Source organism: Melopsittacus undulatus, chromosome 2, assembly GCF_012275295.1.
Source record: "Melopsittacus undulatus isolate bMelUnd1 chromosome 2, bMelUnd1.mat.Z, whole genome shotgun sequence".
Lineage (NCBI taxonomy): Eukaryota > Metazoa > Chordata > Aves > Psittaciformes > Psittaculidae > Melopsittacus > Melopsittacus undulatus.
In genome coordinates this window covers 101,928,338-101,999,262 of record NC_047528.1, presented here as the reverse complement: position 1 = coordinate 101,999,262, position 70,925 = coordinate 101,928,338, and the positions used below count along the sequence as shown (strand labels likewise).

Genomic DNA, 70,925 nt, shown 5'->3' with positions numbered 1-70,925 from the left:
TGTACACATACACCTAATGTCACTGAACTCTTACAAAAACAGTGAGAAAGAATTAAACAAGTGGCTAAAGCAAGTAGAGAAACTAATGAAAGAACAGAAACCAGTATCGGCTCTACTTCATAAATGAGGCTTATCTCTGCCAAACTGGCTCTCGAGCATAATGTAAGCTTTGTTATTATAGCTATTATAATGATTTTAAGAATCTGTGTAGGAAGCATTTGGAAAGCAATAGGAATGAGTATATGGAAGTACTAAAACTGTATTGATACTGGATTATTTAGTTAAATTAGGCTGAGTTAACATGGTAAATTTTTTTTATGTAAAGAAGTATAAGCTGGAATATACAAGACACTCCAATATTTACACTAGAAATCTTTAGCTAAATACCGCACCCTATTGTTGTTTTACAATGATACAAAATATGGAAGTGAGACTTCCAAAGGGGGAAATAATGCTTGCAACGTCTTGCAAAACAATGCTGCTAAACCCCGAAGGACTGAGCAAAACCTGTAAATGTTTGCAACATCTTGCGAGAGGATGCTTGCTACAATCGTAGTTCTGCTATATAACTGTGATAATGTACAAAGACTTCTCTAAACAAAGAAAATCCATCTTGTTTCTCTGGGAAATGAGTCAGGATTGATAAGGAGGAACATCTGTCTCCAACCCTTGGACAACAGCCTAGAAAAAAAATGAGCAATAATTAGGTGGGGGAGTGGGGAGCAGCCTGACCACCAACTCAAGAAACCCATTGACTCAAGAGAAAGGCAGAGCCTGCATGCCTCATCAGCATAAAAAGTGAGAGGGACTTATAATATTCCACCACCAATATGGGTTAGAATACTAATTAATGAACAAATTGTGTAATTCTCAACCAACAAATGCCAATTTCTTTGTTTGTCAAAATGTATAAATAGCTTAAAGTTACAATCATGGTTGATTTGTGGTTGATTTGTGGAGACTTCCACAGAGGACTCTGCACAGAATAAATATCTCTTTTCCTAACTAGACTCTGCGTCTTCGTTTATAAAGCCCCAAATGGGCAACAGAGCCAGCCTCTGCCTGTGATGTGAGGGGAGTGAGCAGAGCCTCTGGGACATTCCAGGCCCTTGCAGAAGGCTCCTCACCACCACAGGAGTTCTGCCATGTCCTAGCTGAAAGTGGGCACTGCCTCTACCCCGGGGCACAGCTGCCACTCCCTGGCACCACAGGGCTCTTCTCAGCCCTTCTTTGCTGAACATGCAGGAATCCAGTTAAAATGGGGGAGAATCCATATTACAGAGACCAGGTGAAGTGACTTGCCCTGGCACAGAGTGTGAGTTAGCTACATAGCTGTGCCAATCCTAATTGCTAGGCTTCTTAGCCCCTGAAATGCCATTAAAAGTAATACAAATACAGGCTGTATGGGTTTTCCCACGCACACACCTGAAACAAGACACTGGTGAGTACAGTACGAAGGATGAATGATTAAATGCCATGCTTGTGTGTCCCTAATTCCCAGGTTCCCCACAGCTTGGTTCCTCCTGCACACAGAGGACGACTGCTCTGACTTGAGCTTTGCTGTGTTCTGATTGCCTTGTGGTTTGGAAGAGGTGGTGTTTCACAATACAGCATCACATCTCCATGGCTGCCACCTCACCTTGCCCTGGTGCTGTGGCAGGTCCAACAGAGGGAGCCGGACCATGTGGGTTGTACCCCTATGCCAAGAGCAGTTCTCAGGGAATTAGGCTGTCCTTTCAGTGATGCAGTAAATATGTGTAGCTCTCAACCAGTTCAACCAATGCTTTTTGACAGGATTTTAGGCTTGCCATGCCATCACATTTTGATATTTTTAAAAGACCATCTTTGAACAGGATCCAGGGAGCTACCCGATCATCACGGAAGATTCCACGCATACATGTGCCCAGAGATGGCACAAGACTTGTGTCTGTGTGTTGGTGTTGGGCGATGCTTGCTGAACCTTTGGGCATGGCCAAGGAGAACGGCCAGGCACCATCCAGAGCTTCAGATCTCCCTGAGACCACTCCTAACCTCCCTCAGCAGCAAGAGCCTTCCATAGCACACGAATGTGCTGACCGGCTCAGCTCGGTATCCCCGGGGGTGCGGCTGGAGGTACCAGCGCCCGCCAGCCACGCACACGTTTTGTTCCGGCCGCTGCGCTGCAGCCGGGTTCCCCGGTTCCAGAGGCGCAGGTGAGCTCGCTGGGTTTTCGCACCCAGCCACAGAACAGCCGAGGCCGAAGACGCCCGGGAAGAGGGACGCAGCTCCCGCCCGCGCTCCCACCCCACAGCACTACGGCTCCTGGAGCGCACAGCCCCGCCGCCGCTAAGCCGAGCCGCGGGAAGCTTCCGCAAGCCCCCACTGCCGCCGCACCGCTTCCGGGATGCTTGGGCAGGGGCGCCCCCGGAAGCGGAAGTTGCTGGAGGCGGCGGTTTTGGCGGTGCCGTTGCTGTTAGGAGAGTACGGGCTACAGTGGAGAGGTGAGGCGGGGCGGGATAGATTCCACCGCCTCTTCCGGTCTCCTTTTCTCCTCGGCGGGGCTCTCCCGTTGTCTCCGCCATGCATCCCGTTTTCCAGAGCAGCCGGCGTGACTTCACCTTCGGGCCGTGGAAGCTGAGCGCCGCCCGGACACACATCATGAAGTCGGCGCAGGCCGAGAGGTGAGGCGGCTTGGGGCCGGCCGTGGCGGACGGGACGGGGCCTCCGCTGCTCGCTGCCGTCTGCAGCTTGTGCTCGGACTCGAGGAGCCTCCCCTGGGCTGAGACCTCAGCCTCCGACAGTGGGAGGTCTGGGGCGCCTTGTCACCTTGTACAGGAAATAACGTTCTTTAGGCGGGGGAGACGCTGCTCAGTTCTGCAGCATGGGTGGGGTGGTGGTTGTTAATTCGCTTTTTGTGAGGGTAATCTTGATTCTTTGGGTTGAGAAACAGTTGATTTGGGTTGCAGGTGGTCTCTAGAATTCTGCTTTTAATGATCGCTTAACGGTTTTGGAGACCTGGCCTGCGAATTAGAAGCCTATTTTTCCTTAATTACTTTTTAATGGTGATTAAGGTTCTTTGACATGTAGTCCATAGCCTCATATGCTATTTTGTGGTAATGGCTATTCGAAGATAGTGGTTCTCATTAAAAATGTATTATTTGCATTTTCTTTGTAGTAGTAATTTCCACTACTGTCAAGCCGCTGGAGAAAATGCTTCTGTCTCAGGAAGTGCTTGAGTCAGGTTTGCTAATGGGGCACTGAGCAGTTCAGCTATTTGGTGCCATAGGTGACCTCAGTGGCAGCTGAATTTGACAGATACTTCTTGGTTTCAATTTCTGGAATACATACATGGTAATCTCATTGGTCTTGTTCAGTGTATCTTGCTTTTAACTTTTGTAAGCCTGATTTGTTTGATAAAGTCCCATGTCTTTAAACAGTTTATGTTGTTGGTTGCTTGTTTTAACTGGGTATCTGCCTTAAAACAGGTAAACCCTATGTTCCTTCATCCGTCTTTGTTTTAAGCTTTGAATTTAGGATAATCTCCTTAAACTGCTTCTGACTAATGGTTCTTTAATTTTTGCAGTTAGAGGTAAGAAAACTTGAATCCTGTGATTTTAGTAATTTTTTCTGTAATGAGGATTCAACACCCAGCTAAGCTGTACCCATGTCCTGCAGGGGAAGGGGATTATTCAACTTTATGGCATCTTTGTGAACACTTATTCTGTAGGGTGCTACCTCTTAAAAATGAAGGTCTTTATTAAGATCAGGAGGAAGTTAACTCTTCTTTGCCCGTGAACAAGAGAGAGCCTTGAACTGCCAGTCTAGAAGCCAAATTGCCACTGTACTCATCTGTTCAGTTTCTTTAACTGTACCTATTTTAAAATGCACAGTCACCTCTGTAATTTTCAGAAATTACCTTTGTCTGTTTAGATATTTTTGAAGACCAGTGGGTTTGGGTTTTTTTTCAGAACATGTTGAAAAAGGCTGAAAGGTAAAGTTGCAAAAGGCACAACACAGCATGAAAGAACAGAGAACTTTGCAGAGTAGGGAAATCCAAAAGTAGCTGTTTAGGTCTTGGTACATAGCATGGGATCTTTAAAACAAATCCTCCACTTAAAATCTGAAGTCTAGAACTATCCAGTTGTAGTGCTTTTAGTCTGTGTCCTTTTACAATGTATTTCTCTTGGCATTTTGCATTTTTTTATTGCTTGGGGAACAAGTATCTGTAAGAGTTTTATTTCTGACAAACATATCACAAAAATTCTTGGCAACCTCTGTGGAAAGGTGAAGGATTAAATGTGTCATATAAAAGAACTCCTTTCTGGGCTGGAGTTGGTCTTGGCAGGTAAAGGGGCCTACATCTGTTGGAACAGAAAACTTTATAATATTATTCTACCTTCTTTGGGAAAGACATATAGGATATACGAATTTGCTATTTTTGTTTGTTTGGTTAGCATAATGTTTTTTTGTAGGCAGAGTTACAGAAATAACCACTTTATTCAGGAAGGCCTTACTATCAATGTGAAAATTGCTACTGGGACACTAGTGGGTTTTTTTCTTTCTTCCTTATAATTAGTGTATTTCCTGGAATTCTCTCCAGATGTTGCATGTTTCTTTTTGATCTTGACTAGTAGGTAGTAGGAGGGAGGAAAAGAAATATATAAAGGTTTTTTGTAAATAAGGTCAGTATGTATACAAAGTAGTGGTGTATGTGTACATGTGCATTTATAGTGTATGTATATATGTACACATGTATAAATAAGCACAAAGACTGAGTTAAAAGAGAATGTGAAATAGGGTGCTTTGAGATTTCCTGCAGGGATAATGCTTACTTGGTTCATGCAGTCCTATGTTCAGCTGGGTCTGTGGCTATGGCTGTGGCTTTTGTGCCTGAGGTTACAAATACTGGTGTGTATTCTCTACCAGCTTGGGAAGATGGTAGAACTCAGTCTTCTGCACTTCCCACATACCTTTCCAAGGTTGTTTTCAGCCCCTTTATCTAGGCTTCTAAAGTTAGAGGTGTGAATGACCGTGTAGTGAATTTAAACTTGTTGACAATGGGTGCTCATTCCTAAAAGTTCATTTGGGGTACTTGCTGAAGTTGTGAATGGACTATCCAGAGATTTGCTGCAAGGGGCTGCTTATCAGATATTTTTTTTTTGATTCCTTTTGTCTGAGACTTCTGTATGAGCCTGATGGAGAAGGAATGTTTCAGGAATACTTTTGTGGTGGAAAAGTGATGTTGGATCAATGACTGTGATTCATGTCAAATTATTAAACTCGGGAAACAACAGTTTTAAAGAACAGATTGATGATGTGACTTCTAAATGATCATGGTATTGAGGTTTTCCCTGGAAGTGTTTGTTCAAGGTGAGATTGGACAGTTTTGAGCAACCTGGTCTGATGGAAGGTGTCCCTCCCCATGGCAGATGGGTTGGAACTAGATGAACTTTAAGGTCCCTTCCAACCCAACCCATTCTTTGATTCTAAAGAATACTTATTCCAAACCAAGGACTGCTGTCGCTGGGCTATAGATGACTTACCTCTCTTTATGGGACTTTTATTTTTCTGTGCAGACTGGCTGATGAATTACACATGCCCTCCCTGCCAGAGATGATGTTTGGAGACAATATCCTAAGGATACAGCACGATCATGGTTTTGGAATTGAGTTCAATGCAACAGATGCTTTAAAATGTGTCAATAATTGTCAAGGTATGATCAAAGTGGCTTGTGCAGAGGAGTGGCAAGAGAGCAGGTACAGTATCTTATCACCAGTGGGCAAGTACTGGTGTGTTGCATGCATGTGAAACTGTCATAAAGTATTTAGAAGAACAGACTGAACTCTTGAAGACCATGTTGCATTTTGTTATACCATAGACACAGTGTGTGATCATAGGAATCACTTAGCTTTTCCTTGCCATGATCATCCTATCTGTTAAATGGGGTTATTTCTATTTTTCTATTGAATCTTGGCTTTCTTAAAATAGACTACAAGTTTATTTTAATACTTTTTCTATTTATTCAAATTCTTGGGGCCTCAAGCATTACAAGATTGTACTGTGTGGCATTTCAAAGTGCAGAATGCTGTGTGTGTGCAAAATCTTAGCCTTAGGAATATAGCAGAACAGTCACTATGCATGAGAGCTAATTGCACTGCTTAGTATTTACCAAATGAGTTGCAGAGCACCTAGATACAAAGCACAGAGAGAAGTGAAAGGTGTCATGAATACTAAGGCAAATAGCAGTGTTAATGATTGCTGTGTGTTATCAGATTGCTTTCTGCCTACATAAAGAAAAAAATTATCTTGAAATACAACTGTTTCAACAACATTGAACCAAAATCTGACTCCTAGGACTCAGGTAGTGTTATAGGATAGGAATTCTGGTAATGGTTTTCTAATCTTATACGGAAACAAGATGTTGTGGAAGAACATTGTCATGGCAGCACAGACAATGCTGCTGCTGCTATTTTTCTTCTTGAAGAGTGTGGGAATTGTAGTACATATTCTTTGTGAGGTGGTAATTTTTTAGGAATTGTTACAAAGAATGTTGTTTTGCACTTCTTAAGGAGTGAGCCAGAGCACACTAAGGAAGTTGTCAAGCCATATGATTGGACTTACACAACAGACTACAAAGGAACACTGCTGGGAGATACTGCAACATTAAAGGTAACCATTTTCTCCTCGTTAAATGCTGATTGCAGATTGTTTCACTCAAACAGATACACTTTTTTTAGACTTTCATTTACCTTTCAGTAGGCATCTGTAAAATCTGTGAAGTTTAGTTTCTGGGTTTTAAAGTATAGTTTGGGCTTTTCATGTCTCGGCATGTTATTCTTATCAAATCATGGGTTGGTTTGGTTTTTTTAAGCAATTTAGGATCATACAAAAGGGTGCCGTTGTGTCCCTTAGGGAGAATTTACAGAGTAAGAATCTCATAGCTGAAAATCTTGCTGAACGCCCCTCTGAAGCCCTGGGGTCTTCACACACAATGGAATTATTAACTGTAATTCTCTGCTACCTTTACTCTGTTGATTGCCTGTTTGTCTAAGCAGGGACATAGATTTGGCTGCTTTCTTCAATGATTTTATATTTTTTTCTGCAACAGCAAAAACATATTTAAACCTACAGGCCCTCCCTTGTCTTTACTTTAAAATAAGACTGAAGTTCCCAGTTTCTCTTTACTGTATACAGATTGTGTGCTACTAAGCACGTACTCTGTATTAAGAGTTACAGATTATTTGACTTACTCTGAAATTAAAAGTGCAGTACAGAAATAAATGATGTCTTGTTGGCCTGTAGTCCTTAGGCAGTGGAAGTATGAGTGTATATGAAGATCATGAGATGGAAAATGTAGGTACTTGATTTCCATGGAGAGGCTTTATTAGAATCCTGTTCAGCGTTTGTAGTGGGCTAGGGATAGTAAATTAATAGAATCTTGTTTATAACCCAAAACTTCGAATCTTCAAATGTTTTGCAATACAGAAATTGAGTAGAATTGTTTGCAGCTGAAACCCCACTGAGCCTGTACCCAGAGGAAAGTTTATTCAGAATTTTCCACTCTTAGTGTTGCTTTGATTGGTATTTCCTCTTGGAAACTTTGGGTTTAGTTTTAACTTCTTCTCTTAGAAATCTTGCATGTTTTAAGCTTAGTGCCCTAAAAGCTTTTTCCTTTCTAAAACCAGTAACTGGGGGATTTATAGAAAAGGACAAACTTTATGTAGCTTGGCAACAAATGAACATGCTACCTGTTAATCTTTTTCTTTAGGTTGTTCCTACAACAGAACATATAAATACAGAGAAATTGAAAGCCCGGGAACAAATTATGTTTTTTGAAGAAGTACTTCTGTTTGAAGACGAACTTCATGATCATGGAGTATCAAGTTTAAGTGTAAAAATAGTGAGTAGTGAGAGCTGTGTCAAGACACTTGGTGACTTAGTTGGTTAATATGTGCAATTCAGCCTTATTTTTTTTTATGCTTTTCCTTATGGTCTTTAAAGTTTAAAATGCAAAGTTTTTTTTATCCACAATCTTAGAAATATAATCTTACTGGCAATTATGTTGTCTTGACATCTCCCTGTTGATTGCTTCAGGAAACAATCTTTTCCCTCTTGAGGCAGTCTGCCTTGCTGTCCAATGACAAGTGTAGCATATCAACAGCCCAAATTTTGACTTTACTACTGCAATCTCCTCATACTATTTTTCACTGTGAATATCTGAAGTAGCTGAGTGCATACTTAAAGTAGAACTTTTGAAATGCTGAATAAAACATTTTTTCCCTTTTTTTGCAGAGAGTTATGCCTTCCAGCTTTTTTGTCCTGTTGAGGTTTTTCTTGCGAGTTGATGGGGTACTTATCAGGATGAATGATACAAGGCTTTATCATGAGGTAAACTCTTCTTCTCTGTCGTGAATGATTTACAGATGCTCCTTTGTCATGTTACTTCCAGAGAAGACTTGCTGATATTCCTGTTATTTAATACTGATGTTTGGGGTATAGAGGTTACCTGAACTGAGGTGTCAAGTATATTTATTATTGTGGTGGTGCTGAAATAGCAGCCAAGTGCTGAATGCCATGGGAGCTGGCTAGATATTGTATGAGCAGAGTAGGCTATGCCTCATGTGCAATTGTCATTTAAATATATTTTGCAGACACAGATTAGAGTAGTACAAGAGGGAAAACAGGCAACAGTAAATAGTGTGATACTGTTCTTATCCTTGTCTCCAAGTGCAGTTTTTTTGGCTTGTCTAACATACGACTGCAAGTTTTAACTTTAACTGTCCATACTATATTTGAGTTCCAGTATCTCATATGTAATACAGAACATAACAGTTGTGGTTTGCTTATTCTCTCTAGCTGTATTTGTACTAATGTAGGAGTTCTAGCTGGGTAAAGATTAACAAGCATATCTAGTCACAAAATGTTTTTCCTGAATGCATGCAGAAGGGTGATTTTGGGGGAAAGAAAATACTGCTGAACATCTTTCTCTGTCTTCATGAGTTTAAATGGCCGTTTCTGTTCCCAGGTGACAATCTGTGGTCAACCAAATTCAAAAGCTTACAGAATTCAATTCTCTTTTTGCACTGATACACGATAATTCTGTAATTTTGCCACCCCCTTTTTTTTTCTTAGGCTGACAAGGCGTACATGTTGCGAGAGTATACCTCCAGAGAAAGCAAAATATCAAGTTTAAAGGTACTGCATTTCTTTAAATGGTTTTTAGTTGGTTTGTTTTGTGTTGGTTTTTGTTTTTTCTCCTTCTGTTTTCTTTTTAAAATTTTTTTTAGTCAGCATAGAAAATACTGTGTAAGTCAACTGATTTCTAGGTTTGGTATTGATAGAGAAAACCCCTTTCTGCTTACACAACACTTATTTTGGTGATTTCAGGGCAGATGTGCATTTGTAAATGCTCAGATCACATGACAAGATACAGGAGTGAGTTATCTTTTCTACCTTTGAATTAAAATATTTATTTTATTTTTTCATAGACCTGTTCAGCCATGAAATTGAGTAGTCCATGTCCCACGATGCTAAATTTCAGGGCTGGTTGTATGCTTGTGAGTAGTATTAGGAGTTAAGATTTGTTTGGTAATAGACTCATTCAGTTTTTCTCAAACTGAATAGCCCACCTTAAAACTCCAGTAATGGCTCAGAATAACTTGTGGCACATTTGGAGTTGAAGCTGTTGATTTTTATTGCTGACCCAAGACTTGATCTTTGGTATTCTTGTTACTTTCCTTCTCCCTTTTTTATGGTGTTTTTCCTTTACCTGTAAAAAAAGTAACTAATGTGTAACTAACCTTCTAAGGGAATGTTTTTGCAAAATGGTTTCCTTTTTGTGGAAGGGGGCACTTTATCATTTCTTAACATGTGATCCCTATGAACAGGACTATATTCAGACATGAGCTTTTTGATAGTTGTGTGGGGTTTGATATATAAATCAGTGATGTAGGTTTTACTTCACCTCGTATTTAAAAAATATTATCTGGGCTGTTAAATAATTTTCCCTGCCTGTTGTATTAGAGAGGAAATGTATCCAGCTTTCCAGTTCACTAGATCAGCTTGCATAGGTAAAGTAAGACAGATTCCTGCTTCACTTAGGTTTGAAACAATTAAAACAGCAGTATGATTCCTTGTATGCTAATTAGGAGTAGCCAAAATACAGGTTGCATTTGAATAGCCTGAATACACTTCTTAAAATATGTTAGAAAGTTAGGTTGTTTTTTGGATGTTGGTTTTTTTTTTTTCATCAAATGTCTTGCATCTGTTGAAGTTGTCAACAGGAATCTCCAGAGAAAGATTATTGATCAACTTACTGAAACCCCCTAATTTATTCAAATGAAATTAAAATTCAGTGAGTTTTAGTAGTTCATATTAATGTCTGACTTCATAAAATACAGTGCATGTTGAGTGGTATCAATTATCAGTAGCTAAATCTGAGCAACTCCAGTTAATGTACTGCAATGGCTAGAAGACATTAAACATCGGATCCCTTGTGGCCATCCTAGTCTCATCTAGAACTAGAACCTCAAAAAGACTGTTACATGCAAATGATAAATTTATTTAAAAAAAAACATTGCAGCTATTCATTAGTGTCTCTTGTGTTCTTATGTTCTGCTGCTTAAAAACATTAAATAACTTTCCTTAGCATATTGACCTGTACAAGGAGTGAAAGACTGTATGTACCCTTGAAGTCATGAGGTAAATTTTAATAATTATACCTGACTTCAGATGTTTAAAACAGGTAGATTATAGATTGTCTGTAAAGTTTGGGTTTGGAATACCTTTAATTTTTTTTGTTCCTTTCCCTTCCCTTCACTCGTTTCATATAAAATTTTTGCTTCTTAGCATGTTCCACCTTCCCTGTTCACGGAACCTAATGAGATCTCTCAGTATCTACCTATAAAGGAGACAATCTGTGAAAAACTAGAATTCCCAGAGAAGATGGAGCCTAAACCAGAAGCACCACTGGAAACCACATGTGTTAAGTCTAAATAAATGTGACTTTATATGGACTTGAAATAAACTGGAGGTAACGTGCTCATGTAACCATTGCCATGGGGGGCAGTTTCACTACTAGTGGAATAAAGAATTTGGCTAATTTTCTATAGCCCTGAGAGAAAACATTTCAAGCAGGTTTTGCTAATGGTGTTTTTTGTTTGTTTGTTGTTGGGGTTTTTTTTAACCTGTATCTGGAGTTAATGATAGACTGGTGGTGAGTTACTGTTTTCAGCAGTATCACAGAAAGACTCACAATTGAAGAGTCTGAGTTCTGTTTAACTCACTGGGTGGTAGGCAGGAGTATTGTCTGGACCGTCCGCCACAAACACTTCTATGAAGATTTTATTACTGCTTCAGATACTGAGACTACTGGAGTCTTAAAATTGGCATTTTATTTTTATTGGAAACCATCCACAAAGAAAGAAAAAAAAATCATCCCCTGAATATATTTTGAGCTGTCAGTTCTAAACTCTACATTTCACTTGACTTCCCCTACTGTAAGCTGATAACCTACTAAGTTACATTTAGGCATCTCTGATCCAGACTTTAAAATATTCATTTCATCTGAGGATAGGCTTAATGATGGGGAAAAAAAATAACTGCATTTGTCTGACACTATATAAAGGTAAAATTACCTTATTTATGAGGCATTAACTCCAGAGCAGGAGAAGGCTGGAGGTTAACGGACACACACTGCAAAGTCTCCTCAGAAATACTGTTCATTCTAGTATTCCCTAGAATAATCTCTTAGGCAGTTCTGGAGACTATTATTTGGGTCCTCTATGCTGCTACAGTCATGTCCTACATTGGAAATGCATTTTACTGTATTGACCTTCTGTTGGACATACTGCATGGTGCCTATGCATGATGGTTATCCTGCCCTGACAGTCAAATTGCTAAATTGCAGAGTGGCCTAAGGCTCGGGAAAAGAGAGGTGTTTAGTCTCTAGTCCCAAAGGGATGCTGGTTTTTGCAGATGGAGAAAGGAGATCCTACAGAGTCTTGAAAAGGGTGCCAACGGGTATTCCAGATACATCATTTTGGTTTATTTTTAAAACTCTTTAATTCCTGATACTAATAAAACTGTTCTGTGTATAGTAATGGGTTTTAACACTTTGTAGATTAAATATTTGTATTGCTTTTGGACATCCTCAATTATGTTAATAGTTGGGCCTAAGAAGGAAGGAGCTAGAGGTGTGTCTAGGTTTACTGTTCACCCTCAGTGAAGTGAAGAAGCAAATGGCTGTAGCAGAAAGCAGGCGTTGTGGTTGATAACACATAAGAATGAGTACAAGTTCTTATGGCTTGAATTTTCTGCACTTCATCCTTAATAGAAGAAATCCAGTTCAAAACCTGATATTCAACCAGTCTTTTGAGTAATGGCTTCCACTTACAAAAGACCCTGATTTTTTAGGAAAAAGTCTACTGCCATCTCAGTGACTATTTTCTTAATAAAAACAAACAAAACACTTTGTTTCACTTTTATTTGAGGCAGCCAGGTCCAATGAGCTGAGCAGCAGGTTGAAACGCAGGAACTAAAGCCAGTTTTTCCTGTGTCACGGATTTACTCAGACCACAGGGAACTCACTTCTCTGTGCCTCAGTTCCATATATGTAAAAATAAGAATTAGTAAATGCTTATCTTAATGAGGGTCTGTCAGGATTATTTTATAAAAAGGTATTGATTAGATTTATTTTTTTTCCTCAATACACCTTCAGCCTTATCTTTGGAATCCTTTGGAAAGGACTATTGCAAAAAGTCTTGTGATCCGTAAGATAAAATGAGTGAAAAGAACTGAAATTAAACAGTCTCTGACAGAAATTATTATCAGATAGCCATGATGGGTTTTCCAACAGGTGCATTTATGTGCACTTTGAAATAAAAGTGAGGTCCTCTATGTTCCCCCTTAGAGTCCTAAATTCTGTTGGCTTTTTTCATGTTTCTGCATTTGTTTCCTAAAGATTTTAGTGTCAGGATGGAGAAGGGGCTGCAAATGAATGCAGCATTGAAGTGATCAAAATTCATTTCAATCCGCTCCAGTGATAAAGGGATACGGGGAGAGAGTGAAAAGTAAGGGCACAACAAATGGGGGTGAAGAGATACTTTGGTTTTAGAGGTAAATTATGGCACTTATTTTACTCTAAGCACGTATTATTTTACATGCCTTAAGGGCTTATAAAAACACACTTTAGTAGTGACTGAGAGCTGATATAGTGCTAGCATGAAGGCAACTGTATCCGCATTCATTAATTAAAACTGTGATTTGGATTTGGTCAGTGATGCTAGCATTAATCTCCTTTGTGCTGAAATGTATGCTGGGGGGGAACCCAGACCATCGACACCTAGCGATGAAAAGGGTGCTCTGCATGTTTAGCTTACATGCTGTATTTCACCTTGTCCGTATTGCATACTGAGTTGTGACCTCCTGATACAGTTGCTTGAGTAGAATTGAATCCTGACTCTATAGTTATGTGATATCCATCTACTTTGGGTGCTGTGCATTTAAGTGGAACACACGTGTTGGGGAACTGGTAATGTTTAGGAAGTTACAATTACTACGGAGTAAAAGCTGGAACACTTTGTGACTCTGTCATACCACACAGATTACCAAAAAGCAGCAGTATAAACTGGTGTACCACAAACTCTCTGGTAAAAATTTTACACAGAAAAGTAACACTTTGGATACATAATTTCAGGGGGAGGGAGCGAGGTGATTCTCTAGCTATTTTATGGCAAGTTTAACATGTGGTGGTTTATATTCTTTCTTGTATGTTGCTAAATAAAATGTACCAATTATTTTACAATTCTGTTTTTGTCTGAGCAAAATAAACTGAAATAACTGCTCCTGATGCTGAATTTTGCATTCTAGTAAGGTGTTGCATCCATGTGCCTTTGCCTGTCATCAGGCCACTCTGGCTAGTTAGGAAAATAAAGTGAGGCTTTTTCAGAACAGGGGAAGAGTCACAATAGTGGGAGCAAAATTAAATATGTATTAATATTTCTGTGAGCTTCACTATTTGCAAATAATTGGCAAAATGGCTGGGAGGGGATACGATACAACTAGAGAAGTAGAACTGGCAGAGGGTGTCGACTTGTGTTCTGAAGTCTGGAAAACATTATGAAAGTTTAGATGTCAGGTGTTATATGCTTGTGTTGTCCCAGAATCCCATTCTTCACCTGGTGTGCAGAGAAACCATTAACACAGAGTTGAGGTGTTACATGTTCCAGTGTAAGGTGCTCTAGGTGACCTTGCCTTGGCATGGGGGTTGGACTATGTGATCTCCAGAGGTCCCTTCCAACCTTAGTGATTCTGTGGTTTCATGTCTGTACAGAGGTGGGTGCTAGGCAGTAACTGCACAAAGCCAGCACACCCTCAGTCTGCCACTTTTATACATTTCAAACTGTGATGGTCAGTGTTTTCCATATAGGTAACAGTCTGTATCTACAATCTTCTAGGTTCTCTTGTCTCAGGTTAAAGACATGGTATATATTAATTCACTACACATGTTCCATAAGGGTCTCTTACCTCAAGAGGTGTGATTTTTAGTATTCAAATGAACCAAGTTCCTTTAGGCACACAAGTACCTTCTGCTTTGCTAGGCTTTTCAAAATAACTTCTGCCTTCCTAACCTTTCCAAAGTTAGCTGTTACACTTCTGATGATCCAGCTGGTTCATCTATCAGCTGCCCAGCTCTCCTCAAGGTCTGTGAGCTTGCAAGGAAGCACAGGTTTTTCCTGCTGCCTGCAATTCCAAACTCAAGATTTACAAGCTTTCACACATAGAGTCCTGTACAAAATCTCAACTTCCTCATTGCCAGGTAACACTTGGAAGAGTAAGAAAGCCCTGCCTCCTAGCGAAAGTGGGGTGCCTACTGCCTCGTAAAAACCCAAACCAACCATATGAGTTACTATGAAGATAATCCCTCTCCAACACGTGAACCTGGACACAGTTTCTGGGCTGCTCTTTCTCAGTCTCACTTGCAGTCCGTGCACTTGCTCCAGGAGAGCCGCCATAGGGCGGCTGCCGTGTCCGGAGAGCACAAGACCAGCAGCGCCACTTCCACTACCGTTCTCAGCGTCTCTCGCCCGACTCCCGTGATGGCGAGGCACCATTCCCCAACAAGCTCCCTGCCCCTGGAAGTCTCCCAGTACTTCTCCCCTCATAACGCCCCACAGGTGGCCGGTTTTTGCCTCTCACCACCAGGTGCGGTCCCGCCTCCCCCGCCCCACGGACTACATCCCCCGGTATCCTCCGCGCCGGCTCAGTTGGCCTTCATCTACCTGCGGCATCCAGGTAGCGCGCTGCACGCTGGAGCTGGTAGTCCCCGAGGAGAGGAAGGGCAGAGCTGTCCGGCAGTGTGTGGGGTTGAGCTGCGCGGGCCGAGGCGGGCGGTATGGACAAGCTGAAACGGGTGCTGAGCGGCCGCGACGCGGAGGAGCCGAGCGGTGTGGCTGAGGTAATGTTCCGCGACCCCAGCACCTGCCTCCTTCCCTCCCGTGGTGTGATGGGGAAACGTGCGTGCCAGGGTGGTGGGGAGAGCAGGACCGAGTCGCCCCTCAGCGTGGGTCGGTGGGACTGCTTTGTGCCGCCTCAGCCCCTTGTTGGGCTTCCGGCTCAACGGGACGGAGCCGGGCGGGGGCTGCCGGGAGCAGTGGCTCCTCCGGAGTTGCACTTACTCTTGCAATACCGTGTGTTTTATCCCGCGAGCAGCCGCTGCCGGAAGAGGGGCCGAGGCTTGGTTGGGTGTGAGAGAGGATGACTGTCTCCCGAGAGAACCATTACCTTCTGTTCACGGAAGTAAAGTGGGGGAACGGGAATGTGCGCTTTGTGAGGGCAGGGAAACTGGCCATATCCTTCACTGTGAGGTTGATGAGGCACTGGCACAGGGTGCCCAGAGAAGCTGTGACTGCCCCATCCCTGGCAGTGTTCAAGGCCAGGGTGTAGGGGGCTTGGAGCAACCTGATTCAGCAGAAGGTGCCTGTGGCAGAGGGACGTAGAACTGGGTGAGCTTCGAAGCCCCTTCACACCCAGACCGTTGTGTGATCCCATGAAACCCAACACGCACCAGTTTGTTTGGGGAACTGGCGGAATAACAAAAGTAAAAATATCGCCGGTGTCGGGACGGGCAGCCCCATGTGGGTACAGATCAGTGGGGGCAGTGGGAGGGGCTCCAGGTGGGGGCTCCCTGATGGGGCTGCCACTTGGCAGCAACCCACTTCCTACAGGCTGCTGAGGAGGGTGCTTAGAAACGGAGGCACCGTTTGAGCTGGGAAACAGTTTAGCATCTGGAGGAAATTTAGACTTGATCTTGTATTAAATCTAATAAATAAGTTAGTAATTCTATTAGTGTTAGTGACAGACTCACAGAATAGTTTGGGTTGGAAAGGACCTTAAGATCATCAAGTTCCAACCCCTCTGCCATGGGCAGGGACACCTCACACTAAACCATATCACCCAAGGCTCTGTCCAGCCTGGCCTTGAACACTGCCAGGGATGGAGCATTCACAACTTCCCTGGGCAACCCATTCCAGTGCCTCACCACCCTTACAGTAAAGAATTTCTTCCTTATATCCAATCTAAACTTCCCCTGTTTAAGTTTTAACCTGTTACTCCTTGTCCTACCACTACAGTCCCTAATGAAGTGTCCCTCCCCAGTATCTTTGTAGGCCCCCTTCAGATACTGGAAGGCTGCTATGAGATCTCCACACAGCCTTTTCCCAAGGCTGAACAGCCTCAATTCTTTAGCCTGTCTTCATATGGGAAGTGCTCCAACCCCCCTGTCATCATCATCATCCAGGATTTGCTCTCACAGCTCCATAAGTGATAACATGCACTCTATTTTTCTTCACATTTCTAGCTTATTGATGCAACTTCACTAGGCTGGGGCACCAGAATGAAAGGCTTCATTGCTTGTTTTGCATTAGGATGCATTTTCTCATTCTTGGTAAGGACTTTTTGCATGATCTCTCCTGATACTTGAGTCTCAGGAGCCCAAGTAATTGCACCCTTGCTGTATGCCACTGCTTGATTTTTCTGTGTCTCAGGGAAGACATCTGACTCAGCTCCAGTTAGATGTAATGCACTAACTCTTTATAAGAATGGCAATAAATGCAGTTTACTCTTGTGTGTATATGATTCTGCAGTTTGGGTTTAAGTTTTCCTAAGATTTCTTTTGTGTTGTGAGATTTCTGGGATATGTTTATTTTGCAGTTTAAAAACAATATTAACTTTTTTCCCCCTTCTATGTTCCTTTTTTAGGGTAGTTGTCTGCTGTGGGTACCAAAGAAAGGGCTGTTGCTCTTTGCAATGTTTTATACACTGGGGAATATTGCATCTATTGGGAGGTAAAAAATCTTTGCATTTATATTGGCTCCCTAGTAAAGATGAGAAGGTAAAAGCAGAATTCTAGGTGAGGGTGCATAAGTGGTAGAAACTGTTGTATTTGTGTGACAGTATTTGCTTGTGTGGATCACTGTCTTGTTGAATTTTAAAGAACAGTGTTTCCCCAGTAGTGCCCTGAAATAGTAATGTTTTTTGTTATCATTATTAACAATGCATTCAAGGTAGAAGTTACTCATCAGTAAAGAAGAATCAAACTCATACTTTGAACATTGAGGGTTTTCCTTATCTTATTGTTAACACCCTCCCCCCCCCCCCCCCCCCCCAAGATATAGTAGACTTTGTCATTTTGCATTTGGTAATGTTCTGTGTGTTGTGGTGAATATATCTGGGACACTCTGTCAGGGTAGCTGTGTTTGATAAGCCTTCATGGCCATTGAGGTTCCTGAAGCATAGTCCCGCTGACTTTATGACAGCACAACTGTCCGAGAGTGAGGAAACCTGGCAAGATGTTAGAAATCACAAGGGATGCAACTGGAAATCGTGTAGTAATGAGACAGAATAACACGGTATACGAGGCAGAAATAGCACCCTAGATAAAACTTTTGCCTTCCATAATTCATGCAGTATCAATCACCAGAGCTCTTAAATGAGGGCTGCAGATCTGGTAAGGCATCAGAGAATGGATCCAGGCCTGAAAACAGCCCTTTATGTAGAGGAATTGAGCTGGATTACTGGCAATCTGTGCAGAGCCTCTGTGGCTGGTGGTTTTGAATAGCAAGTTAAAAAAGCATCTGTTAAGATGTTAGGAATGATCTAGTTGAAGCTGACCTTGACCTATGCTTCTGGCTTGGTAGTTGTGCTCTGCTTAGTTAATTGTAACTGAACAAGTGTGAATAAAATTATAGAATAAATCTGTTGCAGAAAAGCAGAAATAGATTTTCTCATTGTGTATCCTGTTTCCTTGCCCCATGTGACAGCATACAAAATAACCCTCCTTAATAAGGAATCTTTCCTTATTCCATTCTTGCCTTTCTACCTCTGTGTTCATCTGGTTTTCTTTTCCGCAGCACTCTTTTTCTTATGGGACCAATGAAACAATTGAAAAGGATGTTTGACCCTACACGTTTGATTGCTACTGTTGTTATGCTAGTAAGTGTCAAAGGAATCTGTTTTAACTCATGCTAACCTCTAAACTATTTTCATTGTAAAGTCCTTTCATATGCATTGATCTGACATCTCAAGATGTGTTTGTGACTGGTTTTAGCTGGTGGGGGGGGTTGTTGTTTTTTTGCCTTAAAACATTAAACATCCTGCATATCTACTCTAGTAGAAAGGTACTGTAGCACCAGAAAACTACCTTCCTATTATGAAAGACTGAGCTGAAGCCCGGTTGTTATGCTGCTTAATGAGAATTGTTTGTAGCTGGCATTTGTGAACCATGCATATGCTTTTTGAAGATGCTTGAGGTCACAACGTCATATTTTCATGTTATTTAAAAGATGAAAGATGGGGAAACTACTTTTTTAAACGTTGTACTATGGAAATTGATGGATATTCTGTTTTGTGTAATTTAGTCTTTTTAGATTCTACCTGATGTGCTTTAAAGAGTTGTGTAGATATTTCTACCTTGATAATTGTAATTTCCTGACAAAGCAGAGAGGGGTGCCTTGGTTACCTTGCATTAAAAATACAGAAATAGTCCCAGTTGGCAATGGCTTCAGCTGAAGTCAGCCATTGGAATTATTTTATCTTTGGAAGGTAGGAATTGTAACCAAACTTCTACTGTGTGTGTGAAAACTGCTCCTAAGTTTCAGACTCTTGTTCAAAGTGCATATGCTTCTTGGTCTTTTTAGCTTTCTCATTTTCTCTTGGAGAGTCTAAAAACTCGAAGGTGGTTTAAACTTGCATAAAACTGTCCTCCCATTTTCAGTGTGAATGTGTTTGGAGTGTTTGCTAGGCATCATATTTTCTCTTTAAACACCCAGAGAAGACTGCAGGCAACTGATAGAGCTTGAGAAAATGACTGCTGTCAGATCATCAGCAAGTAAGAAGCCTACTGTGGGAAGTGTTTGTTTTGTATGCATTTAGGATGCCTGAAGCAAGGAGGATGCCTGGAAGTTCTTCACTGGAATAAAGCCAGTTGTTAGATGTATGATGTGGTATTTAGACCAATATCCAAATCACCACCTTAAAACTAATGGAAAAACGATGTTTAACGTCAATAGTTGTGGTTGAGGTGAAGTGTTTGATTTTTTTGGCAGTGTGTGTTTTACTCCTTTGAATATGCAGTACTAAACAATTTTTTACTCCAGCAGAAAAATGCACATTATAATCTTTAGTAGCACAGTGATATGTGTGTATTGAAAGGCTGTTAGGTGTTGATGAAGGAAGATCAAGTATGACCATCTGTTACAGCTAAATGTGCTGTCATAAATTGAAGATAAAAACTTGAACTGAAAGGATGCTCCTGTTAAAACAGAAAATAATCCAGAGTATCCTTCTCCCCTCTAAGGTTTTAATGTAGTAAAAACACAGTGCACCCCTTCCCCCCCCCCCCCCCCCACCCCCGAAAAAAAAACGTGCTTGTTTGAATGGCTGTGTTGGACTTTATATTAAGCAGGAGAGCTATGAAGCAGTAGCTGAAAGTTCTTGAAAGTGTAGTGTATTTTTAATTGGTAAGAATTAACTAATGACATAACCTCAACCCCTTGGTAACCTTGAGAATCAACAGGAAATGTGGCATGTACAGAAACAGAAAGACTAGTTATAACTGGAAAGTTTTACTTGGGCAAAAAGATGCAGCATGGTTTGTAACTGTGACTCCAACAAGTGTGTGGGATGAAGCAGGAACCTGCTGATAATTGCAAAAGAACTGTAGGAACCACTTCCTCTTGTTCCTTTGCAGCCATAAAATTAATTTCTGGAGGTACCATGCTGGTATTTCCTCATTGCTTTAATTAATTTCAGAAATGTAATAGCAAGAGCATTTTAAGTATGGGGAACTTTTATGCAGGATTGGATAAAACTATGAAATTATGTAGTCTGTTTCCATCTCTGTGAAGAAACCTGTTACTGTGTTACAATATTGATTAAAAACTGGAGCTGTTTCTGTGTTTAATAGAAATTCTTTATTTTCTTCTAGTTGTGTCTTACACTAACACTGTGCTCTGCTTTCTGGGTGAGTACTTGAGTCCTATATATATGTATGGCTGGAGTATATTTTAAAAACAAGATTCTTACACTGTTGTCTCTGCCATGTTTCTTCCTTCCCTCCCCCCTTCTCTCCAGTGGCATAAGGAAGGACTCGCTCTGCTTTTCTGCATCTTACAGTTTTTTGCTTTGGCATGGTAAGTGATTTCTTCCCCACACACTTAATTTTCTATTGCACCTGACATCAGTAGCTGAATTGAGTGGATTTTGACCTTGTGTGAGTTGGGGGAAGGAGAATTATCTTGCCATCTTGATAGGTGCAAACCAGTGTATGAATGAGAAGCTGACTGGTTCCTGCTTCTTGGTCTATTGTGCCACTTCAGAAGCTTAGGAGATGGAGCTCAGGGCTCCATTTCTGGGAAAGTTCCTTAGAAGGTTTAATTTCTGTCAGCTTGAAGTACACCTGCTTTTTTTTTTCTTTTACTTTTCAATCATTTTGTTGCATACTATCTGGGTTTCCTGGTACTTGACACTCTCCTAAATTTGTCTTGTTAAATGATTTGAATATGCCAATCAAATTAAGTGTTGGTGTTCTTTAAGTTAACATGCTCTGTGTGATGTCACAGAAGTGACAGCACAGAAGCTGATATGATTTAGTCAGTCCTTACCTGCCTGTAGGCAATGGAGCATGGAGAGTATTAGGTACAAGAGAACTACATTTAAAATGCTTCTGCAATATGTCCCTCACTTTTGCCATAGCGTTTCACAAAATGGCTGGGCTAAGATGACTTGCAAGGATATGTGTTTCTGGTGCTCACAAACTTGTATAACCAAAATGAAGCTTTATCTTCTAGTTGCCTGTTTAGAGCATTGGAAGAGTTCTTGTTTGTGACTTTTATTAAAATCTGACATAAAGAGTAACTTTAAGAATCTTTCTTCTTAGGTACAGCATTTCCTTCATACCATATGCAAGGTAATCTTTCCTACTCCATTACTTTTTGTTATCTTGAAGTTTAATCATGGAAGCACAGAATGGTTTGGATTGTAAAGGACCTTAAGATCGTCTACTTCCAACCCTTCTGCCATAGACAGGAACACCTTCCACTAGACCAGGTTGCTCAAAGCCCCATCCAACCCAGCCTTGAATGCTGATATAACGATACAGAAGATTTGTTTATAGAACTGTTGCAATGTATGGGTTTAGGAGTTTTTCTACGGTGGTGTTTTAGGGGGAGGAAATGCATGTAGTTAAATCTGAAAATGAAACTGAGCATTTTCTCTAGTGAGAGAACACAAATGTAACAAAAATTAGAGGGCTTCCCATTTAAAAAATGTGTGTGACGCCACACTGAACTTAAACTTTGCCTTTGGAATGTGTAAATGTTGTCTAAAATACTATTAGATAATTGTATTCTCCTGTGTACCTTTTCTTTTTTTGCTCTTCCCCATGAGCACTAGTCTGTGTTTGAGCACACAGTTCTCTACCCTGCTCCATCAGCACTGCCTCAATAGAGGTGTCACTCACATTGCAGTTGGCTGGGTGGATGGTGAGCAGACCACTTGTCTCTGATGCATTCACGTAGTCATGCAAATTATGTAAGTGCAGTTAATACATTGTCAGCTGGTCTTTAAAGTCCTCAGTGTCTGTGTGGTAGCAGGATGGAAGTAATCTCATCAAGCAGCGTAACTGAGGTGACTCTCTTTTGTTTTGTTCCTTTCTTCTGTCTATAGGGATGCTGTGAAGAAATGTGTTTCGGTCTGTCTGTCCTAATAGGAATACAGGATGCATCACAAAGTTCTAGGAAGCATAGTGGAACTATGTAAAGATCACTGCGTATGTGTTTTCCTACGTCTGTCTTAAATATGTGCCTTTTACCTTGTTAGAAGCTCCTTGTGTTAAATTCAGCTTATGCAATTGCTTGGTTTTCTGAGCAATGGTGTCTGTAGACAGGGTGCTAGTGATCAAATGAAGTTCAGTCTGGCAGAAGAACTGGGCAGAGATCCAGAGTTTGTTACGATAATTCTTATGTAAAATTATGTGTTTAGTTTTGTGAAAGCAGTAAGCGAAGTCTGTAAAATGGAGACCTGGGCTCTGATGGGACTATGCCAGTCAAGAGGATCTCTTTCCAAGAAAACCAGTTGCCAACTGATTTCTTAAGACAGTTTGTTTTGGTTTGTTTTTTTTTTTTAATTGCCTTATGTCACTCTTTGTACTGTTTGCCTTGGATAATGGAATATTGGTATTCTTTCCTTTCCTTACTCTCCTGCAAAATGTTAGGATTATGAGACTTCTAAAATACTTAATTCTAAATGACTGTTTTGGGAGTAAGTGTGAAATATTTGTATCTATAAATAAGTATTTAATTTTCAGTTTAGACTGATAATGCTTCCTTAACATACATGAAAGCGACACTTTAATCTGTAAAAACTTAGAAAAAGCACATGTGAAATATGGTTAGTAGAATTTTTCATCTGCCAGGAAACCAAGTTCTTTGACTTCACTAGAGCTAATGGCAATATGGACAATGTAGGAAGCTGAGCTTTTTCACATGAAGCAAAGTGCTTGCTTTTCTTCTCCCTCAGCTGTAACATAGAAACAGTGCAAAGCTGAGGGCATGATAGGTAAACCGAAAGATAATCTGTGGGAAAATTTAGTTAAATGCCCAAGAGAGGTTGGGGAATTAAAGAATACTGCTATGAATTTTCTCCGGCTGGTCTACAACAAATGTCTAAACTGATGTGTGTCTTATTTTTTCAGGTAGTAGATTCAAAACCTAATTTACATCTGTCAGAAGACCCATGTTAGTCTTTTATTAGGGCTTTGATAATGTTTACAGAATTCCTTTGTATAAGGGCAACTGAATGCAACCCTGATGCCTTTTACATTGCAATCTTTCTTAAGTTTTAACTTCTCTGGGTGTTACTGGAAAATGCTGTGAATAGAGCATACATTATTTCTCCTTCCCATCTCCAGGGAAATTACACTCAGATCATCATTCCAGGCTCATCAGCAGTCAACATAATGGAATTTGTCTTCTGGGTTTTTTTTTTTTTAATGCTTCAGATTGTGCAGGATTGTGGCACCCCAACTCCTATCAGTTCTTTAGAAGATCGCTAGAATTGGGTGTGCTGAAGGTTAGTTTTTCAACTTGCATACTCGCTAACTGGAACCTTTTAGCTGACTGTTGTGAGCACAACCACTTACAAGAAGGAAATTTAGGAACCTACTAGTAAGCAGTGGGTAAACTTAAATGGATTATTCCCCCCTCTACCTCCCGTCCTTTTTAAAGGTGTAATTCCAGATCTGCAGCTCCTTTTTTTTTTTTTTTTATCAGTAAGAGAGGAGAACAAATCTTGACTTGATTTTAGCTTCCATATGAGGCTAAGCAATTGTGCCCTTCAAAGAAGGAAACCTAAGGAGAGATGGCAAAGATCTAAGGATCACTAGAGTGCCACTAGAGCTTACGTTGCCCTTTGGTGTTGTATTCTGTTCTTGTGAAGGTCAGGTGGTAGGACAGAGTCACCATTTTCTTGCCAATATGTGAAACATACTCAGGGTTTGTTGCTTCATCAACAAGGAGTTTTAATTTAAAATAACTCCCCTATCAGAACAAAATGCTTCACATTCTTACTTGCTTATAAATAATTATGTTCAGACTATTGCCAAGTTTAGCAAAAAATTTCTCCACTTTGTTAAAATACTTTATATGATTATTATACAATCAGGGAGTAAAGTGGTATATGAATGTTCCCTCTTGATCAGTTTCAGTCTGATTCAGATTATACCATTATACCTTTTTTCTTTTTTTTTTTTTGGTGTCTCACTGAAACTACTTTGTGTTAATTTTTTATATTGTCAGCTTTGTTTATCTGCTTGACAGAGTGCATGGTGGGCATTTCTGGAGATCTCTAGCTTTCTGTCTTAATGTCCTTCAAGGCAGGAGTGTTGCTGTGTGCACTCTACTGCAAATAGAGATGTTTGTGGTTTAAATCACAAAGCTTCTTCCTTCCCAAAGTCCTTGCTTAGCTGCCTTAACTCAAGGCTGATTTTCCTAAAGAAACTTTTATGATGCTGGATGCCCATCTCTGCAGGATTTGGTGTTCTCCTGGGAAGCACATTTTGCCCAACCTCACTGTTGGTTAACTTGTCTATCCACCTTTATTTTTTTGCAGTACAGTAACCTTATCCAAGCAGCCTTAGCACACCATTCTAGTGTGAAATGTGCATATTGGGGACCAGCTGACTTTCCAGATGTAGTAGAAATGGAAATGGGGAGGATGATAGTCATCTATTCACAAAGTACTGGGGTTTTATACACTGAAATGTAGGGATTTTTCATTACTTCCAAATTTTGCTGTTTTTTTGCGATGGAGTTCATTGTGAATGTTGGTACTGTGTGAGATGGTGTGACAGTGATGGCAGCAATTTCATCTTGCTTAGTATTTATAGTAACAAGATTGTTCATGAGGAACAAAGAACTTTCTGCACCAAGTTGAAATTGTTTTAAGAAATCATATTTCAAAACGGTGTATTAGGCTTTGTGTATGGATACTTAAAGGCAAGTTTGGAGGAGGACAGAGACTCTGCCATGGGGTGGCTTCCAGCTCAGTGCAGGATAACAGTCTACTTGTGGGTAGGCTGCAGCTGACATGCCATATATTTGGAGGCTTATGGCACTGTTGCTTACATGCAGCTAGAAACTCATGGTCTGGGAACTGCCTCATGGAGCAGTGTGGGCACTTGAAGCCCATCCCCTTGTACTGTGTGCTAGATTGAAAGAGCCTCTGAGTTTATGAGAACAGCTCTTGCTTAGTTTTGGTACTTAATCACATTAATGAAAGTAAGATCACTGTTATTGTAGATCCTCAAATCTGAGGAGGAGGGTGGCACTTAAACACCTCTGTCTTAAATACTGATGTTTACAACCATACCAAATACTGACCATGTAGAGCAGGAAGCACAGAAATGGTATATTTTCTTAAAACCACATGCCTCACTGTAATGTGACAACACTAAATGTTTTTAACAGCTGTGGAATTTTTCTGTAAAATAAAAACCGAACTCTGAAATTCTCTATGAAGTTTCGTACTGTTTGTACTGATCCTCTTTGCTGTTGTGCATTTTCTAGGTATTTACACTGTTTGACTTCTACATTGATAAAAAATATCTTTTTCCTAATTTAAAACTTTCTCTGTAATGAAGTGAAAACTTTACTTACAAGTGCTGTTTTTTTTTTTCCCCCTTCAATAAAGTTGTCACTGCATTAAATGAATTGCTCTTATGGTTAATGTGAAGTGTTCAATGATGCTGATTCTGCAGATGATACTGGAATTGTTGTGGGTTGGATTCCTTGTTGTTTTCTTGGTTTTTCATTTTGTTTTTTAAGTGATTGTCTTGTGTAAATGGCAAAGAGAGTAAGGGGATCTCTGCAGAAGTACCACTGCAGTGCAGCTGCTTCACCCAGCATGTGTCTAGCTCAACCAAATGCTTACTGGCGTATCTGCATGCACATAGACAACTGGTTGGTACAACTCGAGTTGTTAAGGTGAGGATGATATTTTTATTATTTCTTATTTACCTCAAGTGTCAACCTACATGTGCCAACAAACTATTGGCTTAGTCAATTCTACAGAGCAAGCAATTATTGATGTTATTCTGTCAGCAGAGGTAAGAGTTATAAAGCAGTGTGCCTCTTTGTGGAATAAATACACCGAACACTGATGTACAATGGAAGTAAAAAGCCAGTGAGTTAAAAGTAGAGTTAGATACAATGATTTCTTTAGAAAAACTTTCAAAAACCATTCCTGTTTGAGTTTGTACCTGTTACGTATCCAGACACTTGCTGTGCTTGTAATGTTCCTTGGCAGTGTTAACAGGGCTGTGCATTGGGCTCCTCAGAGTACATTGAACTTTGATCTGATTGACAGGGCAAACCTGGGCAGTTGCATTTATTTTGCAAAAGAATTGGTAAGTCTTGTGTGCTGGGGGAGACTGAAGTTGTCAGTTACTTTTTTTTTGTTGTTCTTCTAAGCAAGCTCTGACTTGCAGCTGACAAAGTGGAAATTTCTGTCCTACAGGAAACTCCGAAGTTGTATTTGAATTAGAGGCAGCCGCTGGTCTTGCTGTAGTGCAGAAACCTTGTTATTTTATCTTCTTGAAAAGGTTAGAGCTTGCAAAGGCTGTCAGGAGAGGCTGATCTATCTATTTCATATCAAGAGAGCTATGAATCTAAGTCCTAAAAGGGCAATAAATACTTTCTATATTTAATAGCTTGAAGCTATTTTGCTTGCCTAGTTCACAAAGCCTCCTGCATCACAAAGCCACTTAATTTAATACCTGATTAAAAAAAAATTAAAAAAAAAAGAAGTATTAAATCTTTATTTGAAATATCTAAGCAACAACTTATCAGCTGCCCTCTGGAGAAAGTGTATTCTGTATATGACTTCACTCATTGGAAATAATCTGGAAGGGTTTGTTTATTGGTTGTGCTACAGCATCTGGTCCCTGAATCCATTGATAAATATTGCAGCAGTGTTGTCAAAACCACATTCAAATTCAGTGGCAAGACTTCCAGAAGACTGCTGTACTTATCTGCTCCTTTCCCTTCTCTCCACAAGATCTGATTTGCAAGAAGGAGCTCAAAGTTGAGGGTTGATGTTTATTACCTCTCCTCACTTGTACCTTTCCTATTGAGCTCAGTCTCGGTTGCTGTATCAGTGGGGTACAGGCTTGTAAGTGCCCAGCCATGAGGAGCTGGAGGTGCCTAAAGGGAACAAAATCCTCTGTTTTCTCACTTCTCTTTAGAAAGCTTCTGGTGAGTTAGAGATGGAATAGTATATCTAAGATACCAATTTTGGGGATTGATATATTTTTAAGCTAGCCTGTTTGGAACCCTTTTTAAGTTTTTCTTGGGATCCCTTGTGGCACCTGTAAGAGAGCTTATTCCTGAGAGTTTATGCTTTCAAAATGCCTGCAGAAGCAAGCGTGGAGTAACACTTGCATGGTGTAAAAATGGTACCTCCAAAGTATTGGCTGGCCAACGTGATCTCATAGCAGCTCTTGAAGTGCTGTTACTTCCAAATATGTGGAGTTACATAGGCAGGTACTTCAGTGTTTTCTAGTTATGACAGGCTCACCACTTCTGAGAGAATCAAATGCCTCAGCTCAGTGACATCTGCGGTGTGTTAACTCTCATAGTTGACAAAAAGGTTTAATTTATGCATCCAAGTCAAATGTGCATGTTTGATTTCGTGAATATGAACACTGGACCTATTAATTTTGTTCTGAGATGTAAATAAAATTTGAAAGTTTGTTTACATTCTCTTAAATTAATTTTTTTATTACTTATCTTCAAAATGGGACAGGAGGATTTTGTTGCTCTAGGTGTTAATCCATGTTTGGGGATGGCACTGAAGATCTTCAAGCAGGAAAAACTAATTAGGGAAAGATATAGTTAGTGTTTAAAACTGAGAAACATTTACCACCAGCGTGAGAGTGTACTGGGTTGGCATGGCAAGGATTTGGTAGTGGAGCAGCTACGGTAGAGGCTTCTGTGAGGAGCTGCTGGCAGCTTTCCTGTGTCTGACAGAGCCAATGCCAGCTGGCTATGAGATGAACCCAGTGCTGGCCAAGGCTGAACCCATCAGCAGTGGTGGCAGCATCTCTGGGATAATGTATTTAAGAAGCAGGGGGAAACCTGTGCAATTGCAGCTGGGGAAGAAAGCAGTGAGAATATGTGAGAGAAGCAGCTCTGCAGACACGAAGATCAGTGCAGAAGAGGGGAGGAGGTGCTCCAAGTGCCAGAGCAGCCTGTGGTGCAGACCATGCTGAGGCAGGCTTTGCCTCTGCAGCTCACAGAGGAGCAGATCTCCACCTGCAGCCTGTGGAGGACCCCACACCAGAGATGAGGAATGTCTGAAGAAAGTTGTGACCCCATGGGCATCCTGCTTTGGAGCAGGTCCTGTCAGGGCCTATGGCCCCATGGAGAGAGCCTGCACTGGAGCAGGTTTGCTGCAGTACTGGGGACCACTGGGCACCCATGCTGGACCAGTCTGTTCCTGAAGAAAGTACCCATGGATGGGACCTATGCTGGAGTAGCCTGTTCCTGAAGGATGCACTCCATGGAAGGGGCCCACACTGGAGCAGTCTGTTCCTGAACGACTGTGCCCATGGAAGGGATACACACTGGAGCAGTTTGTGAAGAACCCTGGAGAAGTTCATGGAGAACTGTCTCCTGTGGGAGCTACCCTACAATGGAGCACGGGAAGAGTGTGAGGAGTCCTCTACTGAGGCAGAAGGGGAACAGATATAATGCATAAGGGACCAACCACAGTCCCCATTCCCTGACCTCCTGCACCATTGCAGGGGTGGAGACAGAGAACCTGGGAGTGAAGCTGAGCATGAGAAGAAGGGAGGGGTAGGGAAAGGTGTTTTTAGGATTTATTTCTCATTACCCTGCTCTGACTCGATTGGTTAATGAATTTAACTCATTTCCCCAAGTCAAGTCTGTTTTACCTGTGATCATAATTGCTGAGTGATCTTTCCCTGTCCTTATCTCAGCCCATGAGCCCGTTGTTTTCTCTCCCCTGCCCAGCTGAGAAGTGGAGAGATAGATCAGCTTTGGTGGGCACCTGGGGACAGCCAGGTTCAACTCGCCATGCTGCATCAGGGGATTTTAATATTTATTTAAAATCATTATTTAAAATTCTTCCCTGTGAGGGTGCTGAAGCGCTGGCACAGGTTCTCCACAGAAGATGTGACTGCCCTATCCCTGGCAGTGCTCAAGGCCAGGTTGGATTGGGCTTTGAGTGGAAGGCATCCTTGCCCATGGCAGGGGAGTTGGAACTAGGTGACCTTTAAGGGCTCTTCTAACCCAAACCATTCCATGATAATTTGCAAACACACCCCCTTTATTTTATTTATTTATTTATTTATTTTTAAACAGGTTGTTCTGAAAGCCTCCCATGCCTTCTGGGCTCATAATTAATCTCAGTTATAATCTCAATTATAGCACCAGCAGGGAGGTACTATTCGAACAAGCTGCCTGCCTCACTGCTAGAAACCTACCTGATGGAAGTTATTGAAAGTGTCCCCTCATCCCTGACATTAATGAAAAGGCTAATCTTCTCTAAGTCTCTTCTAGCCTAGCAATCTCTTAAGGGGCTAGATCCATGATTAAAAACCATAAGGAAAGCAGCTGTCTTTTTATCCTCTCTTAATTATTCTATGGTAGTTGATAGGTGTTGATTTCCTGGGAGTGTCATGGTGATGGAGGTTACATTTCCCCGTGTTGTTGGGACTAAATGTTCAGAGGGGGGTTAGTTGTTTGAATGCTTTAGTTGGAGCTTTAGAGATGGAAAAAATGAGTGTTGTTCTCTGCAATTTCATCTGATCATGAAGGGCTGCCTTTTATTTGGAAACACGCACCTAAAGGCCAAAACAACAGCTATCCAATGTCAAGGCAAGGAAGGCCTCTTTAATTACTTTTTTTTCTTGGCTTTGTTTTTTTTTCTTTCTGCTGTATCTCACCAGCTGGTGGCCAGGAGGCTTTTAGAATGAGCTTAATTGGAAAGTTGAAAATAACACCCTGCTTTTTCCTGCTGTAACTTGGGGAATAAACTCCAGTAAGTGTTGCAGGATTGTTCTTTCACTGCTCCCCCCAGCCCCCATTGCTTCATTTAAAAATATGGGTCACTAACTGTTATTAGTAAATCCTGGTCATGGCTGGAGGTGATTCTGAGTGCTGTACTGGCCTTTTTTAGCTAGTAAGTGTTAGTTCTGACTGGCCATGAGGAGTCTGATCTCTGCTCACAAGAGCCCAGCTCTCCCCAGTGGGCTTCAGGGAAGGTTTACAACACTAAAGGTTTTTTACAAGCATCTTTGCTCCCTCTGATGCCCCTACTGATTTGTTCATTTAATTAAACAGGGGACAGTTGCAAGAGGGGTAATAAATAATTTTCTGTCCTTTGGCCCTGCTCTGTCCCATGCATGGTGGTAATGATTGTCAGTTACCTCATTACTCTATTACTGTGTAAGTGCATCTACCTTTTCTTCAAATGTCACGTTCCGGAAGCTTTAACTTCCAGCCCAAGAAATAATCCACTTACATACATCACAAATTGCTCCTAATCTGAACCCTTACAGCTGAAACACCCTTCCCCATGCTGAAAATAGCAATTGGGCTATTCCAACAAGCCAACCACAGGTAACTACTCTCATTTTGGAAAATGTTGTGGTTGGAGGCATCCTGAGCTATGGCAACACAGTCATAAAACTAAAATTCAAACTGTATGAATGCCAGGTATTTTGAGAGATTTGTGTTTTGGGGTGTTTTGTTGTGTGTTTTCCTCTGGGACACAAGACTGAAGCATCATGCACCTTGTGTGAGTGATAACCATAAGCACCCAAGTGTAACTTTCTTTTGGTATCTAAAAGTACATTTTATTATTGTTCAGGATGCAAATTTTGGTATGATACTCCAAAGCAAATGCCTTCATGCTTCTCTCTTAGGGACACCAGCTGTAAAAAATTCAGCCTTATTGATGAAACACTTGTTTCCCAGCCCATTACTGGAATGGGTCTATTGTCCATTCCTTCCTCATATACTTTCTGCTCCACAGCTCTGTTCCAAGAGTGCTTTGGGCAAGCAATACATTCAGGGCAGGACCTCCCTTTCTTTTGCTTTGTGACTGTCTCCATTTCTAATCCATTTTTGCTGAGCATATTCTCTACCTCAATTCACCAGTGGCTGCTAAAACAGTGTTTCACTGCCTCATTTTGAAACCCTTCCAGCATCGTGAGCTGTTGTTGCTTTTGTGTACACTTTTGATTTCCTTTAAGCTCTAAGCATCTTGAGGAAAGCAGATTTGATTTGGTTTTCACAGCCTCTAATCTGGTATCACTGCACTTGAAGCCTTGTGGGAGAGATGAGCAGTCAGTACCTCTGAAAACCAAGCTGCTTCCTTTTTTATTTACCTATAGAAAGAACTGTGTATAACCACTGGCATATTGCTACTTTTATGAACTACTGTCTCTTTACTTGCCTTGGCTCTAAATCACCTGATTTATGAAGAGCTAATGCTAAAAGAATGCTGTGTGGAAATAGGGCTTCAACTTAAAAAGAATAATCCCAAAATAATGTAGATGTGTTTTAGAGCTGCCTGAAAACCTGAAGTTGAACTGAAGTATCCAGTACTTCAACCAGCTCTGATTTCTGTGTTTATTTACATTTATAATATAAAGAAATTAAAACCTGTGTTGAATCAACTCCTATGCATTTGCTATGGCATTTTATCACATGCAGGGAAAGATTACAGTAATAGCTTCTTTCTCCTCCAAGCATTTGGAATGGAGAACCTAAACATAAACGTATTGCATGTTACACACAGATACATGAGATGCAGTTATTTTTCCAAATGCAATATGGCACACTTCCAAGTGTGCTTTCTGAATATCCTATAGATTTTAAAGTACATTCTTCAGTTGTTCAGCAGTGAAAGTGGGCTGCATATTAACTAGAAGTTGCTGACACCTTTTGGTGTAACTCACAAGGTGAGTTAACTGATAGAGTAATCTAAGTAATTTTGTTATGATTTGGCAATTTTAAGAGGTATATAAAGCCTGAAGAGAGGGAAGATGTGTTAGAGTGTGAAGTTTGAAAATAGCATGATTGGGATTACCTAGATGTAAAAATACCTCAGATCTGTCTGGCTTGCACCTTCTGATGGTGCTGGTGTTGCAGGGAATTGAGGGCTTTCTCCTAAAGCCCTGTTCTGCAGAATACCACACTGCTGCACACCTGCAGCCGGGCAGTTCTGAGGACTTTCAGGCAGTATTCCTACTCTGTGTAGGGCTAGTTGCCAAATAAGGTGCCATGCAACACAAATAAGATGAACAAGCTCTGGCTCTTGCTGCTCAGGTAGATGGTACCTCTTGGGTTTTTAATGGCAAGATCTGTTGAGCTTGATTTAACTTAAATCCCATTTTATGAAATTTGCCAGACTCTTTCTTGTCTGTATAAATCCCATCAGTGACCCATCAAGTTGTTTAATCTTTTAGAAAGAACCAGAAGCACAGGGATTCAACAGGGGCTATTGAATTAAACAAATGCAAAGTTCTCAATGAGTAGCCGGAACATGTATTTCTCTAGAACCAACTTTCAACACCATGCTTTCATAATAAAGTCCCTGACTGTGTCATGTCAGACAGAAATTTCAGGGACACAATCGGAACTAGATGCATCAGGAGAAATCAGGCACTCAAATGCCTTGTTATGTGTCAAAGTCCAGTATTTATGGGTCACTGGTATCCACGTGGCCTCCACTTAACCCTTTAGCGTGGAACTGACCCAAGTTCCTCGTATCCTTGGCTGAGTGCCAAAATTGTTGTGCTTCTCAGCAAAATGGTGGCTTCCTTGTGCAGGGTATGTGCAGCTGGATTAGGCTTGTCAGAGAAGGTCTCAGCCTGAGGACTGGAAAGAGTTTTAGGGATGATGAGAGAGTTTTTGTACAAGATGGGCATAGAGCAGGTAAGCAATGCCAGGCCTCAGGCAGTTAGGCTCACATCCAGCCCCAGGACCATGGAGTTTGTCCCTTGAAATGCAGCCAGAGGGGAGTTCAGCTGCTTGTAAGGTGCAGTAAGGGTTTTGTGAATGACAGTGGGACCAATGGATGGACTCAGTAGGCATCAACAGCGGAGCATAGGGATGCTACCTTCTCCTTGTGCATTGAAACCTCAGTGTAAAAGGTTCTCTTGCTATTATGCATTGATTTAGGAACATAAAGGAATGAGGTTAATATGTTTATTCAACTTGCTTGGTGAAAATATTCTAAGACTACCTTCTCTGTTTAACTATCTTGACTGTTATCAGCTCCTTTGGTCAGGGTCCCCATCAGCGTGAATGCAATTTCCATGCATTGTTTCAGTCTGGAAATGAAACAATTTTCATTAATGGGAACCTGGTTCTCAAGCAGAACAATTAGACCCACTTCAGGTTGAAAAAAGATAAAAGCATGCTAATTTGGATGGAGGACTCTTCTTTCAAGGCAGCCAATTGAGTCATCAGCTTGCCACCCACCTGACTGTCTGACAGGTAATTAGGAGATAGTCCTCTTTTTGTGTGGAGTGTGTGCGTAAACCTCCACACTCTGGTGTCACTGCCCATTGGAACTTCCAGAGGAAAGAGCTAGTCAGTGGCAAAAGAGTGAGGAGAGCACGTTTGTCAGACGGTGCCCAACAAACTGGCATGTTTTTTGATTCAGCTCGTTATTTTTGTCTTTTCACAGCTACCTGAAGTTTCTGGCAGTAAAGGCATCATGGCAGACCTGGGCTGCAAAAAACCCAGCGACTGCACCGTCTCCAGACTGCTCAGTGTAGTGGAGAGCGAACTCCGGGCTGGGAGAGACAAAGGTGACCCCACTGAGAAACAGCTCCAGGTTGTCTTAGAGGATGCAACGCTCTGGCAGAGATTCAGAGAAGTCACTAATGAGATGATCGTGACCAAGAACGGCAGGTGAGTGATCTGCTCAGCGCTGTGGGCTAAGTCTAGATGGCAACCAGGGGGGTTAACTGCTAAACGGTGTGTGTAGGTCTGAAAGAACTACAGGGAACATGTAACAGCCTTGCAGTCCCCTAAAACCAGCATATAGTCAGAATAGGATGTCCCTGCTCTCTTTTGATCACTGCTAAAGCATTCCCACCATCCTTTATTCCTGTTTCTGAAACACGCTGGAGAAATCTGTTGACTGGCTTAAGGCTGCACAAAAAGGGGGCTTTTGCACGGGAATTGGTGGTACCTCTCAAACCCTTCTGAATGACTTCTTGTACTAATAATCAGCCTTTATTTGCAAGTCCTTAACTGTAGACCTCAAAAAGCAAATTGGTGGTGTTATCCCTAGCTGCAGTTCCTGCCTCTTTGGCTGTGGGTATTAACAGCTTGTACAAGCAGTCTGTACTAGAATGGGGTACAATAAGCCTGTGCCCTATGTGCTGTCCAGATTGCATGGTCCCACAATGGTATCACACCATAGATGTTGCTGGTGCCCCCAGAAACAAGGAATATTGGTTAACGCACACAGTTTTAGAAATGCAAAATATTGTGTTGTAAATGGATCGCATATCTTACTAACTGGGGAACAGGAAAGGCATGGGAAAACTTGACTAGGATACTAATTCTGAATGAGACACTGGGTTTTAGGAGGCTCTTCACAGAAGTTCTGCTCTGAACTGGGCTGAGAGCAGGGTCCACCCCATAACAGTCAGGCAGCTACTACAATAAGGTTCTCCAGTACTTTTGGTACTAAGGTTTTTATTTAATGTACTCCTGTCACTCCTCTGCCACCACCTGCAGCCCCCCCCCCCAGCATGTACACACTTCTTTTGCATGACCTCTCAGGAGATCCACATAGGGATCATGCGGTGTGACTTTAATTGATGTTGCAGACCTTGATTTAACAAAATTTGTGGGCGATATTACTGTTGACTGTAGCTCAACAATGGACAGAGATGAAAGCAGTTGACAGGCAAAACTCAGCCTGTTGGCTCAGCAAGGTTATTCTGTTGAGAAAACAGCTGCCTTCCCAAAGTATCAGCTCTTGGTGTAACACTGCCTATTGCCATTCTGATTCCTCCTAACAACATATAGGGACAGAAATCTTCTGCTAAGATTCTCTTCATGCCAAGAAGCTGCTTTTTGCTTTATTTAAATTGTTTTTAAAACTGCTGTTAGGCTACAGCAAACTTCTGAGTGGACTTTCACTTATCTTGTGGTAGCTTAAACTGACTCCTGAGCAGTGCAAGTGACCAAAAATGAGGTAAGATAGGTTTGCCTCAAATTCGTGAGATTGGTACAGAGCATCACACCTTCCCAACAGGGGCTTTTCAGTTTTTTTCCTCTCAGGTAGTGTAAATCATGACTGCAGGGTGATACTAGTTATCTCCAAAATGTCTAGGTGAGTACATATATAAAATCCTTTTATGATGATAAGGGAATCTTTTGTCATTTAAATGTGCCTGGTTGCGTTTTATTTCATTTGTAAGTGCCCTTATTTTTCTTTATTCTTATTTGTAAACTCCTTATCAGCTTGATCCTATTTTTCCTAAAGCCAGTGACAGCTCTAGTGATGTCAGTGGGGACAGGCATAGATTCTTTATGATCAAACTACAGCCATCTCAAAATAAAAAATTATAAAAGTATGTCACACTGTCATCTGCATCAATCCTTTTAACAAAGTCACTGTAGCATCAGGGACTATGAAAAAGGATCTCTTGTATTTCTGAAAGTATCTTCCATAACGAACACATCAGCTCATTAAGAAAAGGAATGTAGAGAGTGGCCTGCAGCAAAGCTCTCTGAACAACTCCATGCAGTTCAAAAGGAGATGAACTTGAGACAGTTTCCATTGAGTGCTGAGTTTTTCAGGTTCAAGATACTTCAGTGATTGTCTCCAGAGGGATTCTCTGTAGAAAAAATATTGACCTAATTCTGCTGCTGCTTAAATCAGTAGGACTTACTCAATGATTCTTCCTGAATGGCATATGAATGCTTTTGGAAATTGTGTGCTTCAATTAACAGGAACAGCCAGTCTGAAGTTCTGTGTGTGAAAACGAAGACAGTTTGTGCAGACACATTGTTAGCAAAATTCAGAAATTAAACTGAAACCTGATACAGGAGCATGGGAGAGCATGAAAGGCTGATTGATTAGTGATCCTCCAGGGTCAAATTCTAGCATACACAATTCTCTCTGCTGTGGCAGTCATCTCTAATTGGTACTGAGGGTCCCAAAATGTCATAATTAGATGAACCAACTTCAGTGTTAACACATAAATATGTCTCCATATCAAACTTCATTATAATAACCACCTGCCATAGCAATATGCTTAGGTACACAGGGAAGAGAGATATATTCTGAACAGGATATACTTCAGTGCAATTAAACCACATGCTATACCACAGAATACATTCCAGTAGCTGCAGCTGATGTCGTGGGAATCAGTCTTCTATTTTGCTTAGATTTACTATATTCAAATGGTGCTTCAATATAAACTGCTCTGTGTTTACACCAGATCAACTATGCAGTGTATTGAGGCTTTGCTCAGAGTCAGGAAGGTGCCACTGTTCCCTCTGCACACCTGGAATGTGGATCAATGAATCCACAGTGGATCAATGCAGGCAAATGTGAGTGGGGAGAATGAAGCCCTTTCCAGGCTTAAGTGCTAAAGCAACTTTACTAGTACTACACATTCAAGTTTGATATCAAACACCTTCCCACTCAAGTTCTGTACTGTGGAGAAATTGTAACGGATCTGCTGTAAATAAACTGAAGAGGCTGAAGTGCTCAACAATTGCAGTAATGGAGGTCATGTGTATACCTACCTCGTCATTGAAACAAACATTCTGACTGAAGCAAATAGGGAGAAATCATTTGCCATGCTAAAAGACAGACAAATGTGTATTTTCATAGTAAAGCCACTTACTCAGCACAAGTGAGATGGTAAATTTTTCATCATTAGAATCTGTACAGTCAAGACATGCTGGTCCAGGTGAGGCAGAGGTTAACTGCAAGTGAATGCACCAAGGTGCTATAATCTCTGTGACACAGGAGGTTAGAGTTAATGACTCTATTCTCTTTCGGCGTTAGCCTAGAGGCCTTCCAGGGATACACTCAAGCCTCGCAAGTAGAAAGGCAAGGAAGTCTGCACTGTGGGCAAAGGAATTAACAATCTGTAACACAAATGGTTCTGATAAACCTAGTGATATTAAATTTTCACGTGGATGGATTTTCCCCTCCACTTCAATTTCAGCTAAGTATCTAAGTGTGTTACTTTGAGGACTGATTGTATGGGGCCTAGACGGTGCAGGAAGTAATTCATCCACACTTTTAATCATGGGCCTGTTTGATAGCTGGTGCATCCTGGCCAGAAAGATGCATTAAAAATAGCATATAAATCCCTGGCTAAGCTTTTATTTAATGAGAAAGATCACAGTTCAATATATCTTCCTCAGCGCTGCACAGGCCCTACGTCATCAAGGATTTGTAATTCAATTAAAAATCTCAAATTTCTCAAATCCTGTCTTCTGTCAGCAGAAGGTGATGAATGTATACAGCAAGAACTATATAAAGGTATCCAGAAAAGTAGGTGGTGAGTGGGATGGTACTGTTAGCAATCTGCAGTTGGGTGTCACTGGAGAGTACACCTGCAGGGGCAGAGACTTGTGTCCTTCTAGAGCCTGGAGTTCCTTTGTTGTCTATTTTGAACACCTTGCCCTGCTACCTACGTAAGCCTAGAGAGCCACCTTACTGCCCCACGGCCATGGACCACAGGCAGCTGCTGTGGTTGCTTGGTGTATCCAGTCTCTCTGTACCCACTGAGAAAAGGAGTTTGAAGATTCACTGGCTTATGCATAAAAATTTAGTGTGGCAAAATGGCAGTTGCCAGGAGAGGTCAGCATGGAGGTATCTGGGGCAGGGAGGCCTCTTCTCATGGAAGAATGTAGGAGGTTATACATAACAGCTGTAATAATCTTCCACTGGAAAGACGTGTATTTGTTGACAAGTTAAGAAACTTAGTGAACAGCATACCTTTGTTGGAAGACTCCTCTATTCTGCTGATCACAGTTTTCTCCCCAGTTCCTGAAACTGCTGTAGCCCTACTATTGCTGCAGAATTTCAGGTGCTGAGATGCCAATGCAGAACTGTATGATATGGATCAAAAGTACCGGGACAGACAAAAAAACTGATGAAAATCTAGCTGTGAACTGCATGAATCTCCTTTACAAAAGAGAAAATAATAATTAAAAGGAGATTGAGGAAAGGTGACACTGAACCTTTAAGAGCAAAGGGCTCATTTTTGCAAAACAAAACAAAGGCAGGATTTCATGTGCATTTTTTAAATGCTCAAGAGGGTGGGATGATAGATATTTATTGCTTAGTGAAGGACAACATTGTATCTAAGGTGGAACTAAAAGTAGAACCACCTGATTAAGCTGGTGAGGTCAGGGAACATGGAAGGATGGGACCAATTTGCTGGAAAAACTGCCAGATGCAAGGTCTAATGGCAAGGATTTTAACCAGACTTCTCAAACTGGAGATTTATTTAATGATAGTGAGACAGTATGAGAATGGTTGCACTTAGGACAGGGAAAAAAACACTTTTCAGCTAACTGCAGACTTTTCAGTATATCACCAGAATAAGAATTCAGGATGTATTTTGAAGGAGAGAGTAATGAAGTATGAGGAAAACAATGGAAATGAGATAAAAAGGCATTTTACTAAATTTAAGACATGCCAGAATAACCTGTCACAATCCTGATAAAGAAGTATTTTTAGACAAGGAAAATGTAGCAGACTTATTAGGGTATTTATAATAGCACTACCTGGGAACCATTACTCAAGTGGGAGATCTGGGGGATTAACGTAAGAACCATAGGAAGTGACAGAGGGAAGGGACTGTGCTCACAAAATGACAGAATATGGCGATCCCTTCAAGGGAAGGGAGAAACACCTTTTGTTTAGATTAGGATGGTCAATAAATCTATCTGGAGTTTGAAGAGTACCTGGCTGGGATTATGTCCTGATTGCTGGAGACTGCAGCTGATCTTGGAGGATATAGCCACAGTCAGACAAAGTGGGACTCAGACACTTGCCAGAGCACAGGAGCATGTGCTGAGGGAGTCTAAGCACCAAAGAAGTACACTTTATAATAGAATTCTACAGTTAATGCAGTGCATCTGTCGTTCAGCTCCACCTTGTCAGCCATTTTCATCTCTTGTCCGATCTTGTTCATGCCTTTTTTCCCACACCTCAGGATGTATTTAGTATGTCCAGATCACATGGATTCTGCTGGTGCAATATACATAGTTCATTCTGTTCATAACTCTTGGCATGATCAAGACCTTAGTGTCCTACTTTAGCGATAGCATGTTTTTTTCCTAAATTATTGAAATAAAATGAAGGATTAATCTTAAAGAGACTTCTTCAGCTAGATGGAGGGAGGATGCTTTTCACAATAACCTAATCTGTGAGCATTTCATCACATATATATTAAGGAGAGTGCTTCAAAACCAGTTTCCAGTGGTGTTCCCCTTTTTTGTTTCGCGGCCAGGCGGATGTTCCCTGTTTTGAAGATCAGCGTGTCTGGCTTAGACCCAAATGCCATGTATTCCTTCCTGCTGGACTTTGCCCCCACTGATGGCCACCGCTGGAAGTACGTAAATGGAGAATGGGTGCCGGCTGGGAAGCCAGAGCCACCAAACCACAGCTGTGTCTACATCCACCCAGACTCTCCCAACTTTGGGGCCCATTGGATGAAAGCTGCTATTTCCTTCAGCAAAGTCAAACTTACCAACAAGCTCAATGGGAGTGGGCAGGTATGGCCTGATGTTTCCCCATACACCTCTTGGCTTCAATTGCAAGCACCTACCAATCAAGAAATATCAAGGGTGCATTTATGTAATTATAGAGGCCCTTACAGGCCTCTTCACCCACAGATGCCAATTATTCTCTGGAGGCCAAATGTAAACAGGAATAAACAGGCCTTAATTGGCGCTTTCAGATTTTAATGGACTTCTTGATGTTAAGAGAGACAGAGTGCTGTGGTTTACTTAATCATCAGGGGGCTTTTTCAGAGTTGGTCTTGTGTGCTGGGGATTTTTACATAGGACTTCAGAGAAAAGGGGAAAAAATGGTCATGGGTATTAGGTTTTTGTTGTGTTCCCCCATGTTGTTTGGTATAAGTGGAATGTTGGCAGGAGTCAGATAGCAGAATAAAAGGCTGCTCCTAAATGAAATAATTACTATGTCTGCTTTTGCATCATGATAATTATCAATATTCTATTGAATAAGCGTTGGCCTTTGGAAAGAAACCACATGTACCAGAAATAAGTGACTTTCTCTTTGAACCCCTTAAAAATGCAAACAGGAAAATTAATTTTGTTTCGTATTTTATTTTTGATGATGCATCTAAAGGTAAAATGTTGTACAAGACCTTTTGTTTGCTTGTTTGCTTTGTACAAAACTCCTACATTGGATGATACTTGTCATCCTAGAATCAATTTTTTTCATGTAAATAGTATAGGTTCTCTATCTGATATTTCCATTAGGTTTTGAGGTCCTTCCATAAGCTTAGTACCCTAATTAGGTAGGAAATTATCTCTTATTTACAGACTGGAAAACATAAACATTACCTGACTTTTCCTAAGTCACACATGGAATCAGCACACAAAATTTATTGTGGAGCATAGAACAGGATCTGAATTTGCAAATTCTTGTCCTGTATCCAGGAACTTTAGAAAAGTCAAAGGTCTCTGAGAAGTATGCATGGGAGTAAAAAAGCTACAGAAAACCAATTTGAAGGGTCAAAGAGGCCCTAGGGAAAAAACAGGGGAATGTGATATGTCCATATGGTGAAGTAGAAAGTAGGGGAGGAAAAGCCATATGAGAAAAGCCCAAGCAAAAGTCACTAAATAAAAAAACAGGTTAGAGACGTCTACCAAGACTTGTTTAGATACACTTCATCTTGCTCAGAAAGATGACTAGGTGACAGCCTCAGCTCCCTTCTGTCCTGATTTCTGTGGTGGTGATTCTGAGTCTTTCAGACAGTAAAAGCAGGACAGGGATTGCCTTTCAACTGTTTCAACAGCCTCTAGTGTAGTGGAAGCCCAATGTTTTGAAGACCACAGCTGCCAGCACAAATATTCACTAATGCTGCCAGATCAAAAGCTTTAAATCCAATTCCAGTGAAGTTTCATTCTGTTCAGCCCTGTGGTTCATGAGAAGAGAAGGCAGCACCTGCCCTTCTACTCTCAGTAATCACTGACTTTAGCAGTGACATCTGGTCTATTACAGAGCTAAAGAGCAGCTGTGGGATACCAAAGTGGCACTGGGATCTGTCTCTCTGTTTGTTTTCTGCAGATAATGTTGAACTCCCTGCATAAGTATGAGCCTCAGGTGCACATAGTTCGAGTAGGAGGCCCCCACCGGATGGTGATGAACTGTTCCTTCCCTGAGACACAGTTCATAGCTGTGACGGCCTACCAAAATGAAGAGGTAGGTGGATGCCACACTTGGTTACCATTGATGAGATATATTGGTGCTCTTGGTTACCATTGATGAGATATTAAATCTTATCGACTACAAGATCAGCCTGCCTTCTCTTGTTTCCCCACTGGCCCCATGTAGAGTAATGGTCCATCCGGTCTAATACTCTTCTCTCTGCAGTAGAACATTGTCTAATCTAGTGTCTGGCAGCAGTACTAAGCCAGATACAGCTTAATATCCTGCCATAGCTATTCCAGACTGGTCCATCTGTCCTGGCATCCCAATCCCATACTGGAAAAAAAATATAGTCAAGTCCAGTATTTTTCTCCAGCAATGACTGACAGTTATAATGACAGCCCTATTACTTCCCACTCCTTCTAATCTATACAATTGCAGAACAACACAACATTCCATGGGAAAATATATTCTTAACCCCAAAACTGTAATTGGGAGATGCTTTGGACTGTGACAACTGCTAACTCACATGCCACATCCCTTACCTAGTGTTGCTGCAGATTTGATTCATGCTTGGTAGGAGTTCAGTGTTTAAACTCTCTTGAAAGTGTCCACCCTCCCACAAAATTTACCAGACTAGAACATGTCACTATGCTGCCTCAACTGATGTTCTGCCTGTGGCACTGATCAGTACAAAGCACTCTGCAATGAGCAAAGCTCTCTCCTAACCAGTCCTGGAAAACATGTGGGTTTTGTTAGGCAGCTCCACTTAGATTACTCTGGAACATGTTTTGTCAAGTTTCTGTTCTTTCACTAACATGCCTTGTTTTCTGTAAACTCAAGATAACAGCTCTCAAAATCAAGTATAATCCCTTTGCCAAAGCCTTCCTGGATGCGAAAGAAAGGTGAGTAAAGATTTTTTGGTTTCTGTAGCATTTTGCTGCTGATGTCATAAAAACTGTGGCATCACAATGTGAAAGATACATTATATAACTTAATCTTGTTTCTGCTGCCTTAAATCCAGAGTCATTCCACTGATATTAGTGGGGAGACTATATAATTATTACAATAGGGTCTCAAGTGAGTGAATATCTGAGTGAGGGATCTGAGGACTTAGCACTGTCTACACAGGAAGTCGGAAATGAGATGGTGTGAACTACCCCACTAATGTTATACACTGTGTGTGTTCACTAAATTGTACTTGCACTCCAGTGAATCTCATAATTTAATAGCTTGGGGAGAACAATAGTTAAATGCAGCTGTCTTAAAACAAAACTTAAGTGCAATTGCACTGTGACTGTAATTTAACTACACTACTGCTATTGATTCTGTGTAATAATGTATGATGTACTTATTTAAAGTAACCTGTAGGTGCTAGCTATATAAGATGCTAGAGATGCTTCCACTGGAAACAAATTGTAGTTTATTTTTCAAAGTTTTACTTTCCTCTTACCTGCTACAGGAGAGGGGAATCCAAATTATGCATTCCAATCTGTAATTGCTAATAAATTTTGTCTGGACCTGCCTATATCTTCTGACACATGGAATCATAGAATAGGGTTAAGAAAGGCCCTTAAGATCATCTAGTTCCAACCTCCCTGCCATGGGCAGGGGCACCTCGTGTTAGACCATGTCTCCGAAGGCTCTGTCCAACCTGGCCTTGAACACTGCTAGGGATGGAGTGCTTAACACTTCTCTGGGCAACCCATTCCAGTGCCACAGTAAAGAACTTCTTCCTTTTATCTAACCTGAATCTCCCCTGTTTAAATTTAAACCCATTGCCCCTTGTCCCATTGCTACAGTCCCTGATGAGGAGTCTCTGGCATCCTTGTAGGCCCCCTTCAGACGTGAAGTGTCCTACGTACCTGCAAGAGAATCTGTATTTCCGTCTGTTCCTCTCACCACATAAAAAGCTGCTGTGTCTCAGCACCAGCATTTCCAGCTGTGGAGGGGGACTGCTGACTTGGGCTTGCCTGGGTGAGCAGGTGCCACACAGCCCTGCTTTGGGCTGGGCAGGAGGCCAGGCCAGGGTGAGGCTGTTCATGCAAGCAGGAACTATGGCCACTGGTAGATTTAGAATTCCAGGTTCAATTCTTGAATTTGGCACAAACTTAGGAACATTTTAATGTATGCCATGAACCGTAAGTTCCTGCTTCCTTTATGGCAGACTGCAGAAAAATCTACTTCTGTGTGTCAAGTAGTTAAAGAGGGACTTCACTCCTTTTAAAACTACTTTTTCTTTTTTTTGAGTGAATAGTTCTGTTTTTAACTTTCTTTTATCATTTCTCAATGAGAAGTTTTACTACTAAGTATTTTGCTTTTCAGAAACCATCTCAAGGATGCTCCAGAAACAGTCTCTGAAGGTCAACATATGACATATTCTCACTGTGAGATTTTATTCATGTCAGCTGGAAGATTTGTGTGATATGATAGGTGCTGGGAACCTGGGACTTGCTTAACTGGATCACACCAGTCATTCACTGGGTCCTGAATTATGTTCATAGAGAGGAATCCTTTAAAAAAGTAAAGAAGATTGAAGAAACCTCACAGTAGGAAATATTGCAACAGTTTCAGCAGAGGAATCACTCTGCTTATGATCCACTTTTCAGCATTAAATGTATTAGAATCAAGATGCTGTATGACGTTTTTAGGGCTTTCTCCCCCATTTGTTTTGTATTTGTAACTGTGAATATTTTTGTCACCTATAAAATTACCTTTCATGGGTGAACAAGTAAAAAAAGGGGGGGAGCAGAGCTGGTGTTTGCTTTAATAGTCAGTTTTCCTTTCATTTGTTTTTTGATGTTTGTGACATTTCCTGTTAGTTGTTTTCAGGTCTTGTTTTTTAGGGTTAGTGGTTCTGGGTTTTTTGGGGGGTTGGTGGTTTGGGACTTTTTTTAATTGCCAGTTGTTCCATAAAGCAGTATTCTGGACTCTGCTTGGTGTTTCTGAGGCACAGCTGATTCTGCAAGAAGGCTGGTTACTTTCTCTATTGTATTGCAATGTTTAAGTGCAATAATAGTATTCTTCTCTCTCTCCCCTCAAAGTGGGTGGCTGGGTGATTTCCAACCCAGATACAATGTGTGCATCAGGAAGCTCTAATTATCAGTATACTGGACCTTTGCCTCTGGCAGCTCCACACCCTCCCCATGGCTACGAGCGATATTCAGCACTGCGAGGGCATCGAGCTGCTCCATACCCACCTTCCTACATGCAGAGAAATCATTCCCCTACAGGTACAACTTTAATGCTGCTTTTCTTCCAGTGAACAGACTCTCTTTGCCTGTCTGACCTTTGCTTTAGGCTAGCATAAGCATTAAACCAAGGAAGAGCTGAGGCTAGGAAAGAGCATAAGTATGCAACAATCTGTGCTGAACCTGCATGCACTAAGTACGATTAAGACAGCAAAAAGTTGGTACAAAGATCTGGGTGCACTGAAACTGTTAATTATAAATGAGGGTGCATGAACTTGCTTAAAGTACAACTCCTAATTATACAAAAAGAGCATTGCAAGCCTTCTTTCAATGTCATGCCATGAAACATTTGTGCTCTTGAGTCAAAGCAGCCCTTAGGAATATGGTAGGAGCTGACTTGAGATGGTATTGCCAAAATGTCTTTTGAGTTTGTTTCACCCTCTAGATCTGAATGCAGAGTTCTAGAAACTGATCCCACTCTAATCAGATGAAATGGGCCAGAAACAAGAGTAAGGATAAACTAATCTGTTTGCTAATTATAATTTAGCAAGGCATCATGTTTAATGGAAATATTTAAGCTCAAGTTATAAGGAAGTATCAAAACATTGCCACTCATATGGCAAATATCATTAATGAGAAGACTATTATACTTGCAAAAAGGCATATCCTATGTCTATCATGCTGTATCTTCTCACATATCACACCTGGAATTACAATGGCACCTTGCTACTCTCTTAATAAATACATGAATTTTGTCTTTTTACTCATGGAACCTCATGATCAGATTGATTCCTCAGGCCTATCCATGTTCTGTTGCATTAAGACAATGTCTCTGCAATAGTTGCTGAGGAATTGTTACTCTTATTTTTCCCCTCCCAAAGTTAATTTGTTGGAGAGCTCCAGCAATAATCTCCAGGTATTCTCAGGACATGACAGCTGGACTTTGCCATCCTCTCCACACGCTAATTTGCTCTCAGCGCCACACACAAAGGGAGCTGCCAGCCCTGGACCCAGGTAAGGCTACAGGACAAATACTGTTATTAGGAGCAGTGAGGCTTGTAGGACTGCCCTGGTGATTCACACTTTGTTCCAAGCTTTAATTGGTATCCAGGATTTGAAACATGTCCTAAGTGCCCTGTTCAACATTCCTGGACAAATCTGTCCAACAGTCTAATTGTCTCCTGCTCTGAAATCAGTGGGAACTTCGTTCTTCCCCAGCACTGCTGAAAATGAGGATCTTGGAAGAGCCACAGAGAACTCTGGTGTCTACAGTCTGCAAGTGTTTTAAAGCCTAATTATTTTTCATTATATATTTCTCACTGTTCTTCTGCATGAAATGAAGATCTAAATCCCATACAGGGATGTAACAATCTAATTCATGTTCTATTGTAAAGTATTGTTAATAGGGTTGTAAACACTTCTAAGAATGAATGAAATTTAGATGCAGAGTCAATCAATCATCAAGTATTTCCCCAACTTTTCCCAGAATAAATGCACACATTTCTTCTCTAATTTAGATGCCAAGAAAACCAGCTGCAATTCTTTAAAATTTGTAACAATTCACAAAAAAGATCTTTAAATCTTGAAACCTCACATGTGTTTGTGTATTTCTCTCCATGCCTTCCCCAAGGTTACCAGATCTTATCCTTGCTGATCTAGTTTAGTAAGTTGATGCCAGTAGCTGCCTTTTAGCAGATAATGCACTTGACTTTACTGTGGTAAATCTCTTGCAGGTGGAAAATGCTTTGAAATAGGTAATTCAATTTGTACTGCTTTCTTTTTTTCTAGCCACTACCCTTGCCTGTGGACAGTGAGCAACAGTGCTGTAAACACTGCCAACCCAGGAAGTGAGGTGAACAGCAGGCCTTCAACCATGTTTATAAGGGGTAATGTCCCCTTACCCACTGCATCACCAGTCCAAATCCCTCTGCAAGGAGTGGTATCCAGCAGCATGGAAATGCAAGGGGAAACTGCTCTAGCCAGGTTGGCTGACTCTGCGTGGACATCCTCACACTCCTTTTAATGGACTAGCAGCTCATGAGGGAACCTCAGCCAAACCAGACTGACGCAAATGGCAAGCGACCTCTTAGAATTGCAGCTCTGAGTAGGGATATGTATGCAGAAAACCGACTTCATCAAACATCACATTCCATAATGTATCTCTTGTGTGACAACGAAGCCAAAATGCATAACGCAAAGACAGGAAATGTTATGGGAACCAGCTTATTACTGTAACCTTTATGCATCATTCAGAAAGAATCTTTATAGTCAGTTTAGCTTCTGTATCACATAAAAAATGGTCAGACATGGGACTGAGTGAAGCAGATATGGCAGCTGAATGTTTGCTTGTTATTTTAAAAGTCCTTTCTGTAACTAACGGCAGAGTACTGGGGAAATTGTGAGCAACCGGTAACTGGAAGGGACAGCGCTGCTTTAAAGACTTTCCGAATCTGTCGCATGGAGGTTTTCACAGTACCTGAAACTAAACCCTTCAGGGGATGAAATTAGCCTGACACGCTCATGCCATCTGCATACAGTATTCTCTGCCTCCTTCCCTCCTTCAGCTTCTGTTTGCTACTTGTGTGCTATAGGGATAATCAATATACTCAAGCTGAGAAGATGGCTGCATTGTAGCAGCAGGATGAAGGGCATCTAGTTTAGTATTTATAGTCTGATGTAATGGTCTTTGAAATGAAAAGTTCCAATGTTTTCTATATGTGCTATTTTTGAAAGCGTGGAAGGAAAAGAATTATAGAAAAAGAGATTCAGCTTGTATTTCCACTTTGCTTCAGGTATAGAGTACAAATAAAATACAAATAAATGGTGTATTATCTCTTTAGTGCCTTTCCAAGGTGTAAACACACATACAGGCTTTTCCTCTTAACAACCTCTGAGCAATTTCAAGCAGCTCTGCAGAAGCACGTTGACAGGACATAAATTTTCTATTCCTAGGCCTGACTGTATGCTCTTGGACATGGTATTTCATGTCTTTATATATTTTTCTCCTCTCACCTTCCGTCTGTTTCAGCTTCAATTTCCAGACTACAGCTTTTCCTATCCTGCATAAGTGTACAGAATCTAGCATAGAGGAGGCCTGATCCTGACTGGGATTTCTAACCACTAATGTGATACAGATAGTAACAGTTATCCCTCAGTCTTCCTCTCATGCATCTCCTTGGGCAAGCCTTATCAGCTTCTCAGAGGAATGAGCTGCCATTTAATCTCTTGTAGGGGTAAAGGAAAAATTGCTAGCTATCTCATGTAGATGTGTCTCTGAATAATGAAATGTTCAGCAGCAATTCAGTCCTGTTTACAGTTATGAGCATTGGTAGGGGCTGGATAGCTAGTTCTGAAGGAGAAAATGCTTAGCATAGGTACAGAAGGGGATTCTAAGAGGTGGTGTCTCTACAGAGGTGTTTCTGCTTCTGCCAGATATGGCAACATTCCCTTTAAGAATACTCATTTATTGCATACAGGCTCTGGGATATTATTTTGGGTAGACATGAGGGACAGCAGCAAGGAGAACATTTTCATTCAGGCAGCCAAATGTGCATCTCTCCAGTGAACCCTGCAACCTCCTGTTTCATATTGTATTACCTTGGCTATAAACCATCCCCTTAAGGTACTCTCAGTGTTATACATTTTCATGACTTCCTTATCTGGCCTTTCAGATTTCCTGCAGGCAAGACAATATATCAGAATGCACTCAGTAACACTATTAGTTTTACTGAGTCGTGCTGCTATCTCTTAAATGCAAGGTAATGAAGTTGTTTTGGATGTGCATTTTTATTAAGAGGCATTGGTCGCACAGGAGTTAATAGAATGCAAAAGGTTCTGTGGCCTGCTCAGTCTAATCATTGTCAGTTCTGACTGTAAATTCTGCCTTTCCACATTCTGTCAAAAGCTTGGTGATGAGTTTTTCAGTGTTACATTTCTCTGCCTTGTAGCCAGAAATGTAAGTAGGTGTTTCTCTCAAAAATAGCTCTGCTTTACAGATAAAGTTTATTAACTAACTTATGCTACCCTCTTCTGGCTGTTCAGCTCCCCACACAGGCACCACATGCTGAGTCTATATAAGATGGCTATAGATGCTAAAAACCAGGCAAGTGATGTTTCTCTATGTTCCAGGACTTGCTGTGCTTCCTTTATGGCTAATGAGTCAGATAATTTCTTAGTTCTCCTATATACTGCACTACGGCAACATAAGAGTGATTATAAGGTGTTACACAAACTGCATTTTTATTTCACAACTAAATAATCTAGAAAAAAATCCAATTAGCTTTCCTGATGGTCCCATAGGAATGAAAGGATAAAAAAAGAGGATCAAAATGAACAGGCACAGTCATTTTTCTTTCACTGTAAGAGCAGCCATGACTAATGTCACAGGAAGCAAAAGTTCTGACATCTCAGACACAAGCTAAGTTTTTGTCATTCCAGACAATCTGATTTAGCCACAGCCTGAGAATTAACATGGAGGAATAAAAATACTCCAGGCCTGCTCAATACCCTTGGCCCTGCCTCAGTACCAACTGGCATTTGTAGCCCAAAGCCCTTGAACCTGAGGATGGCAGGGAGTGTGCTGATTTTTGGTTTAATGCTGGTGAGTCCTGTGAGGAGCAGGGAGCTGGACTTGATGATCCTTATGGGTGAGTCCATTCCAAGTTGAGATCTTCTATGATTTTATGATTTTGCTACTTTTGTAAAGGCTTTGAGAATTGGTATCTGGCTTGGACAGATGACTCCTAAGGAGCAGTAGGAGCACTGGAGAAAGCTTTTGCCCCTTGCTCTCAAGAAAAGCTGCTGGTTTAACTTTGCAGATCTCCCTTCCCAGTGCAGTTCCCCACAATGCAGTCACAGGGAGGGAAGTTGACTATACCATTCTCCCATGGGAGGCAGATTCCCTTAAACTGTATATAGACTGTTTCCCTCCTAGTAAATCGTTATCGTGGACCTGGTTTTCCATCTATAGTGCCCTTGTTCCCCAATAGATTTCTACCATTAAAAACCATACAGTAATAATTTCTGGCCAAATATTTCATTGGTTGCTATAAGCAGTAACTGAAATTGCAGAAAGAGAAGCAAGCAAACACCCCACCCCTTCTACTCCCCATTTTTATATATTTTGACAACATGGATTTTGTGGAAAAGAAATACATCAAGAGCTTGGAAGAGCTCTTTTGAGGTTGTGTATTTTAACTTAAATAGATTATGGAGTCTCCTGGCCCATGAAAACATGGTAAGTTTTGTCCTGACTGAGAAGCAATGCCAGGTGCAAGGCAATCTGCTGTACCTATACAGCCTCTCACCTGGACAGCCAGAGAGCAAAGACACAGGCACAAGTCATAGAGTTATAGAATCATAGAATAGTTAGGGTTGGAAAGGACCTTAAGATCATCCAGTTCCAACCCCCTGCCATGGGCAGGGACACCTCACACTAAACCATGTCACCCAAGGCTTCATCCAACATGGCCTTGAACACTGCCAGGGATGCAGCATTCACAACCTCCCTGGGCAACCCATTCCAGTACCTCACCACACTTACAGTAAAGAACTTCTTCCTGATATCCAACCTAAACTTCCCCTGCTTAAGTTTTAACCCATTACCCCTTGTCCTATCACTACAGTCCCTAATGAAGAGTCCCTCACCAGCATCCCTGTAGGCCCCCTTCATATACTGGAAGGCTGCTATGAGGTCTCCACGCAGCCTTCTCTTCTCCAGGCTGAACAGCCCCAACTTTCTCAGCCTGTCTTCATATGGGAGGTGCTCCAGTCCCCTGATCATCCTCGTGGCTCTCCTCTGGACTCATTCCAACAGTTCCATGTCCTTTTGATGTTGAGAACAACTCCATGCAAATCTTCATGTACTTAGAGGGAGGAACCATTTGGTTTCCATTTCTGCAGGGCTTTAGCACTGTATCCAGCCACTGAATGGGAAGTTGCAAGGTTGTTCGTGTGACACCTCATTTAACTGTATTAAAAAAAGAGGTGGGGGGTGGGGAAGGTGTTAGTAAAAGCAGGAGATCCAGAGGATGAAAAATCAAATTTTAGGATAAGCTGTTTCACCTCTAACACCGCTGTTTCTGCTCCCTGGTCTGCAGCTGATATCAGGGCCTGCCTCACCCTCTGTCCCTGTGCCCGGAAGCGGAGCCGGGCAGCCTCACAGGCCGTGAGGGCGGGTGGCTGAGAAGTGGCACTGCCTTTGGCAGCAGCTGCTCTCTAATCCGCTCCGTGGGCTTTGGCAGCTGCTTCAACAGCAGCTGGGAAAGCTGAGGAGAAGCTGAGAAGAAGCTCTCCCACCTGCTCCCTCACATCTGTGCTTCACTCTGTCCTTGCTGGATCTCCTTCTGTGATGTCCCAGCCCACGGGCCTCACCTCAGGCACCTGTGTGTATGCCAGCAGAGGAGCTGGGGGCTTCAAATATACACAGGCATGACTGTGGAGTTTTATGGAAATGTCCCTTTGCTCCCTGATGGACAGGAAATCAGGGAGCAGATAAACACCAGCATCCAGAAGTCCCCAACACCAACCCGGATGCCTCTTGGTGAGTCAGCCTTGGGCACCCATCAGCACAGACTATGTGCCTCTGTCGCCAATGGAGAGCAAGCAGCAGGTAACCCTCAGAAGCAACCTTTCCCCCTTCATACTCTTGTCCTGCCCTGTTTTCCCCTGAATAGGATGTAACTGCCCTCCAAAGGAAATTCTGCCTCTGTGCTTGCACTTGACCTCATGTAAGTAGTTACCACCCGTATGGGTCTGCCTGCTTCATCTCTGAGGGTAGACTTGACTGAGATATTTTGGAGTCAACAAATCAAAAGCTCTTAGGCTTAGATATTTTCAGGTGTTTTGGGGATTGTTCTGAGGATGTCCTGCCTGCTGCAGAAATGTTTTCAGATGACTGCCTGTTTTTTCCTAGTGTGTACTGATGCAAAAAACACAGGCATTTTGAGAAGGCTGGGTGTTTGACCAGGCACAGGATAAATCTCCTACTGTGTGGCACAGTTCAGCCAGGTTTGTAGTGAACAGAACAAAATCCAAATTGAATGGCCTGGTTCCCAAAACACTTTGTAGGCAAGGGCACATCTGTTTGTAATGGCTGCTTTTGCCATCAAAACCCTGCAGTGCCTTCTGTACTCAGCTGGCACATTGGCTCAGCACCAGCTGAGGCAGAAGGGTGCTCCATAGTGAATCTCTAGTATGGCCACTGGGAGGACCTTACTTTATCCTCCTTTCTGTGACTCGCTGTGAACTGTGAGTTTGCCCACCTTAGCCTGTTATGTTCGCATGCATTGACCAAGCCATAACACTGATGGAATTTCAGAAGCTGTGAATGCTCCATCCCTGGCAGTGTTCAAGGCCAGGTTGGACAAAGCCTTGGGTGACATGGTTTAGTAGGAGGTGTCTCTGCCCATGGCAGGGGGGTTGGAACTTAATGATCTTAAGGTCGTTTTCAACCCTATTCTATGGCTACAGCAGTACTGCTGGTGAACCAGATGTCTATCCACTTCTTTTCCTGTCAGAGAGATGGCTCACCATATGCCATACTCTTTGTATGTTCTGGTCTTGATCTTCTGTTTTTCAATATGTCTTTTTAAAACTCAGCTCAGGTTAGTACATACTATCCTCTAGGAGGATACTTGTATACTGCAGTTAAGAGAGACTTGGCTAAAATCTGTGTGTGTTCATCCTTGCTTTCCTCTGGCTCTCCACAGTAGGTAATGTAACAGTCCCATTAAGACACCCTGTTCTGATAACTAGGGGGAGAGAGACTGTGAAGGTATAAAAGAAGCATATGGACACATGGCAAGATGAGGTAAGCTAAAGGCTGCTCTCACGCTGAGGCAAATGTTCTTGCTGATACAAACTCTCTTCCCTTGGGCAAGCTGACTTTGTACTGGCTGATAGTGTTGCCTGCAGTGCACAGCTTGGATGAAAGCATGGCTCACCCTTGCCTTTCTCACTACCTTGGCCTTCACTTGCACACCATTTGCATAGGTGCTCCTTTCCAAGGCTCATCATGGTCTGTCAGTGGGGGTACTCCTCCTACACCCAGCCAGTGGTGGCTTGAGCATGGGTGAGGTGCTGTGTGTGCAGTACATGTGGTGTTGAGGGGGAAATATGGTGTTTAGTATACAAACACAGTAAACTGGGAATTCCTGCATGTGAGTGGTGCCAAGGCGGTGCAAGACACTGTTTTTTTCTGAAGCTATCCGTAGCTTCTAGGGAGCGGTGTGGTCATAGGGTAGTGGTACCTCTTTTCTGACTGCCTAAGTGCTTGGGAGTCAGCTTGTTCAGAAGTGCAGGAGAGTACTCAGTCTAATTAAGTGTTGGTCTTGGACAGGTCCTGCTCTTTCTGAAACCACTGTGTAACTTGGCAGACTGAAAGGCTCACCTGACTACTTGGGATCAGGGAACCCAGTTGTTCTGGGGCAGGATAATGGCTACTTTGAAATTCCACTGCTCTAATGGAATGGGTTTCATGAGCTGAGCATCTTCCTTTCAAAGTCTGAAGTCTCCAGACAAATCAATTTTAGCCCTAGGACATGTTGTGTGTGTGTCTGCACGCGTGCTTGTGGATAATCTGTGTCTGTAGCCCTTCCAGTAACAGTAGCTGGCAGATAGAAAACTGTCTCTTTTCTGCTGTGTTTGAATGTCCTCAGGTCCTTGCTGTCCCTTGGTATAAAAGTTCCTCACAACACACGTAAATACCCAGACAAAGAAAAAAAAAAATCAATTTTTGTGACATATGTTGGTCAGTTAAACCAATTCTGCCTTAAAAAGTCAAATGGCCAAAGGGGATACATTGCTTTTGATCTATTCTGTCAGCATGCAATAAAATGCTTTGTTCAGATTTATTTGAATTTTTAGTGTGAGTCACCTAGAGCAGATGTTGGTTTTGGGGGGGGGGGGTTTGTTTTTTTTTTTTTTGACATTACTTATAGGAAGAAATCTATTTTCTGGAAGTTTAAAATGTTTTCACTAATTTCTCTGTTAGAAGGGTTGATATAAATAGACAATCAGCCTATGATTGTCAGATTGGCAGGACCTCCAGGAGCATGCTTTATTCCCTTGCCACTGGAAGGAAAGTATCATTTTATAAACTGATCAAGATTTCTCAGAATATTAATTGAAGTTTAAGATCCAGTGCCCCAGTGAGAAGACTGACATTTAGAAGGCTTATTTCCAAACTAAATGTGTTTGTGGTTAATTTATAAACATCAGTTCGTGGGCTGGCATTATTCCTTAGCTTTATTCACTTCTTTCTTGTTTGTGTGTTTTGGGTTGTTTTGGTTTTTTACTTTTTTTTTTTCTTTTTTCTTTTTGAACTGCTATTTTTAGCAGCACTTCATCAATTGCCTTCTTAAGACAGTTTTACATTATGCTTCACTTGATCTTGCTTCTGCCGAAAGAGGAGATGCTCGCTTTTCTCTCAGCTGCACATTCCTGCTGCTTCCTTTCTCCTGCAGCAGCAGGGTAAACTGTATCAGCTCACCCAACACAAGGGAGATAGGCAGTGGAACTGGGGCAAGTGGGACTGCCTTTCTGATGGCAGGCTGCTGTTAGATCACATTCAACATATTTTGAATTGGCAGTCCCAGACTTAATTTTGCTGGCCAACCAAAAAAAAGAACTGGCTTATTTAACCCCTCTTTCAGGTATTTGGTTTTCTGTTGCTGTGTTCATCCTAGAGCCCTTTTCTGTGCTGACTCAGTTGAAATTCATCCATCCTGAACCTGGTGAGCAGAGCTGTCTGCAGTATTTCAGAGGCAGTCTTACCAGTGTTTTGTACAGTGCCACAAAAACTCCCCTCTTTATCTCAGGAATACTTCAACAAATCCTTCTTATGATCGTATTTGCCTCTGTCACAGAAGGTAAGCTTCCATTTTGGGCAGCACTGATGCATGAGGCATGACCTTTATTTCCCCTTACTTCTGATGGGGTCCTATGAGTCAGGGTTTTTTTGTAGCTTTTACAGCATTATCTGAACCAGCTGCTTACTGCTGTGAGATTTGCTTTGCTAAAATATTGGTGCTTCCAGAAAAGCTGGAGCAGAGGAAAACCTTGGATAAAGAATAATACTGCCATGTCTGTTTTGTTTTTTTTTTTACTTAATAGGGTAAGGAGTCAATAAAGATAATGTGTCCTTTCACACAATGTCTGTCTGTGACTATATCACGACCTTACATAAAATCTGATGCCTAATAAATGTTGAATGTGAGATTCATCCTTAATTTCAGCATGAAAATAGAAAAATGGAGAGAAAAGGAGTGGGAAGTAGGAAACGTACAACCTTCACAGTGTTTTATACCTGATATTATTTCAGGCCTGTATTTCGTCCTGGTGAAACAAAAAGCTCAACCACTGCATCTGGTGTTGTAAGGAGCTAGGTGATGTGTGAAATAAATTTGACCTGAAGAAAAAAGAAAGGGAGTGCAGTCTCCTGCCATAAATAACAAATTAAAAGCTATCATCTTGCATCTGACAGCAGTGGCAGCTGCCTAATTGGATGTTAAAAATATCCCTGCCAGTCTTGGAAAAGTACATGTTTACATGATGGTGAGAACTGGTACTTTGGCCTTTGCACAGGATGCAAGAAACCAAGGGATGATGTCTGAATGTGTAATGGCTGCTTCCTCCAACTGCACAGGCTCTGCACCCCCAGCTTCTGACTCATGCTGGATTTTCGGCAGAAAGCCAGCTCATTTCTGCACTCCTTTCCCTTCAGAATTATACACGTGTTTTGTAGAAGGCTTGTTTTCAGGGTAGCTTCTTTTTCTGGCATTATTTTCTTTGCATTTAATCAGGGAGGGCTAAAGCTGCTCTACATACCCGTGGTGGTACAGCCTCCTGTACAATTTACACAGGCCAGACTAGAGGACTTTTTGTCATTGCATGTTAGTGCCAGCAACCCAGATTTGCTTTTCAAAAAGAGGAAAGAAAACAGAAATAAGTATTGGGTAATGGGGGAGGACCCAGTCAAAGTGAAGCCACAGACACCTTTATGTTTGGTTGGGATTTTTTTCTTCCTTTCTGCCTAGCGGTAAGTTGCTGGTATTTTTTTTATCTACAATCCAGCAGATGGTGTTAGATGGCTGTTTAATGACTCGCATGGGACTGAAAGATCTTATAGGTGATAGAGCTAAAAGGCTGCAAGAAAAAAAACCCCAGTTTTGCAGGGATTTGTTCAGTGAATCTGAAAGTTGTGATAGGCTCTTGTTTTAAGCATCTGTGTGTATGCTTTAGCTTACTACTCATAGGGGGTGGGAAGCTTCATAGCTGTAGTACTCGATTTAAATTCAGACTTCTGTGATATCTATCACATTTCTTCCTCCAAAGTCTAAGGTGTTGTTGAGTCCAAAGGAGCAAAATGAATATACCCCTGACACCCACTGAACACTTTGGGACTGGGAGGTGTCTACATTTTTTTTTGTTATTTTATCTCTTAATTGCATTTCCTCCTTGTGTGCATCTGAAGAGGGAGAGCAAAGTGGTACTGCATGCTGCAGCATGCTGTTATGATAGAAGTATCTCCTAAATTACACTGTCTGTATAAACAAAATAAGTGAGGTGGAATGAATGCGAGCTCAGTAGGTTGTACGATGTCCAGTCAGGCTGAAATATGACATTAGTTTCTGACTGCTCTCTGTTAGCTGCTGCAATGAATGCACTGGGTCAGTTACAGATGGTGTTGTTACCTGTGGAAACTGGTGTGATGAGTACCTCTGGGTGGAAAAAAAAAAGACTGGGTATATACATACACGTATGTTCTGTAATTTGCTACTATTTAAGAAAAATCTTGGGGTCATGGTGTTTATTTCATAAACTGGTTAGCACAGAGCAGTTAGGAAGCTGAATTGTAAGGAAAGACAGTAAAATGTCTGTTCTGTTGCCATACAAATCAATGGTGTGACCCATCTCTTGAATACTGTAGCCAGTTCTAATAACTCTGCCTCAAAATATTTATAGAAGAGATAGAAAAAATATAGAAATAGGCAACAAGAATAGTCAAAGACATGAACTCATTACTATGTGAAGAGGGAATAAGCAGTTTTCCTCTTCACCCTGGATGAGAAGGGAGTGGAATAACATATGGGTGTGTGTGTGATATAAATGACATGGGGAAAAATTAACAGAGAAAAACTATGATTTATTGAAATGCAGTTGGAAACAATACCCCAGAAGTTTGGGTGTTGGGGAGAGGGGTAGGGGGTGGGTGGAATTTGTGTTTTGGTTTTTTGTTTGTGCGGGGTTTTGGGGTTTGGTTTTTTTTTTTTTTTTAGCCTGCTGGTTCCTGTAGTGTGCATTGAACTCATGGACCTTGTTGTCACCTGATTTTTTTTTTCTTGTGCTTTTTTTGTGCAAGTTGGAGAAATAAATGTATCTAAAATAGGTTGGACAGGTTCAGAAAACCCACTGCTGTCTGTAAAACATGACTGTATGAATATAACATGAGAAGGGTCAGCCTACCCATTCCCTTTTCAGTCTTTTCCCAGCTTAGTTTTTACTGGCAGTTCCTGGTATGTCTGCTCAGTGGCTACTTTAGGCAGCTACTGGCAGTGAGATTGGAGACTTGTGGAGGTCTTCCTTTCCTGTGAGAGAATGATGCATATTTAAGTGGTAGAGTTCTACAGGGAAGCTACAACTTGTCATTCAGGAAGCTGCTGATAAAGGTCAGTCTCATTCACATCTACCTTTTAAGCAGCCTTCATTCTGGACCCCAAGGCTGGGTTCAAGTATGCTGGTCAGATTTAACTTAGTGTCAGATGGTGAACAGACTGACACAGAAAATCATTAGCAGAATACACCTGACATAGCAGTCAAGGGCATAATTTATACAGTCCCAAGAGGTTGTTTTATAAAGTGACAACTTTTAGTGATGGGTTAATGTACTCGGTAGACTTGCTCCTGAGCAGTCACCAAAAATATCAAGCCCTAGGGCCTACAAATGTCCTGGTAGTTGCAAAGAAAATGAGAGAGAGGTGGAGCAGTGTGACTTGTTTGCTAATAGCCTGCAGGGCTGGTGTTTCTTGGGAAGGATTTATTTTGTGTTATTTTTGTTTGGGTTTTTAGGAATTATCCCTATGCCAGGCCAGAAGGCTAGTTTCTGGCCTGCAGGCCATGAGAAGTAATGCATAAATCCACACCTAGTCATGAATATGATCTGTTATTTAACTTTAGAGCATCCCAAATCAATTTACAGACTGCTTAACCACAAAGGGAACCCTATCAATGTCTGACCTGGGAAGCTGAGTAATCCCTAATTGTGAGCAGCCCTTTGACTAGATGCTAGCTGGAAGTCCTATCTGTTCTGGCCTGTGGTGGGAGAAAGAAAGCCCCCAAAGCCAAAACAAACAACACCCACCCCCAAGGAAGTGCTATTTCCTATTTTCTGGTGTTCCTGGCCAGCTTGCTGTATCTTTGGAGGGCTGAGATCTTGCCTAATGCCCTGAGTTTTCAGAGGGGATTTGCTTTCTGTCATGTTTTTCCTGTTGTTGGACTGACAAGAAACAATGAAAGAAATAAGCATGTTAGAAAGCCTTCTGGCTACTGCAGCTCAAAGCCCTTGCTGGTTTGAATGGGGCTGTTGTGGCTACTAGTAATGGCTTGACTTTGCAAAAAAAGATTTGGGAAGGGCTTTACCCATGCTTACTACAAACGTGCTGATGACTAAAAAGGCCAATGTGGGATAGGCAAATCCGGTTGCAAAAAACACAACGAAAGGTTTCCTTGGGTGGTATAGGTGAGGCATGGTTCTTTCTACTTTGTCTTTTCTGCTCGAGTCTAATTCTGCATGTGTTCTCAAAGGAGACAACAGCGTTATGTATGGTGTGTCTTGGAGGCCAAGGTGGACCACTGATGATAGTCAATATGGCCAAGGCTGAGGTGTTGTTTCAGGGAGTCCTTGTATCTCTTCTTTGGTGCATTTCCCTTGCAGCAGCCAGAGGCGAGTTCACTATAAAACACAGTCTTAGGGAGGTGGTGATCCTCCATCCTGGAGACGTGTGCTGCCCAGCACAGCTGCGATTTCATCAATATGGCCTCTATACTGATGACCCCTGCCTGTTCAAGGACAGTAACATCTGACACACAGTCAGTCCAATGGATGTTTAGAATTGTATGGAGGCAGCACTTTGATATCTGTTGTATAGGAAATTCTGCATTGCAGATCTGATGTGGATGAGCTGGCTGAGTGTGTAATATACTGTGCTTGGGTATTAAAGCTGTCTCCTTAGGTTTGCTTAGCTCTCAGTGACTTTTAAAAAATCTCTTCACTGCTTTCATCCCTTCTGGTTCATGTCCACAGGTGCAGTTGTTGGTGGAAATGGACTCATCCGCACATTTGCAGTATAATAATGCTCTTAAGTCTTGTTTGTTCATTTGTTTCATTCTGCTAGTGTCAGTTTAGTTTATCAGCTTCTGAGGCAGCTCTATCTGTCCCCATGCTGCGTGGGCTGAAGGGGGGCAGAGGTTTTCAAAATGGTCCTTGTCAAGTTCCAAGTTCATAAGTAGCTGTTGCTGTGGTAACACATCAGCACGGTCCCTGGGCTGAGTTTTCACTGGTAGGTGCTAACATCTGAAATTATTAACCTGGACTGGGAGCTGTGTTGGTGGCAGAGAACTTAAAAATGGGATTAACCACTTGAGGTGTGTTAAGCAAAAATATTCAGTACATCTCCACATGGCTCTGAAGATCTTCTTGCTTCAGATATATTTGTTCAGAATCCTCCTTTCCTTGCCAGAGACCACTAACCAGTGTTGGGAATCTGTGCTGGTACTGTCCGTACTGAGGCCAAGTCATCATAATCTTGAGGATGGTTTTAGCACAAGTTCAGTGTTGGTGAAAGACTGCAGATGGAAGTGTTGCTCAGGAGTCTCAATGTCTTCCTCTCTTCTCTCAGTTATGCTTCTTAAAAACCATGTGTTCTGTATTTAAAAGCCATCTAATGAGATAAAAAACGTTATTTCATATATAAATACACATCTGGACTGGAAGAACAGTGTGCATTATTAAACTGGCCTGTGTGCTTGTTTGTGTTTCAGTGCTCATTCTCAAATAAAACTGAACTGAATTAACTTCATTGTATCTACATTCAGTTTTACTTTCTGGTGTGCATGCACAAACTCCCTTCCCTTATGTCATCTTCCTGGGATGAAGAAAGGTTTATTTCACCTTTTTTTTTTCTTTTTTCCCTTTTTAGGAGGAAAAGGTTTTTGTTATTTCTATTCATATAGCAGCTCTGGAGCTTGAGGTCAATTTTTTTTCTAAAAGACTTCCTATTTTAAGAATTAATTAAGAATTCAGTTTCTGTATAAAGGTGGGTTTTGTTTTTCTTTTTCCTATTTTTTTCCTGGTGGATAGCATTAGATTTCATGGATTATAAACTTGGATCTAAGAAAAAGTCTTTCTTCTAATAACCTGTCTTGTCACTGCTACTCCATCCTTTCTCACACTAATGTATTTTGTTAATATAAACCATGATGATTTCTTCTGGACCTCTTGGAGATATCTTAAGAACAGAGAATGGTTGAGGTTGGAAGCACAACTGAGGTTCGTCTAAGCCAACCTCCCTGCTCAAGCAGGGTCACCTAGAGCACATTATTGGCATTATGTCAGGATGGCTCTTGAGTATCTCCAGGAGAGGAGACCCCACCACATCTCTGGGCAGCCTATTCCAGTGCTCAGTCACCTGCAGAGTAAAGTTCCTATGCTATAGGAAGCTGAAGGATTTCTCTCCACTTCTCTCATCTGAGGCAAATGAGGCAGCTTCATGTAGAAATCAGTAAGGAAAGCTTCTCACCATTGAAATCACGTCTTTGTAATAAGGGCATGTTAAGGTTTGGTCTTTGAGACTTTGCAGTCTCCTCAGTTCTGCCCTCAGGCCTTGGGTTGTCTGGCATGTGTTAAGTGAATTTGAAGCATGAAATGGAATTTGGATGAATGGCAAAACGCCTGATGAATTTGGGAAGGGAGTTAGCATTCACTTTGTCCTTCCTTAATCTTTTTTTTGCAAATAAGAAAGGGCTGTTCACAGAGATTGTTCTAGTGTGAGTATTAAGTCCCATACTCCTCCCTCCTCTCTCTCCCCCAACCCTAGGAGAAAATACTGTGGAACAGGCAGAATTTGCCAATAGATAACTAATTCCTTACTCCTCCTTTTGCACCTGTTGGGAGTCCCATGGTAAGGAGCCCATGGGGCAGTGAGAATTACTGTTCCTTGCAGGGGAGATTTCACCCAGGGATGGGGGTAAATGGCTTCAATATAGTTTAGCTGTGGCTTTTGTGTTTTGGTGGGGTTTTTCTTTTGTCCAGTCTTACTGTAATTCCCTGTGTGAACATTCAAAGCAATATAAATAACATCAGAAGAAGGCGCATGTACTAAACACCCAAGTTTGTGTGCAAAAGGAGCTATCATCAGTAATAATATTAAAACCACACTAATGTAATTCTGCTGGAAAACTTCCCTTTGTAGGGGGGAGCCTCATACTCTCATACTGCTGAGCTTGAACTACAATCGCCCATTAGGCTTAAGCTGTGCATGGTCAGTGAGGTAGTCCAGCACCTTCATATGAGATCCAAAAACCTCAGAAGCTCATGTCATCTCTCCAACTGTTCACACCAAACATGAACATGAAAGACCAAATTGTGACATGTTTTGCAACTCTTTCCCAGTGGCTTCTGCTTGCTTTTTGCTACCCTTGCTGGGTGGCTGAAGGGTATTTTGCCATTTCCACCATCCAGTGACTGCTCTAAATCAGGGATACTCAGCCTTTTCATATCACAGTTATCATTTCACTGTTCCCCCTCCCAGACCTGCAGTGCTGTCTGCCCTTTGTTGACAGAAAACTTAGGCAACAGTCCGTAACATTTGTGTCCTCTCTGCTCTGTGGAACAGGCAGCTACAACGAGGCCATGGCTCTTTAAAAAAGTAGCTGCTTTCTTCACATTCCAACAGTGTATTCCTTATGCTCTGCTGGTAAGAAACCTCAGAGCAGATTGGTTTTGTTCTGGAAGTGCCACTGAGGTTGTGTATAAAATGAGCTGGAATGCTTTGCAGAAAGCATTTTCATGGTGGGAATGCAGAAATTTCATTCCTTTCTGTTGCTGTTTCTTGTCTTGCTGCTCTGCATGGCTTGTTTTCATAATTTGATTACTGCATGATGCCGAGGAAGGAAATAAACATAACTCTGCTCCTAGTAGAGTTGCAGCCACTGGGAGATGGTCAGCGAGCAGCTAAGAGTCTACATGGTCAAAACCAAATATTTTCTGAAGAAAGATAGCAAAGATTGTTCTTGAAGCTGTGGCTTCTCTGCACAATCTACAGATTGTGCTATGCTGCTGCTTGAAGATCAACGCGAGTCTGGGAGGTACACTGTAAGGCAAACTGCTTACTACTGAAAAGGAAGGCATGTCTACTGGATTACTCTAATGACTCAAAAAGAAAGTGGGGGGAAGGTGAAGCCTTCTATGTCTTAGCTTCAAGTTGCCATCAGATTGCTGTTGTGCTCTAAGTTAGCCTGTTGTGCCAATGTAAAAGTTCCAGTTTTAGAGAATTTGCTTGCAGTTGGTAATTGTCCTTGCTCCAGATTATATATTTGGAATAAAACCTTGTAGGTAGGTTATTTGTAAGCCATTCAGGCCTTTATATAGCTATGTGACTTCTCCTCTTCTCCTCTAGGGAAACTGAGTCAAAAGAGAAGTTTTTAGACAGGGAGACTGCTACACCAGTGTTCTTCATTCTGTTCCTGAATGCCCCTGAAGAACAGTACTTCCTAATAGGAGTGCATTAAAGGCTTCAGCTGATGTAAATGGGTTAACAGACTGCCCAGGTAGCTCTCATTTCTAAGGTCTAATGTTCTTTGCTCAAGTATGTCCAATATCTGAAAGCAAACAACAGTTAGGGAACAACATTATAAATTAGCATGGCTAACATTAGCCTTATGTCTTTGCTTGCAACAAAAATGCTGCCCTAGCTGACTTTCATTTTTTGTCTCACTGGGAGGTTTACCTTATCTGTAGCTTTCACATTCCTGTAGCTAATATCAGACAAGTGGATGTTGGGACCATTAATTTCATTGACTCAACAGCATCAGGCTCCTACCAGCAGCCATTTTAAGCTGCCTTCAAGGGATGAATTAATTAATCCATGAAATTCATAAGAAGGGTGAAAGGTAGAAACAAAGGATATGAGGCTAACTTTATTGGCAGTATCTGTGGGATCTATGAGAGCCACATACAGAGTAGATAAAGACTCAGAATTTCTTGTCTCATTAGAGGGAATCTAACACCCACTGCATTTCCCCCAGAAAGTTGATGGAGAAGGGTTAACCTTGATGGATGTTGTTTCAGGACTTTAGTATTGCTTAGCAATGGCTCTCCTCGGCCCTATCTTTGCACTTGAAAGGTGGTGAGTAAGGTATTTCCAAGATAAAATGACTTGCCTGGAGTCATTCTGTCAAGGCTGGAGGTATGGGTAAGGCCTGGGATCTATAACTCTTTGGTCAGCTCTGGATGTGTGCACTGGGGCTGTGCAAACCCCTGCTTTAGAGCGTGCCTTTAAATTTTGAGACTGATGCTGAACACTGTAGGTTAATGTTTAGGACTAGATACTAAGTTTTATTTATAGCCATTGTTTAGTGGAAGTGGTAGTAGGGTTTTTTGTTAACCACATCTGTCTGGAAGTGGAATGCAAGTTTAACAAAACCAAGTGTTTGCTGCCTCCTCTCTTATGCCCCAACTACTTTATTTCTCCTTAAGTCTCAAGACTAGCATATTCAAAATGCAAATGCTCCTTGATAAGAGTTTCTGTGACTTTGCTGTATTATCTGAGCAGCTCCTGGTTTCAGGAGACCTTCACATAGACAGAATTGATCGGTGGCAGGAGGAGGATATCTGTTGCCAGGGCAACCGGTGGTGACTCATCCCGGGTAGCAGGCAGCAAGAGCTGTGAGGCTGCAGTAATTTTCCAGATGCTTAATCCAGCTCTGGGTTCTTTATTTCTCTTGCTGACAGGCAGAAATCCTCCTCTGCTTTTCTTTGCTTGCAGGCCCACGCAGCCTGCAGCCATACGTGATGCGGAGTAGTCCTTTGTGGTGCTTACTCAGAATGGCGTCACAGAGATGTGTCTGAGATAACAGATGAGCTACTCCATGAATTGAACCATAGCCCCCAAAAGTAGTAAAAATAGAACTGTAAACTGCCCTTCTGCAGAAATACCCCAGTGTATAATTGGCTGCACTTAATTCCTGTCTATCAGCTAGCATCACGTTTACTGTACCTCCATCTATCATGTATTAAATCAGCTAATCTCGCTCCTTTTCAGTAACAAGGCTGTACCTGTGCTGCATACAGAATGTGCTAAAAAGAGAAAAGTGAACTGCATTCAGCACATGCATTTCCATTAATTAGCTTCCCTTTTGTATGACCTACTAATTTTTGTATGCGAATTTCAAACTGCAATTGGTGAAATAGAGCAGGTTAAAGAGGCTTATCCACAAAAACAACAGCAAAAGGAGCAACAGCTTCTGTGTCCCTCGGGGGTGCTTACTTTGCAGTTTTCCTGCAATGTCTGCATTGTAATACAGGCATCACCCCATTTGGGGCACTGTTTTAAACTTCCAAGTAGTTATTTACCTGCTCTGTTGGCCGATGTGGAATTTTTTATGTTTGCAGTATGATGTTGAAAAACTCAAGTGTGAATAGGTTAAAGGCATCTTCCACTTATTTACATGAGGAAGGTTCACATTCCCCTCTTGAGCTGGAGGACCAATAAGCCCAGGGTGATAGTGGTATTTGGTTTCTTTGTTCAAGCGAGTTAGTGTAGCTGTGGGGTATGTGAACCTGCTCTGTGGAATGGAAAGAAGGAAGAGGTTGTGGGGAAAACAGCAGAAACAGCAACCAGCAATGGAGCCCTGCGTTTGTTTAGTGAAGTGTGTGTGTGGGAAGTACTGATGCTGACAGCTGCTGTCCCGTGCAGCCCCTGGAAGACAGGTGGCTTTCTGCTGGTGAATCAAGCGAGAGAATCATCTCTTTCTCTCACAGTGTAGTCTCTTGCTTGCAAGTCCTCATCAAAGTTTTGGCAGGGTATGCAGCTGAAAGGAGCTGCTGCACTGCTGACGGGCTCTGCAGTGTGTTGCTAGCTGAAGCCAAATCCATGTAAAGCCACCAAGTGTGTGGGGCATGAGGAAGTTGCGTGATGTTTGTTTTCTGCTTCTTGTTGTGGTCAAATTATCTGCTAATACATATATGAATCATATAACATGAATATGTATTGCCTTGAATTTTTGTATACTATCAGTAAATGGGTTGTGTATTTAATGAATGAGCTGCGTCTGCTTCTCAAGGGAAACCATTTTTAAAGCACAACAGCAGGGGCTCATCTATTACTGTGAGATCCTGAGCTCTTTCTCTGTGTGTGTCTGTTTCTAACTCTTGCCCAGTTTTGTATACCCAAAGGGAGAAGTGTTCCATGATCAATGTCTGATACTGCAACCTTGCCGATGGCTTTGGATACTATCCCTATTTTGCTTCATATTCTTGCATGAGAACTAATGTTACTATACAACAGATGGATTTTTGTGGTGGATTTGCTGGAAAGTTGTCCTTTCTAGAAACACAGTTTTGGAAATGTAACAGAAGGAAAGCTAAATATGAGATTTTGATCCATTCATCTCGCCTCCCAAGACAGGAATAATTTGCTACCTGGGTAGCATGACATATGTAATAATAAAAATGCTGCTAGTCAGATCATCTGCAATTTCAGCAGCAGTCATTGCATGTCTGCAGAGCTGCTCAAGTTTTATTACAACAGATAGTTATAGCTACTTATAATAGTTAAGGTTATTCTGCAGTCCTAGGCAACTCCTTATGGAAAATCAAGTATCATCAATTGCATTAAGCTTATATACCTTTTGTGGGTTCTAGAAAAGATGCTAGGTTCTCTGGCTTTTTGGAAAAACAAACAAACAATTTAAACTCACCTGTTTAATGCTGCAATATTGACTATTAATAAGGATGTATTGACTTGCTAATACACTTTGTGATCAGTTAGACTTAAGTAGGTTGCCTGAAATCTTGTGGAAATGCATCTGCTACACTGACTGTAGATAACAGTGTTTGTAATTAATTGTGTGCTGATTTGTTTGCAGAAGACATATTCTGGACAGAAGCTGGCTAAGGCCACTGTATCCGGTGGAGGTCCCCAAAGACTCTTTGGCCTGTGGAATGATTTAAGGAGGGATAAAAACTTGACTGCTTTTCAAGGTTACACCATATTTCCAGATGCCTTTTTGCTTTTGGAACACATAATTACCAATAAATGGGACTGGATAAGGCCTTGGGTCACTTGGAGTTGATGCACAAATCATACACTACTAGCCTTGCTGCTTCTCAAAATACATGAAATTGTGTATTTCAAGTTTTCCTCTTTGGATATTTTTCTGAAGACAATTTTGTACCAGGGGTACACTCTTTCAAGTCTACTTGATGGACAGCCTGTACTATGGGAGCCTCATAATGTAGAAATAGTTCCCCATTTTTCTTTCAACGCCATTCAGTGCAGTGCCAGCATCAGCCAGAGGATCACTGCTGAAGCTGAAGAAGACACCTCATCTCCCTGCTGTCAGCCATGCTATGGATGACGTAAGCCATCTAGCTTTGCAAGCAAGTGAAGGATCCAGGCGGCATGTCAAAATCTGTCCCTGTCACAGTCTCTCCTCATCACTGGCCAATTGTGCAGTGGCTTTCCGTCATTGCAGAAGCAAATATGAACAGATTTGGAAATCTAAACAAGCTTTGCAGATTGCCCAAGTCTCTTTGTGGTGCTACAGTAAGAGAGGTGTGTTCAGTGGAGGTGCACTGAATGGTGCATGTCAGCATGTATATTATTTCTGAGCCAGCTGACAGCCTGGAGCTTACTGGAGCAGGAGCATCATCCATCACTGCTAAGGTTGACATCCCACTGAGCCGGTCAACTCTGCAGCTAGAAAAGGGGCTGGCATTGTATCTCTGGGAAAAGGGAGCAAAATCCCTAGACTTCAACAAAGCTCCAGTTTTCAGATAAGTGAGCTCCAGGCTCATTTATCTCCCTAGAATTGTTGTACAAATAGGTTTTATTTTTGCTTATCTTAAACAAACATAAAGTAAAATGTGTTATACAGGAAAGAAATATTTGAGCCATTGGAACAGCTTGAACTAAATCCCAGGTTCTAAATGCTGAGCATGGCTTTTCATTTGGATTTCGAAACTGCCTGTTCCCCTTATAACATGCTCTTTAAATATCTGATCCAAGCTATTGTTTATAAAAAATAGGAATCTTACGTCTTTGGGATATGAGGCCCTGGGGAAGCTTAAAATCCAGATATACCATATTTCTTGCTGCCCTATATCAACAAGGGAGAGGAGAGCTCAGTCCTCATCTCGGTCAGTGCTTGGCATCTCTGTATGGAAATTCCTAATCAGAAACTGTTTGCTTCTAATTTAGTTTTGACATTTGGATGACTGTCCTTTGTAAGCAATATGAAGATGCTGAAGATGGAGTGTAGTCATCCCACTTATGAGATGTATAAATTGACTTGTTCACCTTAATTTTCCTCCATAATATTTCCTGGTAGTAAGATGTATTACTTTGATAATTTTGCAGGGGAAGCAATAGAAACACTACTTTCTGAAACCTTAAAAGCCATAGCTACGAGAGTGTTAGGGAGAGGTGCTGTGTGGTGTCTGGCATGGCAAGGTCCTAGTAGATGCTAGGTAATGCTGTTGTATTACCCCTGGATAGCACTGATGCTCATCACAGGGCTATGCAGTTATGCTCTAATTGCAGTGTTTTCGAATACGAGAATGATGAACGAGAAGGTGGATCCAGTGTTAATGGCTGAAGGCAGAGAAAATCAAAGTCCTGTTGCATTTCTGGGCTCCTTGTTCACGGTTTTTATTTTTCTCCGTTGTGCTTTTTTAAAGATGCCTGCCTGCATTTCCCACATCTAGGGATGCATAAAGCTGCCTGTTAATATATCTTCTGTACAGGAGATACAGAAGAAGCTGCTTGTGATACTAAAGGTCCAGAAGTCATTAAGAAAGAAGAATCTGGTGTTTTGGATCATTTGCTATTGCACTCTAATTTAGTCTTATTTTTTGTGGAAGTGAAGTCAAGCATAATATTTATACCTCTGGCCTACACACACTTTACCCAGGGTAGAAGTCTGCTTTCTTCACCTCATGAAGCACCTACAGGTGAGGTCTAGGAGAGCTCTAGCTTTTTCTTTTCCCTACTGTGTTACACAGAAAATTCCATTTATCTCTCCATGATATGTCCCAAATATCTATGCCACTCCTGGACACTGATTCTGAATTTAGTGCCTTCTCTTTATTTTCTGTGTTTTTCCCTGAGGTGTGGTGAGATTTCTCTGCAGATTTGTCTTTGAAGTTTGGGCCAAGTCTGCTCTGCTTAGATAAGAACTATCAGTGGAGAATGCAGTTGTCTTCAACAACAAGTATCTTTAGACTTCTTCCTGTGCTGGCTGCTCACCCATGAGCACTGCAGAATATCCTCTGCTCAGCAGCAGTCTGTCAGGTCTGAAGCTAATCAGTACCAGTGTTGCTAGGTGGATTGCTGCTGAACACAGGCTTAAAGTCAGTGAAGAAACTCCACAGAGGATGCTTGTTTTTCTCCACCCATCCTATTTTCTTTCTTCCCCTTTTCATTATTATTGCATTTGTCAGTGACTGCTTTGGCTTTGCAGGTAAGAACCCTTAAGACCTCTCCCATTCATCTCTCACACAGCACAAGACATGACTTGAATAACTTGTCATTGGAAAGAACTTGGGTGAAGACCATTGTATTTTAATAACAGCCCTTTATTCTAAGTTCCCTTGAAAAAGGTCAGCTGTGTATATAATCACCTCTCTTCTGTATTGTGTAACAACACCATGTCATATACCTGTCATTCATTGGTCTGAGGCTTTTGTTGCCAAAGAGAGTATTTGGCACCTTTTGTTAGCACTATATTTTCCACAATACTTTCTTTAGTTTAAGCAGCACTTACATTTCCCAGACTGACAGCCATGGCCCTGGGATTCTTGGGAGCATCAATAGACACAAAGAAGTTTCTTCCCCCACAGAATCCAATATCTAATTTTTATTTTTTTAATTTTTTTATTTTTTTTACGTTTTTCCCCTCTAGTGTGCCATCTGAAGACACTGCATTTAAATTATTTTGTTTCAGGAAAAAAAATATGTAGAAACAAACTCTGAAAAGTAGTTTTGAGTTTGCAGTGCTCATCTAATGAAGGGGATGAGTATTTCTAAGAATACTCAATACTATGTTGTAGAAACACATCACGCTGTCCTCCTGCAGTGTACTTCAATGCCTCCATTTTACTTGGAAGTCAACCAAGGGCCAGAGAACCTTTGCTGCCCTGAAGCAGTGTGTTCATTTAGCCCTTTAAGTCTTTGTTTTCAGTTTAGAGGAGCCTACCCTCAGGCTGCATCCCCATTTACCTTGTGTTCTTCCAAGTTCTGCAGATCACTGGCAAAATGGACATGGAGTGTCTGGTGACACAGGAGCTACTTTCTTGCCGAGTAGCTGAAGTCAGTCTAAAAGATCCCCATGCACACAATCTTTTCACTGTTAGTGAAGGCCACTGCCCTTCAGGTTGTTGGGAGCACATGAGATTATTACGCAGGTGCTGTTATAATGAAGCATGAGCTCAATTTTTCATTTAGCTGTATGAATACAGTTCTTCAGATATATTAAACATTCTTGAGACTGCTACCTATGGCACTTGTAATTTTTTTTTTAATAACGACTTTGGGGTGGCAATAAGAATTTATGCCTTTATCTGATGTGTTGCCTGTATGTATAATAAAAACAAAGTTTAAAACAATAAAGTGAAATAACTCTTATTTGGAGAGCCAGCACTGCATAGCTTCCAGAGCTTTCTGCTCTTGCATGGAAATTTTATATGTATCTAGCAGAGCGGGACAGGATTTAACTAATGCCTGTTACCACAAAGTTAGCATGATGGTTTCCTCCTTGAGCACAGAGCCTAACTCAGGAGGATCTAGACCTAATTCTGCATGGTAAGGGATGGCAAAATATTGGTTGTTTAAGTGATAATCTCTTTATTCCTGCCTATGTTGCAGTTTACAACAAATCATGCACAGAGAATGTTCTAGCCAATGCTTCTTTACCTGCCAAGCAAAACTGTGTGACCATATCCAGGATCTGGGCATGACTCTGCTCAGCAAGCCATTTGCAGGGTAGGTGAGGTGCAAGTCAGTAACTTGAGAAATAGCACTCAGATGCAGTGTGAACCATTCCCTCCTGTAGTGGAGGAAAGCACATATAGTTACCTCCTTGAGAGGACTGCACCAAAAACTGCTACAAGAGTTTTGATGGGGCAACAGAATTTCTCCTAGTGTGTATTTCTTTGAGGATCCAGCTTTTTATGTGATGATATATCCTTGTACAGGGAGGGTCAGAAGCTTAGGTTTTGCTTTGGGTTTTCCCACTTGCATGGCAGCATGTGCTCTCCCAGGAGGGATTTTGTCCAGTATGACCAGGATGCTGTTGAATGCTCCAGTTTCCAACTGAGTGGGCACCTCCAGCTTCCACTTCCAGCTGCCTCTTGCTTGTAAAAAGCTAATAATCTAAGCCAAAGTGAAAGGCTTTGAGGCTTCCTAATGAGCCCTGAAGCATTTTAACCATTGCATTGTTTCAACCCACCAATTTCACCTGTCAGGCTCTGGTGTTCTATCCTAAAAGAGTAAGCAAGGCCTTGATACCACTTTTACTCGCCTTCTGAAAGGAGCCTTTAATTGTGAGCTGCCAGAGCTTGTGAATCAGGCAGATGTCACCAAAGGCAGACAGCTCCTGAACACAGGCTACCTAATCACATTCTCACTAACAAAGCAGAGGGAGCCATCATCTCTTATCTTTTTAATGGTTAAAACTAAATTAGTCTCTCTTCTCTCAGATGAAAACTGAATAGATTTACTCTGTTGGGATCAAAGTGTTCAAGGACAATCCTTGATAAACAATTCCCAGGCTTCAGCTGGAAATGCAAATAGTAGCTAATTCCACTGCAGTTTCCTGGAGCCCACAAAAAAAAGGAAATTGTGCTACTTAGGAACTTGAGTGAATTGTTCCTTAGAGCCAAGCACAGATATTCTTTGTATGTGTTTTATTTGGTGTATTATTACTTGGGTCACAGGTGTAGGGCTTGGATTACTCTGTAGTGTGGGAGATTTAATATAGACCTTCAAGAAAAAT

At 41.6% G+C, this 70,925-nt stretch overlaps 3 protein-coding genes across 6 annotated transcripts in view; all 3 read left to right on the top strand.

Moving 5' to 3' along the window:
• TIPRL (TOR signaling pathway regulator) overlaps positions 1-13,828 on the top strand; it is an 18,255-nt gene extending 4,427 nt beyond the window's left edge. Inside the window, exons 1-7 of one of the 3 annotated variants that reach the window (XM_005151598.3) lie at positions 2,433-2,660; positions 5,556-5,735; positions 6,549-6,648; positions 7,748-7,879; positions 8,272-8,367; positions 9,112-9,174; positions 10,828-13,828. In XM_005151598.3, coding sequence (XP_005151655.1) covers positions 2,560-2,660; positions 5,556-5,735; positions 6,549-6,648; positions 7,748-7,879; positions 8,272-8,367; positions 9,112-9,174; positions 10,828-10,977 — 822 coding nt within the window. In that variant the 5' untranslated portion in view covers positions 2,433-2,559 and the 3' untranslated portion in view covers positions 10,978-13,828. Of the gene's footprint in view, positions 1-2,432; positions 2,661-5,233; positions 5,350-5,555; positions 5,736-6,548; positions 6,649-7,747; positions 7,880-8,271; positions 8,368-9,111; positions 9,175-10,827 lie in introns of those variants that run through there. The other 2 variants (XM_031051207.2, XM_031051206.2) reach the window with 2 other exon arrangements.
• A 1,435-nt stretch (positions 13,829-15,263) lies between these two features.
• On the top strand, positions 15,264-25,745 carry SFT2D2 (SFT2 domain containing 2). The gene is made up of 8 exons (XM_005151599.3): positions 15,264-15,436; positions 16,838-16,924; positions 17,239-17,324; positions 18,390-18,471; positions 20,465-20,500; positions 20,611-20,669; positions 21,416-21,445; positions 22,204-25,745. Exons 1-8 carry the CDS (start codon positions 15,374-15,376, stop codon positions 22,241-22,243), a joined length of 483 nt encoding a protein of 160 aa, XP_005151656.1. The 5' UTR covers positions 15,264-15,373; the 3' UTR covers positions 22,244-25,745.
• A 7,873-nt stretch (positions 25,746-33,618) lies between these two features.
• TBX19 (T-box transcription factor 19) lies at positions 33,619-47,451 on the top strand. 2 transcript variants are annotated; one of them, XM_005151600.3, is made up of 8 exons: positions 33,619-33,983; positions 39,575-39,839; positions 41,383-41,517; positions 42,307-42,368; positions 43,789-43,850; positions 44,595-44,696; positions 45,536-45,668; positions 46,443-47,451. In XM_005151600.3, the coding sequence occupies exons 1-8, from the start codon at positions 33,787-33,789 to the stop codon at positions 46,675-46,677; spliced, it is 1,191 nt and encodes a 396-aa protein (XP_005151657.2). In that variant the 5' UTR covers positions 33,619-33,786; the 3' UTR covers positions 46,678-47,451. The 2 variants fall into 2 exon arrangements, with proteins under 2 accessions (XP_005151657.2, XP_030907217.2); XM_031051357.2 differs by having other exon boundaries at positions 33,787-33,983; positions 44,508-44,696.
• Positions 47,452-70,925: the final 23,474 nt, after the last annotated feature.

Coding starts and splice junctions, on each gene's coding strand:
- TBX19 (XM_031051357.2), top strand. CDS start 33,787: ATGGCAGACCTGGGCTGCAAAAAACCCAGCGACTGCACCGTCTCCAGA. Junction 39,840..41,382: donor AGCTCAATGGGAGTGGGCAG/GTATGGCCTGAT, acceptor TGTTTTCTGCAG/ATAATGTTGAACTCCCTGCA. Junction 45,669..46,442: donor GCTGCCAGCCCTGGACCCAG/GTAAGGCTACAG, acceptor CTTTTTTTCTAG/CCACTACCCTTGCCTGTGGA.
- SFT2D2 (XM_005151599.3), top strand. CDS start 15,374: ATGGACAAGCTGAAACGGGTGCTGAGCGGCCGCGACGCGGAGGAGCCG. Junction 17,325..18,389: donor AATATTGCATCTATTGGGAG/GTAAAAAATCTT, acceptor TCTTTTCCGCAG/CACTCTTTTTCTTATGGGAC. Junction 21,446..22,203: donor TCCTTCATACCATATGCAAG/GTAATCTTTCCT, acceptor TTCTGTCTATAG/GGATGCTGTGAAGAAATGTG.